At 40.4% G+C, this 71,801-nt stretch overlaps 1 protein-coding gene across 2 annotated transcripts; it reads left to right on the top strand.

Annotated features, from left to right (window-relative positions):
• The first annotated feature begins 18,573 nt into the window (after positions 1-18,573).
• On the top strand, positions 18,574-67,290 carry PLOD2 (procollagen-lysine,2-oxoglutarate 5-dioxygenase 2). 2 transcript variants are annotated; one of them, XM_058844172.1, is made up of 20 exons: positions 18,574-18,909; positions 33,079-33,170; positions 34,612-34,748; positions 40,345-40,508; positions 41,606-41,718; positions 43,599-43,662; positions 44,439-44,536; positions 46,193-46,294; positions 50,468-50,593; positions 52,188-52,309; positions 56,904-57,008; positions 57,270-57,395; positions 58,596-58,737; positions 59,933-59,995; positions 61,316-61,429; positions 61,829-61,894; positions 62,390-62,494; positions 64,475-64,621; positions 64,851-64,976; positions 66,079-67,290. In XM_058844172.1, the coding sequence occupies exons 1-20, from the start codon at positions 18,822-18,824 to the stop codon at positions 66,232-66,234; spliced, it is 2,256 nt and encodes a 751-aa protein (XP_058700155.1). In that variant the 5' UTR covers positions 18,574-18,821; the 3' UTR covers positions 66,235-67,290. The 2 variants fall into 2 exon arrangements, with proteins under 2 accessions (XP_058700155.1, XP_058700156.1); XM_058844173.1 differs by lacking the exon at positions 59,933-59,995.
• The last annotated feature ends 4,511 nt before the right edge of the window (positions 67,291-71,801 follow it).

Below are 71,801 nucleotides of genomic sequence, written 5' to 3'. Positions count from 1 at the left end.
TCTCATTTAGTCTGCGTTTTTCACAGATTGTGAGTCTGTCTGTTGTTTTGAGGGCACAGAGTAAACAGAACAGGTGTCTGCACAAACACAACAGTTTCACTTCAAAAGCAGACACATTAAATGGCAGGTCAATTTCTTAGCATTTATAGCTTTATTTAAATTATTTAAATGGTTTATTTAAATGTCCAAGCAATGGATAAGTTGCAATTTCTTACCCTGGGACAAAAGCACATGAACAGAATGGTTCTTGGAATGCAGCTGTGGGGAGAAGTCTTTGCCAGTATTTTCAGCTGCATTCTAGTTCTGCTGAAGAGTCTTTTTGTTCAGTGTTCTCAATTTATTGGTTGCTTCTGGCCAGTCAGAAAGCAAAAGAAAAGAGAAATGCCATTGCTGCTGTGTACCTGGATTCTCTTTTATGTTGGAATAATTGTGCAAATTTGGGACAACAGTCCAGACTGTTCTGGAAGTCTTTAAATTCTATATTATTCCTTGTTAAATTAGCTTCTGCTGCTAAACTTCCTTGTATATGGAATTGCTGGAGGTGCATTTTTGATTTATCAGCACTATTCTTAGGGAATTAACTTAATACTATTATTTAAAAAATATTTTGTGCTTTATTGACCATCTATTAATGAGATACCAGAAATCCAATCTTCCTAAAATCTGCTAAAAGTTTCTGATTACTTGAATTAGGAGTAGAAGCTACATGTGTTAGAAACCAGACCTGTCCTTTAGGGATTCACGTAGTTAAGTCCATCATTATTATTTTTCCTTCAAGGGGTGGAACACAACTTCATTTCTGCCTGTAGCTCTGAAGTTCCAGTCTCAAGCATATTTGATCCCTGCACTTCAGCAGTTACTCAAATATTCCATAAACATTGTTTGGAAGGTATTTGAAAATACTTATTTACTTCCATGGCAGGTGCTGCATAGAATTTAAATTTGCAGTTTGCATTAGAGTGAGGTCTATGTCTGTTTGAGGAATGGATGGAATTACATTTTGCAAGTAGTTAAAACAGGGATACTTTTGCCTTTGGTTAAAAGGATCTTGAATCATAAATTCATCTGCTGACAATAAACTGGGGAGTGTATACAAATATAAGTGAGGTATTAAGAGGTTGGCCTAATAGGACATAACCAGGAGCCTTTTTTTTCCTTCTTCCAAGTAATTAAATTTTTTCATTCAAATTTTTTTCTTATGCATTCACCCCAAGTCCTGGAATCACCATTGTTCCAATAGCCTTGCATACAAAATTACATGGAAAAATTGTAGAGCAGTAAGGGGAGAATGGGAGAATGCAAATCATTAAGAATGATCAACTTCACATCAAGATGTGTAGGAAAACAATGTTGCAATTCTTGTATCTTAAGGAGAATTTCAGTTGCAAGCAGTAACAACTGTGCAAAGCTTAATCAAAGCCAAGATAGCTGTGTTTACACACAGGTTTATCAAACACAGTGAAATCCAACAGTGAAGTTGTGTGAGTTTTGCTGTTGCCCATTTAGATTTTTTGATTTTGTGCTGCTCAAGTTTAGTGATCAGATTGCTGAAGTTTATTCCTTTACCATCTATTTAGCAAAATTAGTAAGTAAGGTGAAAATTTAGATAACCTGAGAGAATAAGTGAATCCAGCTAAGGAGTAAGAAGTGGCAGCTAAGCATCTTAGATTTGCCAGAACTGTGGAAAGAACTGGAAAGAACTTCTACAACCTCAGATCATAAAACAACAGAGAGAGCATTGGACTTGGAGGGACTTTCCATCAGCTGGGGAACTGGATAACTCTGACACTGGTTACACAGCTCGTAAACTTTTGTCATGTGAAACAGTTCACACTCTCTCATGAAGGTAAAAATATTGCATGGGAAGTCCTAACTGAAACTGGAGACTTGCTCATTTCTGAAACTGTGTTAAATTAAGAATAAATAATTCTTTGAGCTGTCTTTTTTTCATTTTGAAAGAATCATAACTTCCATCTTTAATAAATCCCCAGTCTAGAACTCTCCACTCTTTATCCTTCAGACAATAAGCAATACAATGATTTAGCCCCCTGCCCATAACTCCAGGCTTTGTAAAGAATTAGATTTCCAGCATGCTACCTGTTATTCAATAGCATCTCAGTGAGATCGAGCTGTTACATAAAACCTTTACAGAGTGAGATTTGCAGGTGGATTTCTTGAGTTCTGTTAATGACCTTTCCATCTGTCCCACCCTGGTAAGTTTTTTCATCTTCAGCTGCACAGGAGATGCAGTCGCTTAATCAAACCTCAGGGTCCATATAGCAAACAAAACCATAATTTATAGGATGTTTCTCAGTAGAAAATCATAATTAATTCAACATTCCAGAAAACAAATTTATAAGTGTTAAAAAAATAGTGATTCACTTTAGTCATAAGCAAGATCGGGTTTTTGCTAATAACCTTGGTAATTGGAAAAGAGAAGGAGCATTGTTTTAAAGCATTGCATTACAGTTTGCCTTTTAGTTCATATTTGCAAAGTTCCTAAAAAGGTCTCTTTGGGTCTTTTTGTTGACTCAAGGACATCCCTTACATCCCTCATGTACCTCGTGTTGGCTTTACTAACAGGAATAGCTTTGACCAAAAGCTGACAGTGGGAGCAGGACTGCACATCAAAGGGTGAGTCAGGGAAGGAGAAAGGAGCTGTTTTCCTAAACTAAATTTAGCTCCTGCTACTGTAGGTGCAGGGTAACTCTTGGGAAATGCAAGAGATGTAATGTTATTATTAAGAAAATCTTTGTGCAGGGGAATTTACTGTAAAAATGCATGGTTCGAGTGTTTCACTGCTAAGGGCCATTGCATGATACAGACATTAATAATCTGTGAGAGGAAATGGTAAAGGTGTGATTTAGGGAAGAAGCTGCAAAACCAGAGACACTTGAAGATAAGGGAACCTCTCACAATTAGGGTAAGGAAACAGCTATGGGTTGCATCAAGGGCAAACCACCACTCCACCACAAGATGAAGAAACCATGTCAAACAAAAAGCATAAATGTGGTTTGATCTTAACATTAGTGAGGCAGGACATAAAAAAGGTATAAGAACCTCAGAGAAGATAGCAAGGGGTCAGAGGGAGAGTCTCTCTCTAACAAAGGAAAAGTACAACTCTCCCAGGGTGGAGGGAAGAGCCCAGCTGGTGGAATTCTGTTGGATCAGGGCTCTACATGTACTTTGATGCTATATATGTTTACACATGCCATGGTTATGTGCTGGGGGTTTCCCTGTCACCATTCACAGGGAGACTTCCAAATGTTACCGATTTTGTTCTGGAGAGAACTTATCTTCTGGTTTATAGCTATATTTGACCTACCACTTAGGTTTAGTTTATTTACACTTTTTACCTGATAACATTACAATTATTAAAGACAGCAGTGAGGAGAAAATATCCAGGAGAACACTGCAGAGTAACAAAGGGGAAGAAGATATGAAAACAAGGATATATGACTGTGCCTCTTATTTTTCGGTGGGTGGCAGTGTTAGCACAGAAATTATCTTTTCACCGCTTAAACCTAGCTGAGATCCACAGGCAGTTTCCTTAGATGTCATTCTGATTTCCTCAGTGGAGGAATTTCACATTACACTATCTCCAAAGTATGTATTGCCTACATGAGTGTGGAAAGCTAGATGTGTCTTTCCCAGCAAAGCAGCAAAGTCCTAAGCTTCAAATGCAATTACACACCACTAGGAAAATTAAAAAATGTGTGTATGCATGTTAAACCATGATTGATTTTAAATACTTAGACAAAATACTGCGTAATATCCTTAAAGCTGCATTAGGCTTGGTAAACGATATAATTTGGAATTAGACTGTGATTTCTGACAGAATTTGCTACAGAAAGCAAAAAAGTTATTGATATATCACAGCAGGGTACCTCAAAGCAAACAGGCTGATTTCATTGCTGGTTTCATGCCACTGATTTTTGTTTAAGGTGTATTTAGCCCCCAAAACATGAGATGGCTTCAGTGTGAATAGCTGTGACATGGACTGCCTCCCTGACTTTGGCTTTGTTTCTCTCTTCTCTCTCTTTCTTTTTTTTTTTTTTTTTGTTAAATCTAAACTTGCTGCCTATGCCTCAGCTGGTTTAACCTTTAGCTGACCTAGTTATTGAACCAGGGCAGCTGGTAGCATCTGAGGCAGTCGATCTTTCTCCCCTCTTGTTTGCCTTCTCCAAGGAGCAAACAGACACTGGTGGGAGGCTGAGCAGCAAGCACAGAGCTCTGTGCACCAGGGCCTTGCAGCTCCTGCTGTCCCTGCCCCTGGTGAACCACCACTCTCAGTCCCTGAGAGCAAGTGCATGCCAAAAATAAAAGGGGGAGTGGGCTAGTGCAGTGCAGGTACCACTGGTCAGGAGCCTCCAGTTCCTGCTCTGCAGTGACATGAGGTGTTCAGCTGCAGGAGAATTCCCATGCAGCTCTGCATCACCGCTTCAAGGAGCGTGGACAAAGGTGTGTTTCAAAGGTAAGTGTGCAAACACTGCAGTGCTGCCATGGCATGCCCTGTGGAGCTGGGAGCCAGTGCTGGCACCGTGCTGATTCTCTGAGCTGCCAGGAGCCCCAGGAGTGAGCTGTGGGCAGCAAATGCTGCGTGGAAACTCCCAGGCTAACTGAGGTTTGTGCTGAAGGCTATAATTAAAGCTATTCATAAGAAGTATAAACAAAAGGTAACTTGCTAATTTAAATGACCCAGTTATATGTTTTGACCCTGAAGACACTGAAGACTTTGGGGCTGCCTTGACTTTGTGGTTTCCAGCAGCATTTTGCAGGTATTGTGTATGACCAGCACATGGGTGCAATAGTGTTTTCTAATTGAGGTCCTGGCTGCACGTCCCTGCTCTGGAGTGTAGTCCTGCTCTTGTGTAAGTGCACAGTTCCTCTTCAGTGTGGGGAGTTTTTTGGGCACAGTTTGAACAGCACAACCTCCCAAGGTATCTGACCTTGCACAAGCATTTCTTTTGCTGGTCTGCTTTCTGTTTAGTTACACCCTGCTGTACAGCTGAGCTGTCATGTACATCACTGAGGAGCTCCCTCCAGCAGTCTTTACAGGCTGTAAGTTGTTCCTTCAGTTCTTTCTGATCTTTCCCAAGCTTAGCCAATATTTCAGCCCAAGTTCAGTCTCCTGCTGAGGCTGTGGCTCTCTCCAGCCACATAACTACGTGGAGCAGCACTTGCCCTGGGGAATTTGAACAAAATGAATCCTAATACTGCAAGAGTGTGCATGTTTGGCAAAGACCTACACATTAACACCTAAATCCTGCCTTCCTTTGCTCCTGCATCCAATCTTGCTTTTTAACTGGTATAAAGCTTTATTTTTAACCCCACTGCATATGACTGAAGGGACTGAGGCACACTGTTTTATTGTCTCCTTTTTCTGAGAGCAGAATCTGTGGCTCGTGGAAAATACAGGTCTTTCAGCAGACTGAGGCTGAGCTTGCCGACACTGTTTATGCTTGTATTCTGCTTGGTGCCAGATTGGGACAGAAAAGAAATACAAGCAAAGTTGTTCAACACAGACAAGGGCTCACTGTGTCCTGTCCTCTCCACTGAACAAACTTTGGAAGGGCTATTAGAGGTGGTAAGCTAATATTAAATTGCACCAAGAATTAAAGCCAGCCATTGAAATGAACAAGAACTCACCTATGTGTTGCAGAATATAGGAAAAAAAAAAAAAAAGGAAAAAAAGGAAAAGAGAATTAATTAGTGTGGTACTGCTAGAGAAAAGAGTGAGACAGAGGAAGGCAAAATCTGTTGGATAAATCAACTAAATTTTTGCACATTGTTTGTGCTCCATTTATGGTGCTCAACTTTTCAAGTAATATGCTTAGTTGAAGGAACTATTGGTGCAAAATTGCATGCTAATGAAAAGCAATGAAAAATAAATTTTAAAAAAATCAGTGGTTATCCATGCTCTAAGGAAGATACTATGATTTGATGCCAGAGTAAAACACTAACTAATCAGCACCTCCTAAGCTGCAAATATGAAATCTTTACAAATTGTTTTTCCTGGGGATTTGCACTTCAGTAATTATGTGATGGAATTTAGCAAAAGCTCTCACTATCAGATGAAATCAAGCCAAATTTGCAGAGACAAGTGTGTGCAAGTGAGGTTTTTATCTTTTCAGAAAGAGGTAATAAGATGAAAACACTTACAAAACACATTTGGCTTCAAAATTCTTTGAGCCAGGATGAACGAAGTCAAAGGCAAGGAGCTACCTGGTCCAGAGGGCACCCCACACCACTGATAAAAATCTGCATCCCAGCTCAGATCCAGCCAGAGCAGTGTTTATATCTAGTTACAGACTGAGGAATTTTTCACTAATCTACATTTATGATTAGAATTTGACCATTTAAACATTTAAATCTATCTGCTGACAAAGGGAAAAAGCAATAGAATGATGCTAAAAATATCAGGGCTTGAAATCTCAGCATAATCAAGCTGCAGTCTGGAGTGACTGGATCAAAGAGTATGTTGAAAGCTTTCCTTGGAGGTGTGGTGCCTGACTGCAGGTAAAAATTGGAAAACTGTTGCAATTCCTGAAGCTTCATTCCTTCCCTGAGACTGTTACCTCCAACCCCAGATAGCTCCTGAGCTGTCTCCCTTCAATTCATTTTGATTCAGGTGCTTTTTCTTTGGCTAGGAGGAAGAAAAAGGCATTTTTCACCTAGGCTGCAACAAGTGATGCTGTCTGTCCTTTTGCTGCTGAGGTAAATCCGTACTGATAAAGCATTTGCAAATGCCTTCCTACAAACTCCCAGCAATTCTGGTAATAGCTGATGGCTGTTAACAGGCTGTCAGCATGGCATCAACAGTTTACTCTGCTGAGGACCAAAATGTTTTAATCTAACACATGTTCTTTTTTGGCTGTAATATGGGTGTATGAAAGAGAATTGCAGTGAGTGTGACATTCTGATCAGAACACCTGATCAAATGTCTCTTCTCATGTTAAAATATAAGAACCATAATTTTTTTTCTCCCAAAATAAGGAAAAAAAAGCAGCCAAGTAGAATAATAAAGATGCTTTTGCTAATCTAGCAATTTTGTGTTTAAAGTTTTTGTATATGATGGAATTCTCTAAACAATGATCCTTGAATTAATGATTAGATTTAGTTAGACAGTGCCCAGTTTGTTGGAGATCCCTGTGACTGTGGAGCAGTAACTGAGTTTCTTCCAAGTCACATCAGTTCCATGCTAATGATGGAGCAGATCACAAGTACAAAAATTACTTTTGTTTAAAAGTTTACATATGCAACTCCCAAAGAAGTTTTAGTGCAAGATTAAGAATTTATTCAATAAATTTTAAATCTGTAGGAGTCTGGAAAGCGTTTGCATCCTTAAGAGCAGCATTCTCTTCCTCATCACCACTGGAAAGGCACAGGGGCCCCTGCAGTGCTGCTCTGGGGCACGCCCTGGGCAGTGCAGGAGGACCCAGGTGTTGTGCACAGGGGCTGAAGGTCCCAAGGCACCTGCTGTCCCCAGGGACAGGCCACCAGCAGCCACCTCAGGCACAGCACACATGCAGAAACAAAGCATATTTGTTAGTACCTGCTTTCTGAATCTTTGCTCACTGCCAAATATTTCCCAGTGGGTTCTGGGGAGACCACGTCACAGAGAAGTGTTGCTTCCTTGCTCTCATCCACCCACCACCTAAATTAGGTGTTTTATAAATATTTAATCACCAAAGTATCCAAGCATTTGCCCAGTCATGCTCTCTGGTTATGGAGCCCCAAAATGATGGGAATCACAGGCTGAAGTTTACGTGGAGTTAGAAGTGAATGGACAAATTCAGAACGAAGCCTCCTCCATAATGACAGACTGATAAATCACGTCTGTTTTCCTCTACAATACAAAGAGGGAAAAACCAAAAGAATGACCTAATTTAGTCATGGAGATGAATGGTGTGACAGGAGAGTGTTCCTAAAAACACACATAAAATGTAAATCCTCCTTTCCTGTGAGTGCCTGGGCAGCAGTTGACTTCTGTGACTCACTTAACAGAAATTCCATGGGAAAAAGGTTAGGCTTTCTCTGGGATGAAAAGAACAAGAGCAAATGATATAAACCGTGATTGTAAAGCGGATTCCTGCCTAATATCCCCTGTCTGCACTTTCTGAAAAGGAAACACAGCCAGTAAAATTTTCATTGCTGCAGTAGGTTCCTTATCTTCAGAGAGGTGAAGGAGACAGGCTCCACAAACAGAGCTCCAAGGCTTTGAAGGTGGACTGGAGAGTGCAGATCCCTTTCAGAAGAGAAAAGGAGCACATCTCACCTGACATTCTTGGAGTGCTGACTGGAAAGCACAGACATTTAACCAGTAGCTTCTTCCTCGCTCCAGTCGGTCACTGGTGTGACGTGGAATAATCTACAGGGGAGTCACAGCCAAAACATCTTCCCCAGTTGGATGCAGGGAGAAGGAGTCAGAGTGGAAAAAGTGTGTGGATGGCCTACGTGCAGTTGAGTTCCAACTCACAGAGTCTGTTTATGGAAGTTTATATTCAGCTACATCATCAGCTGTCTCAATTACAGTCCTAGAGCACAGGGGGAATAAAAAACTAGAATTATGTTTGAGAACTGGAGACTTGTTTATAATAACCCAACAGAACAAATGCATATTGATAAACAGCAATCTGGGCTGCTCATGAACAGCAGAAGGAAGAGATGAAGGGCAGGATTAAATGGTCTGGCCTTACTGAACAACACGAATCTTCATTCTCTCTGATACTGATCTGGAAAATGACACATGAGGTGTCAAGAGGAAAAAGAAGATTTTGCAGAAGCCTGACTTTAGAAGTGTATAAATTTTCTTGAATGTCTGTGATTTAGAGGGGATTTTTTTTCCTGCCTTTATATTGTCTTCGTTAGGTGTTGGAAATTGTGTCATGGTGCTCTCTCTGGCTTTGGTCGCTACTTTGAGCAAAGTGCAATTCAAAGATTATATTTTGTTTTGGAAGCAAATGATTTCTACTCTTTAGACTGGAAAGCTGGAGAGGTTATAGCTATAAACTCTTGGGGGTGTGAACCTTTAAATTGGGTAATATGGATAGCCTGTGCCAATAATAATACCTCACAATATCTTTATACAGTGATTTGAGGAGTCCTGATGGCTCAGTAAATATTTAGTAACAGTCTCAACATCATCATTCAGACTGCTAGCCCCCTGCTAGCCCAGCTGGAGCTCAGCAGGCTTCTGCAGGCTGTCACTACAGTGCTGTGCACAATGTGTCTGACCTTCCTCTGGAGTCAAACAATACCATATTTACCAAACTGATACCAATAATAAAATCTAATTAGTAATAATCTGTTAGGATTACTTAACATTCCTGCTGATAAAGGATGTTTACTAAATGCTTTTTATCTTGGAAAATCTTCTGTCAAGAAGCATCTTGAAAACAAGGATACATGAAAGGGAAATAATATGACAATAATGGATGTAAAGGTAATTTTTTTGTTTATAAATTATATCCCATATCTCTGGTTAGGGAGAATTTAGTAGGTTAACAGAAATGTTTATGTAGCTTTTCAAGCAGAGTAACAAAAGTTGTATTACTGACCTTTTTATTCCCTGAATCACATGAACAAATCCCACTCTAGGAACCTGAATGCAAGTAATGATCAATATTCTCACTACATGTGGGGAGCTTTATAGCTGAGCCATAGTGAGTTCTGCAGTCATATTTTCAGCTAAATTCTAAATTGTAGCAGGCAGCATGTAAGCATAAAGGGACAGCCACATTAATAAGACTTTCCTGTATGTAAGGGTTTTGCAGAGGTGATAATTTGCTAGATAGCTGCCTGCCAGAGTTAGATATAGGGGCTATAGGTTTTTTCCTTATTTCATTCTGGCCATATCAAAGAACACTGTTAATGTGTAAATGTCTCAAAGGGACAGTGTATAGCCTTACACTGGTACAGGGATACAAGGAAAAGGAATTTATGTCTACCCTTTTTCCTTGCCATGACAATAATTTGGCGTTTTTCTGGCCATTTACTAGGAGCTTCCTGGGGATGTGTGCTCTGTGCCTACCAAGTGTGCTTCTCCTTTACGTACCCTGGAACAGAGGCTGCCTGCACAGTTTATCTGAGGCTACTGTTAGAAAGAGGACTGCAATTTTTAATCTTCTAAACTCTACAAAAGTGATTTTGGCTACAGCATTTTATAGTATACATATCTTCTTGATGGAGTGAAAAAAGACTGAGGAAGAGGGAAAAGCAGAAGAAGACAGGGACCTAGGCTCACCAGCACATGATATTCATTTTATGTGCCATTTTGGCCACTTTCTTAATTCTGCCTGGAACTTTATGAACGGGCACTCAGGGTGCTGGGGTACTGCAGGGCTACCTGTGACTCCTGCTATTTATCCATCACAATATTCTTACCCCCTCCAGAGGATATTGCTGCCTTCTAATACACAAAATTTCTTTAGTTTTCTTTAAAAGAAGAAATTCCTTTCCATCATATTCCCTAATGCTGAATCAATCTTGAACACCACAGGTTTAGGATTATCTGGATGTGAAGAGCTAGATCATCCCTGAAACTGCTCTCCTAAAGCCCAGATTACAGGACCAAATGTACTGCCAGTGTCAGGTTTTGCCAACGTTGACAAGTCATCAGAATTAGTTTAAGACATCATCTTCTTGAGCATCCAAAATAAATAAGCATAAATTGCAGTCTCTGAATGCAAAGTAGTCATCCTCCTGGCTCCTGTTGAGTGATGTGCTACAAAATAACTAAATTTCAAAATATTTTGAAAAGAGTTCTCTTGAGGTTCTGTAGGAAGTTCTCAATTTATTTCAGTCTGTCTGTGAACAGAAGACAGGTGAGCTGTCTTGAACACAGAGTGGATAACATTCATCAAAACTGCACTGCTATTCAAAGTTTACCTCCTTTGTGCCCATTTCTGTGTAAGCTGAGAAAAGTAAAGGTCCCAGCCTTAAAAAAAAGGATGTATGCTTTTGCTCACTGGCCTAAAAACACAACTGAGAAGAACTATTCAGACTGGATGCATTTCCCTTACACAGTATGCAGCCTGTAACCTAAAACTTTTTCATTCCTTCAGCAACTCCTGCCCATTTTAGGGTTAAAGGTCTGAATCTGTTTTGCTCTCCCACTTTCCCTAGCAGCCACTGGGTGAGTGATTGAGTGCAGGAGTGCAGAGGGAGTTTTCTAGTAGTGATCTGAACATAACATCCCTTCCTATTCCCTTTTATCAAAAGCTATGCACACACACAATGCAAGATGGGAGAAGAGGATGAGAAAAAACCCTCAAAGGTGTAAAGTTCCTAAATGCTTCTAAGTTTGAAAACACACTCCCCTACTGATTGAGTCATGACATTTTCTTGCTTCCTTGCTTGTGCCAGGGACAGTGCTCACAACCTCAGTTTTCCTGGTAACTGTATTTAACTCTTCATTTAAATCTGCTATTTTTACTCTCCTTGTTTTTATTGGCTGCCACCTTTTTTCCCTGTAAAAGGTTTTTTTGTCAAGAGGCAAAATAGTTGGGTATTGAAAAGCCATATAATATTTTGACCAGACACTAAATTAAGAAAAATTTGTGGTTCTTAGCTTTCCTTCACCTTTCCTGAGGCTTTCACACACTGCTTGCTGAAAAGTGGGAGCTGAAAAACTCTGTGGAAGGAACTTTGCAGCAGCAAAATAATGGCCAATCCATCTCCTTTCTTTTCTCTCCTGAATCTAGTGCTCCAGAAATGCTGCCAGAAGTTGTTTTTGGGCCATCTGGGATTCCTCATTTGTATGATAATACAGGAAGCAGGAATAAGACTAATTTAATAGAAATTTTGTTATAAATCAAACTAAATTACTAAAAAAACCTACCTGTCAAAATTAGAACAGCAGTTTCTATTTACCTCAAACAAATCAGCTGGAGAGAATGAGATCATTGTGGATAGGCAGAGCAGACATAAAACTCCCAGAGCAGGGGAAGGAAAAGAAATTTTGACCAAAACCATTTCAGTAACAGAGGGTATGAAATCTGATGTCTTCCAGTAGGGAAATACTTGTGGGACATGGTTCTCTGCTCCAGTGGTTTTCCCAAACTGCCGCTGTAGAACTCTCCTCTGGTCTTCTGAAATCACAAAAACAGTTGGCTTTAGGGGAGCTATTGTAAAAACACATTGTGAGCTCCTCTTGCCTGTGGGTCACACACGTGTGACACCCTCCAGCCTGCTCAATGCCACCGGCTTACTGCAGTGCAACGCTTTCACAGCGATGGGCTTTTGACAGACACCAAACTCCAACTGATTCCCAGCTCCAGAAGTTTCTTAAAGGCATTTTTCTACTAGTTTCTATTAATCCTACACAGCAAACATTTCAAATTGTTTTTCTTTTTTGCCAGTTTTCTTGAATGTTGCTTCCTTTTCTATTATATTCTTTTCTGCATCCCTAAACTATAACAAAAACAACACTTTAGTCATGTTGATTAATCATGCATTTCAACACCTCTCATTTGAGGCTCTGGGAAGCATTTTATAGTTTATTGGGTGATGGGAGCGAAATCTTTACAGGATCAGCCGTGATCAGCAGGATTGACTCTGCAGGATTTAATTCTCAGTTTCTTTGCCTATATAAATCATGTAAAAATGAATGCTATGGAAGTGAAAAATGGGAATCCAACCTTTGTGTCCACCAGAAGCAGCACCAGAGGTCTAATGCATCTGGTTTAAGGCCAGACCAGCAGGATTAATACTCTTGTGGTGCTCACTGACTTTTGTACCACAGGAGAGGCCCTTGAGGCTAGAGCAACCATGTCCTAAACGCTAAAAGATGGACCACAGACAAAAACTTAGCAGGGCTTTTCTTGGGTTTTCATGTTTTGCTGCTCCCATCTCAGTAAAAGAATGCAACTCTCCTTGTAATTTCAAAGCCACTCGTTCAATCTCTTTGAGTAATTATGGGATGACAGCCGATTATACCCTGGAAATGCTTGCTAGCCTTATTAATCTTTTGCTCATATGGGCTGTTTATAGCTATAATTATAAATGAGTGAATGAAATGAAGTAATTTCTGATTGAGTGGTTTGGGAAAGAAACCATGAGTCCAGCCCAAAAGGTTCCCCCAGTGCTCCACAGTGAAAGGTGCTGAGCATCCATGGAAATCAGCGGGGGCTCAGCATCCCTGAGGAGCTCTTGGCAGCTCTTGGCCATGGTTGGATCACACCCATAATCACACCACTGGGGCAGCAACTCAAAGAAACGCTCTGATTGAAACTGAGGAAAAATTAAAGGGAGGCGACCAAAGAGAAACTATTTTCAGGCAGTGAGACTAGAATTTCAGTGCCATTTAGCCTGATTCTTTGGAAATAAATTGTCTGTGGAATTGTCTATTAGGGTTGAAGTACTTAAGAGGCCTTATTACAGGCTTACACACACATATTGAGTCAGACAATGTGATGCACAGCTGAATGCCATGTTATTGCCAGATGGACTTTCATGTCCTTATTGATGTTTTTTTTTTGAAAAAGAAGAAAAATTAATTCTAGTTTAATGATAGTGTTTCATTGGCTTGTGGTCAAATTTAAACAACTTCAGGCATCTAAACTAAATATATCTGAAAAAGGTTTTTTCCTATAACTGACAAGGGATTTTTATTTTTTTTTATTCATTTGGAATATCAATTCCTATTCGTATTATTTTATAATAGCAAACATCTATTTTCAGCTAACCCTGACTCATGTAAAATACTGATATGTGTTGAATTTATAATTCAAAACTAGTATTTTCTTTTTAGGAATTACACTTGGTAAACAATTTAACTGGAAAAATTGGTATGACACTATCTCAAAGGTCTCTTACTAATCTAGTATCAAAAATGAACTCATGTAACTACTTTGATTAATAAATTAGATCCATGATATAAGAAAAAGCTAAAACCTTTTATTTAATTTTACAGTTTATATTCACTTGACCTAGGGAGTGAAAACACTGCTATGGAATTACTGCTGTAACGCAAAGAGAGGACAAAATTTATGCAAGGAAGACATTTGAGAGGAAAAGCTGGAATAGAAGATGAATCAGTTAGTTCTTTATAACAAATAACTAATGATTGCTGCTATTGAAAATACATGGGGGATATCTGAATTTTCCCAGACAAAACTTTATCATCTTTTAGAAAACTATGATCTTTATTGAGGTGAGGGACTTGGGATCCTTGAAAGATGCTTTTACTTTATTCTTGGAATGCTGCTGCTGGGGAGTTGTTGAAAATCTCTTCTGTCTGTGGCTTTCCACACACCAATCTTGTTATTTTTCTTTTGTTTTAATTAATGTATAATGAATAATTTCAGTATTACAAGGCTAGGGAGGGAAGTTCATGAGACCAATGCTTCTCCATTTTAGCATTTGTGAGGCTCCAGAATAAAAGAATGGCTTTTGAGCCTAGATGCAAGGTGAGAGAAGTTCAAGGACAGAACACTGCAACTGCACAAATTGATTTTTAAAGGACCATGAGATGAAGGGGGATAGGGGATGTGAAAAAGGTCTCATAAGAAGTTGCTGTGGTTTAGAAGGCTTTCTGTGACAGGACCTCCCTCCCTTTGACTGCAGTGGTGGGCTGGTACTGCAATGAACTATCTTTATTTCCACTCCACGTGGCACTGGCTATGCACATTTTGAAATATAAAATTGGTGATGGTTTGGGGAAGATGGGTTTCTAACCTCATGATAATTTCCTACAGACAATTAGGAGACAGGGAAAAGGAGGTACAGATGGGTAGACATAGACAGGGAGTTACTGAGACCATAAAAATCTCTCTAAATGTCTAGGAAGAGCTACTGAAGGAATTAAGGTTAGAAACAATTGCGGAAGCTGTTGTATTCTGCAGAAGTCCTGTAGAATTTTGCCCAGATACTTGACAGCTGAATCTGAGATATGGTTGCTGAGCTGTTGAAAATGCACAGGGTCTGAAAGATAAATAGCTTTGGTAACTAATTGTGAGTTAGAAAATCACTTTTTACAGTTACTTTTGGAAACCAGGACTGCTTGTATTTGCCCTATTCTTGCTTTCTTCACTACTGCTGTAGTTTTATGACAAAAAAACTCCTTGGGCAACTAAACCTCTCTGCTGTCCTCCATGCCTACTTAACAAAACAGATTCATTCCTTATGAAGAAATTGCCTTGTTGCAGAGGAAAGGAAAAAAGGCTCAATAAAGTCAAAAATCAAAGGAACAAATAGTGACAATAGCAAGAATGTGAGCCTGCTTCTTGGGACATCTGTAGGAATTCCTTCAGGAGTCAACCTCTGTAGCTTAACAAGCATACTTGGACATTTCACTACATACTGACTATGTCATTCTTTAAAATTGTCTTGGTTTGAGGGCAAGTTTCAGCTTAGGAGCTCATATATTTAAGTGTTTTAAGTGTTGCAGATGCTACACCGGTAACACAGTCCTGAAGAAGCCTGCAAAAACATCAAGAGAGCTGAAGACCCTGCCAAGCACTAGCTGCAAGTTGAGGCCCTGAAGTTGTATTTGTGCACAAAAGCAGCATTTCTAACCCAAGTGTCTGTGAGAGCAGGGCAAGACAGAGCCCCTGGGCACTGCACAGCTGGTGCAGCTCAGTTCTGGAGTTTCACAAGCATTTTCCTTTCCATCAGCCAATGTCCGAGTGAAGCCTCTGGGGGTAGGAGATGTCTTGACCACATCTGTCATTTTGAAAGCAGTGTTTTGGGTAGCTTTCAGTTCTGTTTTCTCTCTGGGGACAAAGCTTGCATTTTCTAAGAACAGTCTAAAATTGAAATTAGCCTTCAAGAGACTATGGAAAATGACAAGAAAATGCATAAATTTCTAGTCCAAGTCTGGGCTTGCACTTGCAGGTATGAGCTGTGTTTATATCACAGCTCTCTCAAGCCATTTTCCTTCTACTTTAGAAATCTGTCTTTGCCAGCTATTTCCTTTCCTTTCACTGTTGCATATTTACAGAGCTCTTTCACCAATTCCTTTCATTCTTCCCTGCTACTGTTTACTTGTACATGTTGATAAGAAAATGCCTCTTAGGATTCCTCTTGGACACTCTCTCCTTTTTATGCCCATTGTTTTCCACCTAACTGCTGTTTCAGGACCTGGTGAAACAGCTCTCTTTCTCTGGTGAAAGCAGCTGCTTATGACTGTGATTTCTCAAAGCACTGGGTATGTACGTGACTGTCAGCCACTGATTTTACTCTCAATTCTAGGGGCTGAAGCTCTGTCGGATTCCCATTCCATCCCTGGGAGCCATGACATCATCTCCATGGTATTCTGAAATTATACCCAATAGTCCTGTTTTTTTCCTCCCAGACTTTATTGAAGAAATCTGTAATTTCTTTCAGGGTTGATAGTACTAAGTGTGTTCTACATGTCTTTAGTGATTTATTCGCAATTAGAGTGGTTTTGGTTTTTTTTTCAGCTTTGCAATTATACTTTCTATCTCTCAGTACAAGTGTTACCATTAAACTGCTCTGGATCTGAGGTGAGGTTTGACCTGTCGAGGACCTCTTGAAATGATTGTTTAAACTGCTTTCTACCTTGAAACTACAGCTGTGATATATTAACTATTTTTTCCATCTTCACTTTCCATTAGCCAAATTTCTTGAATTTGTTTATTTAACCAAACCTGAAGATGGATGTACTTGCAGGATCACGGCATTGCTCACTTTCAGCTAATGTGGTGAAATGATGACCAGCAGTGGTGCTTGTTCATGGAGGAGTGAGCAGAGGCTGCTCATGGATCTGTGCAGTAATGTGGTCATACTGTCTGCATTCAAAACATATTTGTTCTCTGGTGAATATCTGCGTGCCTGGGAGAGGTGGGAGGAAAAAGTACATCATGAGTAATTGCCCAAGAACTGGAGGATCATTTTTGTTTCTCCATCAATTGTATGATTACATTTTTAGTTCCCAGCAGCTTCTCAGTCTGAAGGAGCTCATTGCAGGAGCTCCTTCAGACTGAGGATCCAGACTTTTTATTTGGTTTTCTCTCCATCCCTGCTGTCTGTGCAGTCTGATCCAGAAGGAATGGGCAGTTCTCCCAATTAACCCATTGCCAATAACCATAAAGGCATCTCCCAATTAACCACAAAGGCATCTGGGAGAATAATGCAGGCTCTGATTTCTGCCCTGGGTTCCAAATAACAGCGCGCACACCTCTTAGAGCTGTAGTAGCTCAGATCAAGTTTTCTCTTTCTTCCCCCCTTTTTTCTCTGTTCTTTGTAGGTCCAAAAAAGAACATCTGTTAAGCCCATAGAGACATTTAGAATAAAAAATGAGGTGTCTATTTGATGGCATATATGTGGGACTCAAATACATGAATCTTACTTTCACCGCTAATTTTTGTTTTGGATTATGCCTTTGGTCTTCAAACAGTATTTTCAAGGTGTAAATCTGCACAGATTCCAATAGGCTGACATCTGCTTTTATAATTTTATGCCACTTTTAAACATTTATGGTATTTTTTTGAATATGCTTTGTATCACTAGAATAAAAGGAGTGAAGGTGGGCCAGTATACTTCATTATCACCGTGCTTGCCTGCAGTGATTTTTTATTCAAAGATAAAAATTATTTTATTTAATAATAAAAATGTAGCAGTCTCGTGTGTTTTGATTAGACAAAAGAACAGAGTCAGCTGAACGCTGAGGTGATGGAAGTTTTGACAGACGTGTGTTTCTCAAGTAGAGCGGATGGGCAGCGCTCCCGATGCCATCAGGACACACAGGCGGAAGGGTCGCATCGTTTCTATCGGCTCAGGTAGCGGCTTCAGGTGCTCACAACCTCCCGAACAAAATCACATTTTCGGGAGTATGTTTATCGGGACATAAGGGCCAGTGAAAGCACTGAGCAAGTGCCTGACGGGGCAGGCGGGTGTAACTGCTGGCACAGGAAACGCAGGAGCGCTCCCCGCCAGCCCTGCCCGCCGGCTCCATCCCCGCGGCAGCGCCCGGCTCCAGCTCCATCCCTGCGGCAGAGCCCGGCTCTATCCCCGCGGCAGAGCCCGGCTCCAGCTCCATCCCCGCGGCAGAGCCCGGCTCTATCCCCGCGGCAGAGCCCGGCTCCATCCCCGCGGCAGAGCCCGGCTCAGCTCCATCCCCGCGGCAGAGCCCGGCTCAGCTCCATCCCCGCGGCAGAGCCCGGCTCAGCTCCATCCCCGCGGCAGAGCCCGGCTCTATCCCCGCGGCAGAGCCCGGCTCAGCTCCATCCCCGCGGCAGAGCCCGGCTCAGCTCCATCCCTGCGGCAGAGCCCGGCTCTATCCCCGCGGCAGAGCCCGGCCCCAGCTCCATCCCCGCGGCAGAGCCCGGCTCCATCCCCGCGGCAGAGCCCGGCCCCGGCTCCATCCCCGCGGCAGAGCCCGGCTCCAGTTCCATCCCCGCGGCAGCGCCCTGCTCCAGCTCCATCCCCGCGGCATCTCCCGGCCCCGGCTCCATCCCCGCGGCATCTCCCGGCCCCGGCTCCATCCTCGTGGCAGAGCCCGGCCCTGGCTTCATCTCCCGGCCCCGGCTCCATCCCCGCGGCCTCGCCTGCGCAGCGCCCGTGGCTGCGGGCCCGAGGCGGGGCTTGGCCGCTCGCCCCTCCCCGGCGGCGGCGGCACCGAGCGCCGACAGCGGCTCCTGTAGCGCCGCCGGTGCCCCGGCCGCGCCGGCCCTCCCACCGCCGTATAAAGCCCGGCGCGGGGGGAGGCCCGTGGCTTCTGCTCGCCGCGGAGGAGGAGCGGTGTCTGGCCGCCGGGGTCCCCAGGCGCCTTCTGCCCTCTCGTTTTCCACGGCCGCCCCTTTCCCCGCACTCGGGGGCTGGTGGCGCGGGCAGGCCGGCGGCTGCGGAGGGCGAAGATGGCGAGGAGCGGCGCCCGGTGGCCGCGGCTGCTGCTGCTGGCGCTGCTGGCCCTGGCGGCGGCGGAGCGGCGGCCCGGCCCCGCAGGTGAGCGGGGCAGGGGTGCGGTGCGGGGCTGGGATGCGGTGCGGAGCTCGGGATGCGGTGCGGGGCTCGGGATGCGGTGCGGAGCTCGGGATGCGGGGCTGGGATGCGGTGCGGGGCTCGGGATGCGGTGGCCGTGCCCGCAGCGGGAGGTGTGTGCGGACGGCGGGGATGCGCTGCCGGCCGGGCGGCATCGGCCGCTTTGTGCCTGCCGGCTCGGCAACATCCGCCGGGAAGGGAGCGCCGGGACCCTCGGGGTTATGTATTTATTACCCCCCGGCCCGTCCCTGCCCCGCACGGCAGCCCGGAGCGGCTCGGCGCTGGGGGAAAGGGCCGCCCGGGCTGAGCTGCCCAGGTTGCCGTCGGGACGAGCCGCTCGGCTGGAAGTGTCTTAACCCGCCCAGGAGTTCGAAGATGCCCAATTCCACTTTAGGGTGGAAAAAAACAGAGGGGAGAAAAAAAAAAAAAAAAAAAAAAAAAAAGGAAAAAAAAGGGTTCCTTAAGGGGAATTGAGACTCCTGAAGTTTCGTGTTGCCCGCTCCCCGCCCCTTTTTCTCCCGTCTCCGCGGGACAAGGTGTTGGTGAACATATTTTTCCAGTGCTCGGAAAAGCAATAGCATCAGTCACTGCTTCTCTGAACTAGAGCAACCGCTGATGAGGTTTCTTACTTTGTGCAAAAGTCAGCCGGAGACTTCAACACCCCTTCCTGTCCTGCAGAGCCTTCCCTGCCTTTCACTCGTGTAGTGGTTTTTGGTTCAAGGAGCCAGGATGTGGAATGAAATTTTATCTTCAGCATGTAAAATAAAGAAATGTATACAGGAAATTCCCTCAGGGAGAGGTGTCCTAGTACATATATGTCAAACAATATGCCGAAACATATTTTTTGCTCTAATGCTGTTCAGTGCCTGTACTTCTAATTTTTATTCTAGGCATACAAAGGTATTTCATCCCGCTACATTATTACCACATGAAGTCCAAAATACTTTCATTTCTTGGCTTGTTTTCTCAAGAGTTACCAAGTTATTTTTGATATCTATCTTAATTTCTTCTTGGGTTAACAAGGAGGCTTCTTTATTTGAGAAGGAAGTTTTGTCAGCAGGTTCTAACTTTGATATTAAAACTACTGATTTAGTTGAAAAGTAGTGTAAAAAGTTAAAATAATTAAAAAAAAAAAAAAAAAGCTGTTGAAGAATTCCAGACCACTCAATGAAGTTCTAATTTCCACTTTTCATAATACTTTGCTACTTTTGGTCATTCAGAGTATTTCTCTGAAGGCTATGGTGTGGTTGCTGTGTGTTGGGGAGGTGTGAGCATTACCCTTCAGCCCTTGCTGCCCCTCGGAATGCACCCCCTGGGGACAGGTTTGAGCAAAAAGTTGAACTCCTATCCCTGTTTTCAGGGCAGTGAGATTGTAAGTGGAACTTCTTTGGAAATCAGATATGGCAAACAGTTATTCTCAAACTATATGGCAAACATATCTATTCAAATAACGTTTTGTTTTAACTGTGCGCTTGAAATGTGGGCCCTCAGGCTGGTGTAAGCTGATAGCTGGCATGGTAAGGATTTTTCTTTAATCCTTCTGCTTTTCAAATGTGTGCAAAGCAGAGTCCCTATTCCAGACATCACTGTATGATTCAACAACCTAAAAATAGACTGCTTTGTCTATATCAATAATAAAAATGATTTTGCACGAGTTACAGTGCAAGAAAGGTATAGGTGTTCATGAAGGAAGACCTTAATTCTTTTACATTTAAACAGGAGTAGTCTGAGTTGTAGCAATCTCTGCTGAACTGAAACCACTCAGAGTAGTTTCTTGACCTCAGACACTGCCTGCTGTGTTACTTGTTTTTATTCCAGTTTTAACCCTTAAATGTTTTCCCTGAGTCTGTGCTGTATTACTTGGAGAAGGGCAGACCTCATGGTGCCTCTATTTCTAGAAATCTCTTTTTTAATTTCTAGTCTCTTGATACTTCATACAATTCGGTGTAAAGCAGCAGGCGAAGACACGATTTACGTGGCAGTTTTTAATGCAGTCCATTAGTGTTGCTTAATTGTGGGAAAAGCTCTAACAAGACTGGAACCAACTGCCAAGCTGCATCTTTATTTCTTAGTAAGACTTTACTCAGAAAGGCTTGGAGAAGTAACTGTGGGAGAGCTGCCTGTTGCACAGCACCGATGGGATTGCAGGGAGCAATCAGCGCAGCCCTGTGGCAAACTGCGTTTGCAGAAATCCCTCTGCGCTCCTTCCTTGGCCGCAGGTTTATGTTTCATGCAATCACAGAGAAGAGCACTGTTGAGCTCTGAAACACTGGCTCCTGTGTGGTGAAGATGCAGAAGTTTCCGTGTTAAAACATCGATGCTGAAATATTTCCATCGCACTGTGCTTGCAGATTGCTTATCGTGACACACAGAAAGTCAGTGGAAACGAAGTTCGTGATTGTGTGAGAGGCAGATGCTCTCTAGGCAGCAGATGTAAATGATGTTCTCACCTAGGATGTTTTATTAATCAGCTGTTTGTATGAAAAATGACTTTGCAGCCTTTGAGTCCGTTCCCCAGAGCGGCTGTGGCGGCTTGGCCGGAGCTGTGCTGAGGCGTCAGGGCCCAGGTTGTAGTGGTGGCTGTCAGGCAGGGTTTGAGGGGGGTCCCATGGTGTTTGTGTGCTCTCCCCAAGTGGGAGGGGTGCCCTGGGGGGCTCTAGCAGTGTGGGTGGCTTCCCAGAGCAGCTGGGCTGGGATGTGTGGTGGCCCCGCTGGCTGAGGAGCGCTCTGAGCCACTGGGCTTTCCTCCACCCCAGTGTCCCTCAAGTGCTGGTCACAAATGGTTGGAGCAGTAATTGCTGGCTGCTCTAGCTCTGCGAGGACTCACTTTGGGATACAGCATGTACTGCTGCCATTTCTGTTAATTTGGGCTCAGCCTAAGTGGTCTGAGTGACAGAGATCGATAGGCCTTTCCTTCTGGGTCACCTGTGGCGCCCAAACGAGAAGATTTAGTCATTCAGCCATCCTGACATACTTAGCAGAAGTACTGACAGACTCGGCGTGCTTGGCAAAGGAGAGGCCATAAGCACAGCACTCTGTGCCTGCCTCTGTCTCTGCCCAGTTTTCTGTCTCTTGCCTCTTCACTGGTGCTACTTCTGTCTCCCCTTGTACCACAGTACCTAAAACTGCTGCATAAACCTGTGTTATGGAAAAACCTCCGCCAGACTTGTTGGGAGTTTTGGGCCCTTTGTGTGAGGACTGTATGAAAAAGCTGCCCCTTAGAGGTGAAGGGTAAAAGGTGAGGGTGATGATCCCACAAGTGTGCAGTAGTCAGTGTTTGGGGTACCTGTGGTTGGGGCACATCGTGTGGGTACCATCAGTGTGCACCACTTTGATGGGAGTTGCCTACTCGTGGAGGTATCTTTAGCCTCCAGCTTTGAAATAAATAGTGAATGACAAATGACACAGTGTGGAGTGGGAGGTGTGGGTGTTTGGAAGTTAGTTAAAAATAAGCCAACATTGTGGTAGAGGAGAAGAGCTGCAAAGCTGTGCTTTCATCGTGTATTTTTCCCTGGAAAATACTCATCCTTGAAGACGCCCAAAGTTTGCAGTCTGAGTTCTCTGTAGCGCTTGGGGTTAGAGGCTATGCCAGTCTTTTTGGAAAAAACCAAACAAAAACCCCATAGATTTATTTGGTCAGGCTTTTCTTTCTTTTCATAGGTGAGGGTAATAATTAAGCTGTGGAAGTACACCACAGGGTTGGATGTGACATTGCTTTGCTCTGTGATATACAGTGGGTTTTCTGCAACTTTTAACCGAAAATGCATTTTACAGTCAAGCAAGGACAAGTAAAACATTTGTGACCTTTATCATGAATATTGATGCTGTAAATTGCACTGAAGGGGCACAGTGGAGTGACATCTATATTTATCTGAGCCAGGGGTGGTTTGTATGAAATGTATTTCTCTCAAGGATCCAACATTATTTCTCCGAGTTTTCTGTTGGAGGGTGGCATATTCTGGATAGTCATAATTTATAGGCAAGTTTTGAGCTTTCTCCCCTCCCTGCTGCTTAAGCATAAGTGACTTTGTCTTTTCATGGGGAAATGTTTAGTTTGTCTGTTGAATTAGCACTATTTCACTGTGTAATCAAAAGCAGTATCTTTCCATTTGTGTAGAGCTGCCAGTCTGAATTCCAAATTAATTGACATGCTGCTCAAGTGAATTTCCTTGTGGGTTATTCATGGGGAGCAAGCATGGTTGCAGCAAGCACATTTTTTTGTTTGTTTATAATGTTAATTTCTTATAGTTTTTGAGGGACCAGTTGCAAACAGGTTGGAAAGGGAAGGATATCTTTTGATCCCTCTTAATTTTAACAGTAGCAGGGTTCTCTCCAGAACAAAACACAGCTTGACCAAACAGATTAGCATCAGGTTTGTGTGTCGTGTAGTAATGTAACTCCAGAGAATGAATGACACTTATCTCTCAAGGAATACATGCTTGCAAGCACAGCCTGACACTACAGGTAGCTTTAGGATTAATAGAACTGCTTCTAGATTTTTCCTTAAGGTGAATTTGATTTTAAAAATATAGATTATACCAATGATAAGGAGACTAAATAAAGAGTAAAATAAAGAGGACATAAAGTATTACGTAAAGTTTTATCCCAGATATCTGTTTTTTAAGGAAAGAGAAATTATGTTTTTAAAACTGAAATATTTGTAATTAATGAAAACATACTGTAAGGAAACAAAGACAAAAAAATGCTAAACAAAAATAGTCTTGTCAATTAAGTGCCATTCCTCTGAGAATGAATTCTGTACCTGTGGCTCTGTGTTAGTGTGCAGGATGAGCCCATTCCTGCTGAAATCAGCTGTGCAGAAACTAATCAGCCTCTGATAGTGTTGCTCTTTTAATTTTTTTCCTTTTTTTTAAAGTAAAAATAGATAATTTATTTTTGTAATTCACATGAAAATTTAATAGTGTCTTTGTATCATTTTACGTAATTCTGCTTTACTTCACTGTAAAGCCATTGTGTTGGATCAGAGCCAGGCCCATAACTTTAATACTAGAAATTGCTGGGTAAAATGTATGATGTTAAAAACATCTGTAAATATACATCATACATGCCATGTTGTGGTGTCTTGTGTCACAAGTAGGACAGAATTTATTTCACAGTTTGAAGGACTGAGTTGTACAGAACAGGGCACAAGTGTGGAGTTTAAATTTCTTGTTCACACAAAAAGGGAACTTTGAAAAGTATGGGATTTTTTATTTTCTTTTTTTTTTTTTTTTTTTTTTAATTTCTGTGGTAGTGTCACTTGTGTGTGAAGAATTTTATATGTCCAGTGTTCGGATACAGGGCCAGATGTGAAGCTGTAGGGCAGCTTTTTCAAATGAACTGACTGACCTGGGTGGTAGCATCTGCTTACAACATGAACCACAGTGCAGGCACGAAGGACAGCAAAGGACAGCTGTGGGTCTTCAATTCAATCCCACTTCCAGCTTCAATTCCTCTTCTTTTTTTTCTTTTTTAAGAGATTAGTCAAAGGAGAAACTATTATTGCAAATCTTAATTTCTGAGTTTCATTGATGGATTGATTAGCTGTCGAAAGATTGACTTCAGCAATGCCTGGTGCTGTGTGTGACCACTTCTGTTTAAACAGCTGGGTTTGTTAAACAACAGCCCAGGAAGAAACATGCTCTTCTCTAGATACATATTTATGAGAGAGACAAGAGAGGGCAAGGCTACAGAAAGGCAGAAGCTGAGTAAACTTTCTCACTTAGGCAGCTGATGCTAATTGTGTCATGCTCTCAGCTGCTCAGCCCTGATGACAGTTTATAGCGGGGCTGTCCAAGCCGTGCGCTCAAGCAAGACACAGCCTGTGCCATGACTCCATCCACTTCACTCTCAAGATTTTTGTGGTTTGATTTCTATTTGGGCACCCATAAACAGCTGCAACCTGATCTGTTCCCCATTTGTCAGGAAGTTAGGCAGCTAGGAGTTCCTTCATGCATGGCAATGTTGTCATTTACAAACAGTAGATTTGAATTTTTTTTTTTTTCTTAGTTTGGGAACCAAGGAGCACATCTTATCTTTGCTTTACTGCAGAATAGCTGACTCAGTACATGGGGTCTCATCCAAGTCCTCTGAAGCTGATGGAAAAACACTTTACTGCTGCTTGTATTTGGCTTTGTTCAACTATCAAAACAAGGAAATCTTGCATTAGAGTGAGTGCAGGCCTGAGCACTGGCCAGTGCTGCACACAGGGCTGATGGGCGTGATTGATGAGTGCACATACAGTTCTTAATGAGCTCTTGTTGACTATATATTCAATACTACTGAATTAAAAGAAAGTAAGTTAGGAGTTGAGACATAATCAGCTTTCAAATGCTTCCTGAAATCAGTTATATATCAGGAGTTCCTGCTAATCTTTGAAAGTGTGTGTAAGTATGAATAAACATATCCAGAAAGAGCTGTGATTTGTGTTTCACAGGTTTTTATTTAGTTGGTTTTGAACTGGCTCTATTCAACAATTGATCATTTTAACGTAACCATTTTAGCTGCTGTATCAGTGCAACATCAGAAACAACGTGATAAAAGACAGCAGTGAGCAGCAGCTCTGTACACTTGCCATTTGAGTCAGTCTGCATGGAAGAAGAAAATGCCTGTTCATACCACTGTGTGCTGTAAATTAAAGCCTGAGGGAATTCCAGTTTGTAGAAAAGGAAAAAAAAAAAAAAATAAAAAAAATTAGTGTCCTGTCCAGGGGTTGTGTGTTAGTAAGTGCTAATCTAACATAGATTCTCCACTGTGAGAAAATTCAGAGCAGCTCTTGCTTACTGTAAGGATGTGTTTTTGCCAACTCAGCTTCTTTGTTCCTTTAGAACACAAGAGGGAGAACCCTGTAACAAGCAGCATGTGCTGTGGCTGAGGAAGTTGCAACAGTACCAGCTATTTGAAAGTAATTCGAAGTGGGAAATGATACTTTCTATATTTCTTTCCCTAGTGAGCTCCCAAAAGCTGCTTGCCTTCGTTTAGGTCTGTTCCCTGTCTTGGGACTGTGCTGGCAGCTTTGATACCAGTAGCTATTGCTCTGTGACTTCAGCAAGGTTTACAGATAATGTGGAAGAGCACAGGAAGGATTATCCATATACAGCCCATGCATTGAGTGATCCTGATAACCATAAATGCCAGTTGTGGTTATAAACTGTTTGCAACAGTTTAAAGACAGACGGACTTTTTTTTTTTTTTTTTTTTTTCCCTAAAGGTTAAACCTGTATCAGGTGGTAGCAGAGGTGATACCTGTCTACCTCCATTAGTTCTGCAATAACTTTATACCATCAAAAGAAAGATTTCTACAGGTCTGTTAGTAGCTGGCCAAGAAGAATCTCCTAAGGTTTTGGAAATTACAGAAGTAATGTTTGTGTTACTGTCTGTATTTTGCAGTAAGACATGTATACATAGAAATGCAGTGGTTCAAGGGAGGTTTGTCATAGAAAGGAAAACAGATCAAACTGAGGTCTGTACAGTAAGGTCTGCTTCTTCACATTCTGGCCTTTAAAGGCATTGGTTCTTAGAAAACCTTCTTTCTCACACCAGAATTGTATTGATAAAGAAAATCAGAACGTGCTATGGGTTTGGCAATCCATGACTGCTCTTGCTATCTGTTAATTCTATCTTTTATTTTAACTTGTACCACTTTCTGATCTTTCATGAGCTTTTCAAGCATATTTTGTCTCCCATCCAAGGATAGTTTTTAACGTCAATCCAACCATGCTACTGAACTGCAGAGAATCCAGTCTTATTATGTGATCATGGCTGTGGTTAGTGGGACTTTGAAACCAGTCTGCCTCTCAGGGAAGCAGTGAAGTGTGGGATGAGTGGAGGCATGCAGCAGTGTTCTGTGCAGAGCGGAAGATGACTGTATTGTATAAAGATCAGATTAAAAAAAAACTTCAGGACTCCCAAGTATGAAGTAGTATTGTTTTATGCCCCAGTCATCTTTCCCCCTCCTGCAGTGTAATGCACATTTATTTCCTGAGAAAAGATGATGACCATGTTTGCTATTTCAGCACACTGTTGTGTTTCTAAAGAATCCTAGGGGGAAAATAAACAGCTTTCGGATGGCTCTGTCTTTTCCCTCTTTATGCCAAGTTTTATTTGACCAGAAACACTTCTGTTGGCTTACTACTTTATGTGAGCATATGTATGGCATAAGCTCTCACTGGATGTGTATATACATATATATATATATACACACATATAGTTTGTGTTTTTCTCATAGTGTACTTAAGATCTTTGCTGCTGGATTGCAATAACCAAGCATATGTCTGTAGGTATAATTTACAATCATGGTTGCATTGTATATGATGGGTTTTTCCCATCTCCAGCTGTTTGACATCTTTTTAGAGTACATGGATTTTTCAAATATTTTATTTCACACAGAATCTTTATCAATGAGCTTGGATGCATCCATGTGCTTCTTCTAGGTAACTGTCCAACCTATGCTTTAGTACTCCCAGACCTTCCTTTTCCATTTTGTGTGCTGTTTTTCCGCCTTAAATCCACAGAGGTATTCCTTGTATCCTTCCAGTTTCCAAGCTTTTTTCCCTTATCTAGTAACTCATTTATTAGCGTGCTGTTGGTTTATTTTGCATATTGTAATAACTAATTTTGTGTTTCAATCTTTCCATAAATAAGCAGTCTTCCCTGTGTTGAGCAGCTCATGATGGGATGTAATCTGCAACCAGGAAAGCAGGCTGCTTTATGTAGACACTAGAATATAGATAAAAATGTATTACAAATACCAAACATCATTTGTTTACCATTATAAGCCACTAGTTTTTAAGACAGAGATAGATTTTAATGTCATAATGTGGTACCATGAACAGATGTCCCTTGATCTTCCAGCTCATTTCTACTCCAGGGAAGTCTGTACTATTTGAATCCAAGGACTACATGTCAGCTTCCGTGTGGCTGTGAGCAATATCCTCCGTTTTGGCTGCTCTGAAGCTACTATACTAGTGCCCACAACCCCTGGTAGAAATTACGTAGCAATGTCTGAGAGTGTTCATTCAGGATAAATAAGAACCATGTGGGTGTGTGAGGAATGACTGTAGTTCTTTGCATGCTTCTTTGCCAGGACACAAGGAGAAAGGTCACCGCTACTTAAAGCGCTCCTGCCATGGCAATTCCCAGCTTAGATCTTGCCAGGCAATTCACTGAAGGCAAAGGCTCTGGTTTATTGATCTTCTTTCTGGAAAGAAATATTTATGATGCAGTCAGGTCCCTGAAGATAGCAGAAAAGAAAGACTAGAAGAGTGAGTTGTTTTGATAAACTTTCACCGGGTTTCTTAATGCGCTGCATGTGCTCCATGTGCAGTGTTGTCTTTCACAACTTGTGTGCTAGAGGGTTTCTAATTTGCATGTAGAAATGAATTCTGTTAGTCACTGGATATACTTTTCTTGGCTAAATGCGTGCCCTCTCGGGCTTGTTTTCAAAACAGAACAGCTGTTTTGTGGGTGTAACTCTTGGAAATCTGTCTGACACAATTTCATCCTAGTAACAGAGCACATACCTGGCATGGAGATCTTGGGAGATTTTTTTTCATGCCTTCCTGTTGAACTTCAGCACAGGGTTTACATTTCCTTTTTACACAAGCTGACTTGTGGAAATGAATGCCAAGCGCGGCGCTCCCCTCGGTCGTGCCAAGGTGCCCGTGGCAGGCTGTGTGCGGGGGAGCCAGCAGCCCGTACCCTCTCTGGTATCTTGGCACCCTGTGAGTGGGGAGCACTGGGAACACCTGCTGTGTCCTTGGGCTCATGGAAGTTTGCTCTTTGAGCATGCTCTTCCCGTTGGAAGACCCTCCCAGGACTGTATTTGTCCCTGTGTGGGGTGAATAGTCAGGGTTGAACCGCAGAGCTCTGTGTGTAAGATCGCACAGCAGAGCTCCGTAGGGCGAACACCTCGGTGGAGGGCAGGGGTTTGTGGAGGGGGTGGTGAAGCAGGAATAGTGTCTTGCTGCAGCTGGAATTCCTTGTGGGGATTTTGCAATGCTCTCACTGGGGAGTACCAGGCTTGGAATCTGAGTAATTGCAGACATCCTTCCACTGCTGTGCCTGGGTCTTCATCGCACAGCTGGAGACAGGGATGCTCTGGGCACTCCTCTCTGGTGCTGCCCTGAACCTCTGCACCCACGGGCACCCTGGGGCCAAACCTGCCCTGCACAGCAGGGACACTGTGGCTGGCAGCAGCTGAAATAGCTGAGCACATCCTGAAATGGGAATGACACTTGGATAAACGGGCTGCCTTGGGAGTGTTGTGATTCACATTTACACTCCTGTGAGCTATTGAAAGTCACTTTGTATCCATGTTGCTAGGCACAAATGCGGTAAGTGTTCTAAGATGATGTACCTAAATGTAGGGAGCGAGGAATAGATTTTTTGAAGTGAATGAAGTTTCAAAGGTTAAAAAGAAATTAGCAGAAGTATTTAGTGGTCAGAAGCATTCTCTTCACTCACTTCCACTGGAAGAAACAACTATCTCCCTTGCTACGTTTAGTGGAAATCTGCCAGTGAAACTGTGCAAGTTGTCACATCTAAATATAGTCACAGCAACCTACAGGAACTAGGTTAATATGTTTTATTAGCTGGAGGAGAATGGTTCTGCTTTCCACATTTGGTTAATAATACCCTCTGTAATGTGCCAAGGTAACTATCGTTCACTGCAGTTTGCATTGTCTCTCCATATATACTATATATAGAATAAAAACATGTTTCTCTGCTCTTTAGTCAGACACAGCTTAAAAAAATAAGAACAAACCACCCCACAAAGCAAACAAACCAAAACAAAACAAACAAAAAAAAGGGCCCCAGTGAAGACTAAGTAATCTATAAAGATCTCTAATTCTAAAGGGACTTCAAATGCTGTAATTACTTCTGCTGCACTTAAAAATTATTTAAGTACCACCTTCAAGTCAGTGCACTTGAAAGTCAGTGGTGCAACAAAGACATGAAATAAAGCCTTTTAAACTTCTTTAACTGTAATTAAAGAAAAAAAGACCATGGGTAAACATGTTAAAAAAGAAACATTTCCAATGTAAATAGTACCTTTAAAATAGCTTTCTTTTGTTCTGTGGCTGTTTGCAAAACCCACTCAGGCAGCCTATTTAGATTGCTTCAGTTGTCTGTTGGTGCAGTACAGGTTCTTTTGCCATTTCATATCAGTATAAACTGTATTATTTGCCTGCTCAGCTTTCTTCATTTTGTATAGTTCAGGTTGAAATCCCTTATGATTTGGCACATTATTCTCTTTCCTCTTGTTCCACAAAAGTCAAGTAACATACCAGACTCTATAGTGAATCTTGAAGTACATGAATAATGTATATTCCATTAAGAGAGAGTAACAATATCCCATAAAGAACAGTAGATTATTTTTTTGCTTGCCAAACTCTACTTGTATGTTAGTTTAAACTTTCTCTGACTTAGTAACTGTGGAAGGAATCTGATCCAGCCCACATTTTGTCATTTACATCATGTTGTCAAGTACAGATCTTTGAGATCTTTGCTGTTAGCATTTCTTAGCAATGTGTAGGTGTGAAATATGCCTACTTCAAACCAAATTCCATGGTTATAGTCAGTGATCTGGTCACCTAGGAAACTTTTAATAATGGATACAGTTGGATTGACGATGCAATTCTGGTATGATCAGATTTTTCCAGTTCCCTGTAATTTGAAAATGTAGTGCTTGAACAAAAAAAGTAATTGTAATTTCCTTCAGAGAGGAAAACCCTCCTCTGTCTTCAGTTCTGTTTTAGTCACAGTCTAAATTCACAGATAGTTTATTATTTATTTAAGATGTTCTTTATTAATTTTGTGGTGATTTCAGTAGAATTACTTGAAATTGCATGATCTTTATAATAAACTGTTTGGAAGGTATTGAGCCATTATTGCTCTGTTTCTGTCTCTTTGTGAGTCCATGGGAGCTCACTGCACAGTGAAGTCCTCCAGTCCTTCTGGGATGTACTTGGGAGATTTTCTTCTGATGCTTGGCTACAAGAGTCTGCTAGCACTTAATGGGGGGAAAAAGGTGGAGCAATTACTCCTCCAAATCTGTCTTTCCAAAATTTTTGATGTTCAAGTTGATTTGGTGGAAGAATTTACAATATTTCCAGTTTCTTCTTTGTTGCATATTGTATTGCAGGACTGTCAGTCTGGTTTGGTAGAGCCAGCAGTTAAAATCGTCTTTAGGACCTTTGAAGAAAAGGACTGTGTGTTGTCTCCCTGTTCACAGACATGCCTCCCAGACACCCCCACCCAATGTGAGAGATGTGCAGGATGTGAGAGAAATCCACAAAATTGTGTGTAGTGGGGAGGGCAGGTAGAAATGGTGTCTGTAGCTGAGGAGCTTGGGCAGTGTCAGATAAAATTGCAGGAGCCCTGCTGAAGGCACAGATAGGTTTTGTGGTGTAGGTACCGGGCACAGGGTGCTGCCACTGCTGAAAGGCTACATCTGGTCAAGGAGTGAGTAGGGAAGAGCAAGGTCCCAGTGCAGATCAAGTGTTCTGCAGTTTGCAGGAACACCACCTGAGTCAGGAACACCCTTAAACTGAGACCAGTAGCAGAAGCAGAGAAAGTATCACCTGTGCTCTGCCCCGTGTACACCAGGAGAGCTGCTGGTGAGCATGGAGCAGCCAGACCACTGCCAGACCTGGCAGGATGTTCTGGAGGTGATCTGGGGACTAGGGCTGACTCTGAGCGGTGTTTCAGTGGAGACAGTACAAGTGCCACCTGAGACTGGTCTGCGGAGTTTGTCTGCTGTGGCTGCTTCAGACAGACTTGAATTTCATTAGAACAGGGGGTTTTATGTTTATCTATGCATTGTCTGTATTCTGAGAGGTATTTTGGCCTGCCTGAGTCAATACACTTGATGTATTGGCTGCAGAGCATTGCATGAGTAAGTTGCAAGGGGCATTTCTTCTACAATGTGGGAACTGGGTCATCATCTTTCATGTTAACTTTTTTTGCTGGTGTCACATAAAGCAAAATGGGAAGTGATGAGTGATTTGAATACACTTAGGATGATGTCTTGGGTGTCTGAGGGATGCTAAGCCTGTGGTGGTGGACAAGGCTGAAGAGGTAACAGGAATGTTTTCCATAGCAGACACTTCTTGCACATGTTACTGGATTGAAGAAGGTAAATCCAGAGGATGTTTTTTTGGCAAGTAATGCAGTAACAGGCACTCTGTCTGGAATACTCATCATAGGCAATTAATTTTATTTTATTGTAAGGATTGATCTCATGGGCTGTGTTTAGAGTTCAAATTTAGCTGTTGCTTGAACTTGGCCTGAATTGGGGAAACTGCAATGAACTCTGGCATCCTGGCTGGTCTGCTGAAATATTTCATTTTAGATAGGGTTAAAGCCTTCTCATAGCTTCAAATTTTTTTGTTTCATTATGCAGCATATTGCAGAGGGTTCTAAATGTTGTTCAGTAGTTTAATTGGGAAGCTATTTAGTGGAAATTCATGACCCCATTCAAACTGTGTTAAAAGCTCTAGAATGTGAAGAAGAAATTAGTTGCATGGCCACTTGCCTGTGTGCGGTAAGAGGGCAATATCAGCAGTGTTGTAATGTACATATGCTCTGAATAAAACAACCAAGCAAACTCCTTGCTCTTTTGTCTCTGACCAAGGATTTAAAAACACTACATGCTGTTTGTTGAGGGATTGCTTGGGGGTTTTTTAACTTATTTTCATGAAGAGCATGTACTGTTGGCTTTCAGGGGATCTACTGGGGTTGGGTGAAGTTCTCATACCACCACTCAGTCCTGTGGTAATTGGTAACAGAATTAGCTCAGACTGAAAAGAAGTAACTTATTTTGGTTTTGAAGATTTCTTCCTGTCCACTACTCCTACTAGCTTTGTTTTTGTGTCTTGAACTAGTTGTTTACACAGTAGATTGACTTATTTGCTTCATCTTCCAGAGGATAATTTTAAATACAGCGCCTTGCTCTTAGCAGTTGTTGTTTGGTAATGTTTCACACCTATACTGTGGCAGACTATTTGCCTCTCTTTAAATGAGATACAGAAAGTCATAGAGCCCCCAGAGCTAGTGCTGTTCATTTTATTTTATTTTATAAACTGTGCCCTGAAAGCATATTAATACATGTTCTTTCCTTTTCTTCCTCAGATAAACTTCTAGTCTTTACTGTAGCAACTAAAGAAACTGATGGCTTTCACCGTTTCATGCGAACTGCAAAGCATTTCAACTACACAGTAAAGGTATTGTGGGTTTTGTACCAATTATTTGTGCTGTCCATGCTCTAAAATAGAGCCAGTAAATGGTAGCTGACCTGCCTTAGCTTCACTGTGGGCTGGACAGAGGGAAACAGCAGCAGAGCTGGGGGGCAGGAGGGGCACTTGCTGCTCTCTCTGTTGCTTACCTGCTGATGCCCCTCTGAACCACCACGGGAGGGAGGTGCTTCCCCTGCCTCAGGAGCTGCTTTAGAGGTTTGTAGCTATCATGGTCAGCATCATCCTCACTCACAGGCTCTGTCATGTTTCATCACAGAGCCTCGTTTTTCAGAGTGGCTGATTTTGTTTGCATGAACGTTTCTGGGAGCTGTACTGCACTCAAGGGCTTTGCATCTCTTTCCTTAAGCAAGGCTGGAACACTGCTGCAAGGGAGGAGGGAGGGTCACAACTGAGAATTTCTGTGTTTCCCAGGAACCTGTAATTTCTGAGAGGACAATGTGTTTCTATCATTCTTGCCAGCCTTTTCTGCCTTGCTCTGTGCCTCTTTATGTCACGTACTTAGGTTGGCCTCTGCATGACCTTGGAAAAAAGGGAGGGCATTAACCTTCTAAACTTTCCCCACAAATTGGTTCTGCCAAGAGAAAATCCAGGAATTCAGATACTGTTATGAATTTTTTCTGCTGACTTACCACAGTGCCTCCACTAAAAATAGGAAATTATTTGGGTCTTTGACTTCTACCACTGAATTTAGAGGACTGAGAGAACCTTTCCTCATATGATAAAGCTGTACTAGACCACCTGAGAAGCCTGAGCTCAGGATACATTTTTTGCTTTGCAGATTTGTCCAAAACATCATGCAATGTAGTTCTTCTAGGCTTTATATGTTCCAAAAACACTGTGTTCATAACATGTAAAAGCTTTTTCCTTTTTTGACATATAATCTGCTATAGTGCTTGGCTGGGGAGAAGTTCTATGTTTAACTGAGTTTCAGCAGTGAGCTGTTTACTGGGAAACCTATCCATCCCTTTTTTGTACAAAAAGCTTGCAATTTGAATTAGTTATACCCTGATCCACCAAGGTCTTTTGTGCCTCCTATTCCTAAAAGGATGTTACTGAATTTTAAAGGTATCATTCAGAATGCTTTTCTAACACAAATTTTGAAACAATCCCTAGCTTTTTTTTCTATTTTTTTTTTTTTCTGAAGGAGACATTTCAGTAAATGGCAGTAGCAGGCAATTGCTTGATTCTTATTTGGTTAAGAAATGTCTCTCTCATGGTTTTGCAGTGATGTCATTGCACTGAATGTTGCTTCAGACATGGAAAACTCACGATGCTGGAAGTGCTGGCTTGCTATGCTTTAATGTGTTGCTTCTGCTTTAGCATCTGTTTTCAATAAGGGTTTACTTTTAAAAAGCCTCATGGGTTTGGATACTAGCAAAAAGTAGGGATTTTTTCCCTCTTATTCCAGGTTCTTGGAAAAGGTGAAGAATGGAAAGGTGGTGAGCTGCCCAACTCTATTGGTGGAGGGCAGAAAGTTCGACTGCTGAAGGAAGGCATTGAAAGCTATGCTGACCAAGAGGACTTGGTTGTACTGTTTGTTGAATGGTGAGCAAACCTGGCTTCTTGTCTTTGTTTTAGTTTGGGTAGACATGCTAAAGTAGCTGCTGTGACATGCTGAAAGTTGCACCATGCTTTTGTTCTTTGCTGTTTTATTTGAGAGGGTTTGTGTCTTTTTCTTCATTCATAAAAATAGTGGATGGATTTTTGGCGCAATCATTACTTTTTAACAGATTTACAGATGTAAGAGTTGTTCATAGTTCCGCTGCCTCGAGGGGGTAAAAAAATGTTGCTGGGAGCTGACAGGCTTTTAGGCAAGCATTTGCCCTCTCCCTTTTCAGCTGCAGTGAGAGCAGGATGTGGCTGCAGGCTGGGAGTGTGGATGGGAGGGGGAGCAAAAGCAGCTCCAGAAATAGTGTCCAGTAGGGACTAGAGGCATAATCTTGTTCCATGAAGAAAGGGATATGGAGGAAGCTGGAAAATGGCTCCCTGAGGAAAGCATTTAACAGGAGAAGCTCTGTGTATTAGAGAACTGGAACAAGTCTTGGTGTCAGATGTAGCCTGGTGCCTCTGCTATCTGTGTGATGGAAGGATGGAGAGACAGTACTGCTGCAGGTGCCAGATTGTAGCTCATAGCACAGCTATGCTTGAACATCCTCCCTGGAGGCCAGAGAGGCTTCTCCCTGTCACAGAAAGCACAGAGCTCAAACGTGTTCCAATCACTTTTTCTATTGCTTCCCTCTGCTTTTTCTCTTCTTTTCCCGCTCTGACAACAGTATGATCAGAGTAGTGCAGAATCCAGATTGCAGTGGAAACCAGGCTCTTCTACACTGATGTTAACCAGAGCAGGGTCACAGCTCTGAAATAATCACTGCAAGGAAAGCGTGGGACCAGGTCTGGAATCAGGAACAGGAAGCTCCTGTTGCTGACAGGCAGCCTTGGGGAGATGTAGCTGTGAGCTTGGAGAGAGTCATGTATGAGTTCACCCATGCTGCTGGTACCATGGCATGTTGGAATGTCTGCTCCAGAATTCTCTTTCAGCTTTTGACCTGCTTTATTTATTTAAAATTTGGCAGTTGAAGAAATTAGGGACACTTTTTCAAGGCAGGGGAATGGCAGAGTTTGCACAGCAGACATCATCACAAGGCAAAGTGGCTGAACACTGGCATTTTATGGAAAGTTTATTTATTGATTTGTGTAAGTTAACTCTTTGGGAAATTTGGTTCAAATCCATTATTTAATTTTCTGTTCTAGTTCTACTTCTTATGATGAGTAAAAGAAATACCTAGAAGACAAAAAATCTAAATCGTTGTCACTAATTTATAAATAAGCATTATAAAGGATGCTTATTATACTGAATATTTTTTGTATGCTTATGTCTGTAAAAGCTATCTAGTTTGGTGGTGCACATCCAGTTTTGAATTTCTTTTCTTATTGACTTAGCAAATGCAAAATTGAACAAGTGGAAAAAGAATCTTTGTAAAAGTGCATGCATTATATGTTTGTTTGTGGTGCTGTCCTACTAATCACACAAGAACTGAAAATATTAAAGGTTAATTTCAAAGATTTTGTTCTGTGCTAAAGCTCAGATGACTCAAACATTTCCCAAATGTTTTCTACTTCTATTGAATCTTTGTTTCTGAATTTCTTACCCTAATTCATAACTATTTTCTTCCTATGTGATAAAATATGCACATTTATTATCATATTGGTACAAAGGTCTAGCTCAAATGTATCTCCATCATAATTTACTCTCTGGAGGGGCAGGCTATTTGCTGGCCTGTGTGAGAGAGTAGAAAACCATGTGTGTCAAAGTGCAAAAACCATTATCGTTCTTCCCATGAAAAATCACAGGATTTAAGGCCTCCCAAGTTCCTGAAGTCTGAAATCCCAAGTATATATTTATTTAGAGCTGGTGGAAAGGATTCCAGACGGGAGAGAAAAAAACAGTTTGCTGATTCTAGCATTATTTTTTAATTTTAATGAGCTTTTTCATTTCCAGAAATCCTGGTTTGCAATTTAAACACTGATCAATGTAGCAGTAAGTTTGGAAAAGACAAATGTCATGAACTTCCTTTCTTCTTCAAATGTTTTTTATTATATTCATTGTGAAGCATTTGGAATATTAATCTTGGGGGTGGGGAAAGGAAATGTCTGTTTTGCTTACTGTAACTAGGCAAGTAATTTCTAGGGAACTGTTTACTTAACTAACTTAGTTTCTTGGTTTGTTTTTTTGTTTTTTCTCAGCAGTTTGTTATATGGCTCAGAATTCTGGAAATAGTTTGAGCTTCTTTTGTGGACAGCTTGTGCCTATGTGTAGATAGCAAAATTCCTGCAGATGGAACACTATTCAAATTAGGCTTGCTTTTGCTCAGGCTAACTTCTGGTTTATTTTGGACCACTTCAGATTGAACTGGCTAAAGGCCAGTGTAGACTGGATAAATTGGTTGGTGCTGTGACTGTTCATCCAGGGCTCCCACAGACATCTCTTTGTATCGTGGAAGAATTTTGAAGCCTCTCAGTTTGTTGTTTGTTTTGTTGTATTTTTTTTAACATTTGTCAGAAACTGAGGGATAATTATATTTTTTATAAATTATTAACCATTTTCTATGTCTCTCAAAATGGTTAAGGTGTGAACCTGGTGGGGACACGGTCTAAGTGACAAAATAGTTTTGTGTCTGCTTTGTGACATTGCTAGGCTCTAGTAGGCTCTCCCTCACTTGTTTTTTGAGCTCTTACCCTGCAGCTCCAATAGTAGCAAGTTCTCACTGTTAAAGTTGTGGATGGAAAAATTGCATGGTCAGTTTCAGAGCACCTGAGTCTCTGCTGTTGTTTCCCTGTGCTGCTGGGAGGGCAGGGTGATTAGCCAGGATGTTTTGTTCCTGCGAAAGAGAGGGAGGGAGGGCTGGATTCCAGTCCCAAGCATTTGCCATCTGGGAGCTTCAGGAAATGGGATTAGGTTGTGGAAACTTTCTGGGTTGGTGAGGTTTTTTGGGTTTGTCTTTTGGTTTTTTGTTTGGTTTTTTTTTTCCTTGCTTGTTTTTCTTTTCTTTTCTTCTTGCTTTTGCTTAATTGGAAGGATTGATGAAGAATAAATAAAAGAGTATCTGAGCTGTTCCTGATTGCCAAGGAAGACTTCTTTTTCCTGGATATGTCCACACTCTTTTTCCCTGTCAAATTTTGAAGTACTTTATTTAATGTAAGTCATTGTGTCAACCCTAATAACAGTATAAACTCAAGGATGGGACTTGTTTTGTGATGGTCTTAGCAGTGTAGACCTGAAGTGAATCCCCCCTTCCAGCAGAAGGTGAGATCTGAATAGGCTGAATGTAATCTGACAAAACAGGTAAACAAGGCAAATTATACATTTACAGGTGTTAAGAAGTTTTCCTTTTGCATGGACAGAAAATTCATAAAGCAGCTGATGAGCATCCTGTCAGCAAGGGGGGGAAGGCTGGTGGAGGTCCTGCCCAGGAAGAGCTGTGGTGGCAGTAAGTCACCTCGTGACAAAACAGAGGGCCTTGGCCATTAATGGCAAGTGTAGGTTCCTGCTGGGTTAACAGAGCTCCATAATATCCATTGCAGTTTAGCAGCTCAGCTCTGGGTTTAGGATTATAAACTGTGCTTTTTTTATAACTGTGTAATAAGTAGCATATCCCTTTCACAAGCAGAGCCTGTGGCTGGCCCAGCGTGTTGCTCAACTTTGGCTTTCTTTCACAGAATGACAGTCCTTGGAAGCAATGTTCTTCCAGGGGGTTTGGTTCCTTCCTGCAGCTGGAAGTCCCTGCAGCAGCACTGCCCTGGTCATGGAGGAGAGGCACAGCCTGCCATGAGCTATTAAGTTAAAGCCTCAAACAGATCTCTTTTTGTCTGTCTTCAACGTGTCTCCTGTTTCTTGTGTGTTCTGCAGGCGCGGTCTGGCTTTGAGTCGGTCTACAGAAATTGAATGGAAAAGAGAGTGAAGTGTATTCCTGTAAATTTGGGCTGAAACAGGCATTTTTTGTGAAACTGGGGAAGGTCCAACATGTACCATTTCTTTCATGGATTCTTCTGCCAAAGTTGCAGAAAAACATAACAGAGTTTTCAGAAAACCACTTACTTATATAGACTACATAACACACTTCCTCTCCAGGGTTCATAGTTTGCTTTGTGGTGAAAATCTTTATTTTACATTTGTAAGCCAGCTGTTGTTCAGTTCTCTTAGGCCAATTTCATTAAATCCTCTTTGAAGAAAAAACATCTTGAATAATTTCAGAACTGTAATAAGGTAATAACTTTATTTAACAACTGTAATAAAGGAATACCATAAGTCAGTAATAGTTGGTCTGTTGGCACTATAGCTGGGTAATCCAGTGCAATGCAAAATGTTCTGTGTACTACAAGTGGGGGTACTGCTGTCCTAGTTAGCCCAGTTAAAAGGCTTTGCAAGAAAAGTCTTGGTCATGGTTAGACCTTGGTTTTTGGTAGCTCTACTGTTCCTTTGCCTGTTGTCAGGGCTGGTGATTTTTAATTTCTAAGGTACATGTGTAGAGTAAGAATATTCCTATGTTCATATGAGGAAACTGCAAGGCTGAGATGCTGCCATTAAAACTTTTTGCTGCTTCAGGCAGAGACTAATTTATGATTTCAATTTCACCGTGACATTTCTTCATGCTGTTTAAAGTGAACCTTGAAGTGGGAGGCATTGGCACAGGTCATCCAGAGCAGCTGTGGATGCCAATCCCTGGCAAATTCTGAATTCCAGCCCAGATTGGATGGGGCTTTGGGCAGACTGGTCTAGTGTGTGGCATCCCTTGGTGGGGGGATTGGTTTGTTTGCTTGGTTGTGTTCCCAGCTCCCTGTGCCCAGCAGGCATTGATTTAGATTTGGTTCAGCCACAAGAAACCACCAGGCTTGGGAGGCTCCATTCTTCCAGGACCTTGGCCAAACCCAGGCAGGTTTTGTTCTGGTTTGGCACCCTGTTGACCTTTGCTGTGTGTAACAGCCAAAGATGAGCCCTCCACCTTTAGGCCTTTATCCTCAGTAGGAATTGTGATTCAAAGGCAGGTAAAGTTTTTCATAAATAGATACTGTGATGCTTTGAGCCTTTTAAGTCTTTGGCACATTAAAGAGGCTGAAGGAGAAACTATGCCTTGTCAGGTTGCAGTACACTTTTTATGGGCAACTAAACTTCATTGAGGTCTAACTACATTCTTGGTAAGATTTTTTTAGAAGAGTCAGTGCTGTTGTGCTTAGGAACAAGATCATCTAGATTTTCCTAGTGAAAGTCATCAAAGTCATTGTCCAGTCCTACTTTTCATCTGTTAAAGTTTGGTATTTTTAATTGTTGTTCTTAAAACCTCAAGCAAAAGACCTAAAATAGGAAAATCAATTTCAGACAAAGGAAGTGTGAAGAGAAAAGGATGTCCAAAATGTGGAAGACTAAAAAGCAGAAGGGGAAACTACTTTGAATAAATAGCACTGATTGAAGTTTCTCTCCTAAAAGGATATAGAATTTTCACGTGGTGGTTAAATATGATTTGAGGCATTTTTCAGAATGAAAGAGCTATTTGATTTTTAAATTTGAATAGTCCAATGACTTGTTTTGAACACAGAAACATTAAAATGAGACTAACCTAACAGATGTATTTTCTTTCCTTTTAAGCTATGATGTTATCTTTGCCGGGGGCCCTGAAGAACTGCTAAAGAAATTTCAGGAAACTAATCACAAAGTGGTGTTTGCAGCAGATGGACTCATTTGGCCGGATAAAAGGCTGGCTGACAAATATCCTGTTGTCCGGAGTGGAAAACGATTCCTGAACTCAGGAGGCAAGTGGGGGTCCTCAAACACTTGAACGTGAACGTGACCCATCTCTGTTATCTCTTCTCTGCACTTGTTGCTCGTGGAGCTGGTCCTGAGTTACCCAAGTATAAAACTGATGACTGCATATACTGTCACCTTCCTCCCCTCCCCACCTGAACAGCCCCTCTTCTGTGCTCAGGCACATGTGCACGGTGTGTGTTTGGCAATAATTTGTAAAAAGCAGATAAATACAGTCAGGGTCTAGCAAGCAGCTGTGTGTGGCAGCTCAGTGCTGTGCAAGGATGAGCCCACTGCTTCAGAAACAGCCAAAACAGCACCTGCTATTTATAGGCACAGTTTAGCCTGGTCACAGAATTCCTGAGCTCAGCTGCCTGCTTCCTGGAGATCTCTGCACACAGGGTGGATGTGCTGTCAGCTCTGCCTGGCCTGTCAGTGTGGCTTACTGCTCCTTCTAAAAGGAGTGGGACCTACTCCCTGGAATATTAATGATGGATGGATCCTGGAATCCTCCTTTAAATGCCAGCTTTGCTAATAATTTTGCACTTGATTAATATATGCACTGATACAAATACTGTGCTGTGTAGAAGCTATTGAGTGTGTCTGGGGCACCCTACTTCAGTGTGCAGATCTGGGGCAGCCTACTTCCGTGTCCCTGTTTCTTTCCCCCACCTCTCTGTCCTCTCTTTTTTATTTTGGTATATATTGGTTTTGAGTTGAATTCTCATTGTATTTCTGGCAGTATTACATTGAGGCATGTCTGCCAGTAAGAAGTGATTGATGAAAATGAAATTTTTTCCACAGATGGGCTTCTTGGGAAAGTAATAGTGTGATATCATGCTTTGGCGTTCTCAGAACCATCCTGGGCAGATCTGATTTATTTTTTTCCTTAAAATACCATTAGTATAAAAATAGCCATTAATTATTAACTTTTTGAAACAGACCTGTTACATACCTCAGGAAGAAGATAAGATTTTGAGCCAAATTGTGTGAAATTCATACCCTTTTTTTTACTGGCACCGCTCAGAATGAAGTCCCTGGTTGGTGGAGAGCGTTGGCAGGGTAGTGCTTTTTGTGGAAATAACCTGTGTGTGTGATGTTGCAGGATTTATTGGTTATGCTCCATACATAAATCGTATTGTGCAGCAGTGGAATCTGCAGGATAATGATGATGACCAGCTGTTTTACACCAAAATCTATGTTGACCCATTGGCAAGGGTAGGTAGTAACTTGCTTTCTCTTTTCTTTCTGCTTGAAATAACATGCTGCTCCTCATAAAACACCGGGAGATGAAAAGCCAAGGAATGCTGTCTCTTTATACTGGAGTGCCAGGTTGACAGCTGTTTGTTCTCCTGAGATTCCTACTGCTGGAATGATGAACAGGCTCCCAAAGGGTCGTGACTTGATCTATTATTTCAGGCTGTCTTCAGGCCCAGGCAGATTGTGCTTCATTGTTAGAAATAACAGCTCTGAGGTATATGATCAGACACATTTATCTCAATGAGGGTCCCATGTACTTGGCAGTTTGATGGCCAGAGAATGTGGCATTTTTCCAGGGTGTCACTGAACTACTTGCTGATCCAGTGTTTTATATTTTGGCTTGCTGCCATTTCAGATCCTGCCTTCAGCTTTCTCTGCAAACATGTTCAATGAAGCTGCATTGTAAATTTTTAGTGAAGACCTCTCTGTGCCCTCAGTTAACAAAGTTCTCTGCTGAGTTGCAGAGTTAAAGCATGATAGATGTTTAGAGGCGTGTTTTGAGGGATAAGGGAAATTAACAATATAGTGATGCAAAAAGACTTTAGAAGATGATATAGCAGAATTTTGAGAAGGATTTTGGTAATTTGTATGCTTAAGGCAGATGCAAAATTTTTGAAATATATACATGTTGTTTCTGGCATAACTTAATGGAAAATCATGTCTGTTTGGATACAGGTTCAGAAATAGATAATATTTCTGTTGGAAGGGACCTACAGTGATCATCTAGTCCGACTGGCTGACCAGTATGGGTCTGACCAAAAGCTGAAGTGTGTTACTGAGGCCATTGCCCAAAGGCTTTTTAAGCATTTCACAGACTGGAGGTATTGACAACCTCTCTAGGAACTGATCCAGGGTTTGACCACCCTGTTCATAAAGAAATGTTTCCTAATGTCCAGTCTGACATGCTTCATGTCCCTGCTTCCCTGGTGCAGACTGAAGCATTCCCTCAGCACCTCCCTCTCCCCATCCCCTCCTCAGGAAGCTGTAGGGAGCACGGAGATGCCTCCTCTAAACCAGGCAAACCTCAGCTGCTCCTCCCAGGAAATTCCAGCCTTCTTGAATTGCTTATATGCAAGTTTAGTCATTGCCAGGTATGCAATTGACGAGACAGGCTGTAGAAATATTACAGCTGATTCTGCATCCAAGTCAGAAGTAACATAATTAGTTGTCTAAATGGATTGTCTTCTAGACCAAAACTGTGTGTCTGTGCAGAACCCTGCTGCACCATGATTGAAAACACTTCCATGGTGCTCACTATACATCACCACTGAGTATTTGCATAGTAATAATGTGCCCAGTGCTGTAGAATGTGTAAGAGAATCTTGGAAGATCAAAACCAAGGATATCATCTGTATAGGGGTTTTTAAGTGTGTTTTAGATTTTGCATACTTGAATCAACATTTTAAAAATGGTAAAACATATAGTAAGCTAGGATTAGTAAAACAACATTAGGAACATGTTTTAAAACCACCAATATTTTCTATTCTGACATGATACTTAAAATTGACTTTTATATTTTTGTGATTCTGAAACACAGCATGTTTTCTTTCTTGGCCAAGACTTATTTTTTAAGACACAAATTTTCTTTGGCTTCTACTGCTGAATTGCAGTTCCTGTGGAGAGTTATGATCTTTATCCTTCAAGCTTAAAGTTTCTGCATATGCAAAACTGGTTGCTATAGAACTGCACAACTTGGGAATACAGAAAAATGTAGCAATATAAAGAACACACAGAGTCATTTTCCCTGATTCCTTGCTGCCACTGTGGTATAATTGCAATGTTACCATAAAAACATTGGCTTTTAGAATGCCTCAACAGCTTTGGTACTTTGATTTCAGGAGCGCATTAACATTACTTTGGACCACAAATGTACAATTTTCCAGACCCTAAATGGAGCTGTTGGTAAGTGTATGATTTGCACATTGTGTGTTTCATTAACTGTTATTAACACTTCTTTTTTTTTGGTTAACCATGAATGTAGTTCTTTAAACATGTCCTTATTTTAAGCAAGTGTTTGGATGGATAAGCCTGATCACTATTACAAGTCTTTTGGGTTGATTATTAATTGAATTCTCTCATTGATAAAATAGTTGATTTAAAATAGAAAAAAAAATTAAATAAACGAAGTTGGCAGTAAATACAGAGTTAAGGATTATTTTTCCATTTGCCTTTCCAAAACTTAATTACAGGAGTAGGATTAGTAAGTAAAATTGCATTTTAGATGTCCTCAAGCAAATGGCTATACATAATGAAGTAGAATATAGAATAAGGTAGAATTTCCTTTATTTAACTGTCATTAATTTAAGTGGAAAAATGCATCTGTACAAACTTCCTTTCTTATATCTGACCTTCAATTTTGGAACAATGATTTGTAGTCAGATCATATCTGAAATAACTGATTTCTCTATAAATAACATTTGCACTAAATTATTATTTTGAAAGCAGATTTTATTCCAATACTGAAGCTACTAATTAAAAAATATGAAGTTTGACCTTATTTATCATAAGGAGCTTAGAATTTAAGATCTATTTTAGAGAAATGAACAAAGGCTTCTAAATAAATAATACTGACAATAAATGACAGCAGCAGCAAGGTATATTGTATCAGCAAGGACTTAAAAATTCTGAAATTTTAGCTTTTACTTATGAACTTACTGTACTGCTTTGTTCATTTGCAGATGAAGTCCTTTTGAAATTTGAAGAAGGAAAAGTAAGAGCAAGGAATTCAGTGTATGACACCCTACCAGTCACCATTCATGGAAATGGTCCAACTAAAGTGAGTGAGAGTTTGATTTTATTTTCATGTAAATGAATCAAAAACATCAAGGCAAAAAATACAATGGCAGAAGAGTATGAAACAGTCATAGCATAACACCATGGCACACTTCCATTTAATGTTATTAGGAATTGAGAGGATAAAAACCCCCTTCAAATTCATGTTATTCTGCTGTCACTGTAACTTGATATTGCTGCTGAAACAACTCATTCTGCTCCCAAATTCATTGTGGCATGGGATATTAGAAGCAAGTAAGCTTTTGTTAATTCATTCACTAATGCAGAGCTGTTCTTGAAGCTATGCAGTGTCCATCTGGTTATTAAATGGCAATCAGAATTATAGGGGGCAGGATAATCTGGCCAAGAGTGATGGGCTGGGACACAAAATGGTAACTCCTCTGTTCCTACCCTAGACCCAGGTGTGTGTATACACATATATAAAAAACTACATTGCATTTAGGCAGAAGAAGAAGTCTGTGAGTGTATCTATGCAGGTACAGGTGGGGCTGGCTTTTCCCTTGCCTTCAGTGTCACTGCTCACGGCTGTCAGTGTGTGCCCATGGCCTGTCAGCTTTGGGCAATGGTAGGGCACTGTCTGCTCTGTGAAATCGCTGTTTTGACAGATTCTGTTCATGTGTAAGGATCCAGTGGTTCAGAGGTCCCTGCACAGTTTCTCTGAGAGAAATGGCTGTGTTTTGGTAATATGGCAGCTGCATCTCTTTGTTCTGTGCCAAAGTGTAAAGGTGTATTGTTTACAGTGCTGTCTGTTGGCTGAAGGATTGGGCATGGCTACTTTCTCATTTCTTCTGAATGAGTGTTCCTTACTGTAGCTCCTTATTTTAAGAAAAATGCCTTTCAGGAGAATGAAGTAAAGTTTGAAACTCATTAATATCCCAGGGACTGCTGCTTCTTTGTTTGTGCACTTGTATTTTGATTTTGGAATTAGTGAATATAATGATGCCTGCTTGCCTTATAACTACTTGATAGAGGTGAAATGCAAGACCAGTTCCTCCCATTTTTGCCTCAATTAAATCCTCAAATCCTGTCATCACTGGCTTTGCTGACATATTGCCAATAAAAGGAAAGATTTTGTACTCTGCCTGTAGTGATGTTTTAAAAACAAAGAGGAAATTCTAGCTATGCATCACTTTGTCAGTGTGGTTAAATTCTTCTGTTTTGAACCCAGGATAGAATTAAAAGGACAATAATGTATTAGGCAAAATGTTTTCTCTAGTTAACAAATAAACTAGCATAAAAATAATTCCCAGAATTAACTCCCAATATTTATAAGATTTTTATTCATAAGATACTTCTGCTTTATACTTAATCATTTAAGTCTGCAGATTAGTAAATTGCATTAGATACACTTCTTGAAATGTGCACTAAATATTTTTTACATTCTGACATGTAATACTTTTATTTTTCCCCTCAAGTGCATGTCATTTTTATGAAATACTCATTTTTGTAGACTTTATGGTACATACATAATCTCTCTTGTGTCAACAAAAGGAATAAGATAGTTTTTACCTGCTATTTTTTGTTTTTCTTGTCAGTTGCCTTTAGTTACAAGTGATTTAATGAGTAAACCTGAATTGTTTGAAAGATAGAGATCATCCTTTGCCCCTTTCATTAATTTAAATTGCTCATTATGTACCAGATTCACCTGAATTATTTGGGAAACTATATTCCTAATGCTTGGACACGGGAAACTGGTTGCAATGTTTGTGATTTGGATTTACTAGACCTGTCAGCAGTAAAGGTAAGAATACTCTGCACTGGAACAAGGCCATCTTGGGTACAGTTGGGGGGGATATTCAGTGATTTCTGAGGCCAAGTGGCTACTTCATGCAATATTGTGTTTTATCCTTTCAGGAGTATTTTTATGCATGTATTTTAGTACAGGTTTGCACACTATTACTGAAGATGATGCCATGCCCAAAAGCCCTCCAGATCTTCACCTCTGTTCAGTGAGGGTGAATGAACAATTTTTGAATTGTGCAAGGTTCTAGAGAATAATTAGAATTTTGGAAGAGGTAGAAAAACTGGATATTTCAGATATTTGGACCTTCAAAACAGTCAGTATGCATCATTTAAACAACTGCTGCAAATAGAGTTTAATAGTTAAATAACACGGTTACAATTACTGTTCCTGAGATTAGACAGTCCAAAACTGCTTTGCCTTGTAGAGGACAATACACATATTTGTGTTGTATAAGCAAATGTTTCTGTAGAAGATCTGATGTAATTGAGACTGCATTTCAGTACGGTTTTCAGAATTCTTGTAGGACAAATACACACGGCATGTGTGTATATCCAGTACTTGGCAGCTTTGGCTCTTCCACTCCAAGCATGATGTCTTTCATGTCTCTATAAGTATTTCAGCTTGTACACAGTAAATTTGAGGCAGAGTAAATACTGAGCTTTGCCATATGGAATTGTAAGACTTGGACGAAGAAGTAAATTCTGATTATTCCTAACAGGCTCTTTCCAGCAGATGTTTAAGTTCTGTTCTGTATTGAAGATTTGAATGAGAACAGGTCTTGGAAGATCATGTTGAGGACAGCATGAAAGAAATAGTGGCTTGTTATCTTTGTAATGAAAGGAAAAAGTGAAAGAATTTCTGGGCAATAAGCAGCTAATAGACTGGAATATAAACTAAAAAAGTTATTGCTGGAATTTTAATAACTTTCAGATTTGAAATTTCTATGTTTTTAAATTTATTTTTTGCTTTAAGATAAACATTTGAATGGTATTATAATTAGTGGGAGTGTTTTCACTCCCATCATAAAGTTTACCTGAGGAAAAGATGTTGTCAAAGATTTTTTTCCAGTGGTGTTGGTAATTAAGACATGGTTTTGGAGCAGTTAAATGTTAAAAGGCAGTAAGGGGGGTGCAATGATTTACTGGTTAGCTTCCTATAGTTCATGTACATCTACTTGGAATGTGTCTTCTTTATTGTAATGCATTCTTTGGACTTCATGCCTCACTCATTCTGCCAGAAGAAATAACAAGGTTTTATCTTGGCCTCAGTGGAAGTGTTTACTTCAGGCTTTTCTGAGTACCAGCAGTATTTCTTTTTTGGAACGTGCCCTATCTTCAGGCCACTCTGGTTGCTACTTAACAAGAAATTTTCAGTGAAAAGAGCAGTTCCTGTTCTGTGCTTCTAATATTCTCCTTATGGTTTTATTTAACTGCCTGCATTTATACATTGATATCTTCTGAGGATTTTGCTAGTTTTTTGGGATTGCCTACAGAGGATCTCAGATATGCAAGGTCTTTTGCTCAGTCCTTGTCCCTTTGACAGAAACAGGATGTCCTGGGCTGCAGTCATGGCTGAGATGTGGGAAAATTCAGTAACTGCTCTCTTCTGGTAATGTCAGCTGCCTGTGCCACCCCAAAGTTAGCCACCTGTTCAGGTAGAAGCAGCATAATGGAAAATAAGTTGAAGAGAGCACCTGGATTCAATAAGTGCAAATTTTTGCTACTTATTGAGGGTGTTTTGTTTTGTTTTATGAAACCTAAATTAAGTTTGTTGCCCAATTTAACCTCCCTAGAAATGCTTTTAAATTCTAAAGCTTCTTACTGGTGTGGGAACTTTGCAGTGTGGCTGAAAAGGATGACCTCACTCCTCATTTCACTGGCAACTCTTGTGGCAAGAGATCCTGGACTTTGTGCAATTGTATTGAGACATTGCCCTGTGTTTCTTCCAAAAAATTGTCTTACATTAAACTACTGTTTATTAAAAAGTAAAATTTAAAACTCAAATACATTACCTCACTGAAAATGAGAAAATCTATCAAAGAAAATGTAACATCTGTGTGCAGACTGGATATTCCCAAAGTGGTTTTGCTGAGAGGCAACTTCGGATTTCTTGTATTCAAAATGCTCATTTGTGACTTAGGTTCAGATGATGCAGTGACAACTCTTTGTGGTAAACCAAGGTCTAAATTGATGAGCTCTGCACTTTGAGGAGATGCAGTTTACAGGAATTTTTACTCCTGATTTTTTAAACACCATTTTGCTTTTGACCATTTTGGTCACACTGAGATTTCGGTGTAGAGCAAGCGGTTCACATTTCAGTGTAATGAAGCGGTGTCAGTAATTCCTCATTGTCCTCATATACTTTACACATCCAGCCTGAACCTCTTTCCCCTGGGGAATAAGGGGAGAATGACTGAGAAGTAGAGAAATGCACCAAGTACAATTACTGCTGTAGCTGTGGTAGCACACGTGTGCTCAGCTCAGCCCAGGCAGCTCTCCTTGTCCCTGGCCACCGCTGGGACCAGCTCCTGTGGCTGTGTCACCGCTCCTGTGGCTGTGTCACCGCTCCTGTGGCTGTGTCACCGCTCCTGTGGCTGTGTCACCGCTTCTGTGGCTGTGTCACTGCTTCTGTGGCTCCCAGAGAGTGGCACAGGTGGGACCAGCCCCTGTGGCCGTGTCACCGCTCCTGCGGCTGTGTCACCGCTCCTGTGGCTCCCAGAGAGGGGCACAGGTGGGACCAGCTCCTGTGGCTGTGTCACCGCTCCTGTGGCTGTGTCACCGCTCCTGTGGCTGTGTCACTGGTTCTGTGGCTCCCAGAGAGGGGCACAGGTGGGACCAGCTCCTGTGGCTGTGTGACCGCTCCTGTGGCTGTGTGACCGCTCCTGTGGCTGTGTGACCGCTCCTGTGGTTGTGTCACCGCTCCTGTGGCTGTGTCACCGCTCCTGCGGCTGTGTCACCGCTCCTGTGGCTCCCAGAGAGGGGCACAGGTCTTTGCTGGATTCACAGCAGTGCATTCCCCATCAGTTGTTCCGAGTTCCTGGGGTCTGTGTGTGGCTACACCTTCAGAGCAGTCCTCAGGGGTTTGCAGCTGTGGTTGGGAGGTGGGGGTGAGCACTGGGTGTTTCCGAGCCGGGATGCTCCTGGGCTCCGATGTACACGGCGACACTGTGAAACCTCAGCATGTGTTGATGCTTTATCCAGACGCTCCTCAAGTGGGTGTTGGCCTGCTTAAAAAGCTAGCTGGCAGCCTTTTATGCTCATATAAGGTTTCTCTCTGAGCCTTGTAATGGATTAGATTTTTATAGTAATTGTCTGGTTTAGAGATGGAAATAATTTTTAGTCAGTGTGCTTCTTTGTGTAGGAGTTGAAGCCTTTGGAGGTTAAATTTTTTTGTCTTGCATAGTGCAATAATACACTTCAGGACTATAAAAAAGTGCTGTCTGTTTCTTTTAGTGGCCATGATCTCTAGCAAGCACTTAGAAAGCAGCCAAATACCATCAAAAGATGTGAATTCACTTTAAAATAAGGTCCATGAAAGTTCAGTATTCTTGGATGTAAGGAGAGAAGCGCTGTTAGTTTGTTAAAGATCTTTCTAAAATCAGTAAGTAGGGAAGGAATGCAGAGCCCAGTCAAAATGAATGGGGAGAAATAGTGCATAAACATAGAAACATATTGCAGTCTTTGACTCAATACAGCTGAGTAAAATATTTTGAGGTATTTATTCTTTAACTATTTGTACAAATACTCCTGCTCTCTAATACTGCTCTCTCCTATATTTTCTTGTAAATGTACTCTGTGTCTGTACCTTGTTTAAAAAGAGAAAAAAAGTTTTCCATTCTGTTCCAGGTGTATTTCCTTATATGATTCTTTTGCTGTTTTAATGTTTTTTTTTAAAGTAAGAATTTTAAAAACCATATTATATTATTTTCTTCTTTCGGTGTGTTTTATTAAATTCAAAGAGTTTCATATCAATATTAAATCCATTATCTTTGCTTATTTTGTGAAGCCAGTGAAAATAATGGGGTGCACAGCACTTTTGAGCACACTGGTTTTGATTGTTTGAGAGCTGTGTGGACTAAGTTTACTACATGACATTAGTTGCTCTTTACTATAATTAATCTTAGAAAAGAGGCAAGTCTTATTGGTTGTGTCAAAATATCATTTTTTTTAGGAATATCCAAGAGTAAAAATTGGTGTTTTCATTGAACAACCCACTCCTTTCCTAACTAAATTTTTAGACAGACTGTTGACTCTGGACTACCCACGGGAGGCACTCAGTATCTTCATTCATAATAATGTAAGTATGACTTTATCAGTGTACAGAGCTTCAATTTTGGAAATTATGCAATGAATCAAAGTGTGGAGTGTATGGATTTGATATAACAACACAGTTAAAATGCATAGGAAGAGATAATCCTTTGGAGTTTAGTATGCAGAGCTGGAAAAATTAAATGAAATTGTGTCAGGACTTACTGAAGCATATTTAAAGAAACTGCTTAAATTAATGAAAAAAATGTATTTTGAAGTGTGTGCTTCTGGAGGAAGTACTGACTGGCAAAAAAAAAAAAAAAAGACTAAAATAGGAACAGAACAGTTCCAGTTGGAAGGGCCTGCAGTGACCGTCTGGGCCAGCTGCTGACCACTTCAGGCTGACCAACAGTGATACCATATTATCAACAGCTGTCACCTGGTAATTGTCATGGGATTTTCTTTTCCTCCTGCTGCTGTAGTTTTGTGTCTGTTGGCACTCCTGCTGGGTCCCACAGAAAGGTTGGTGTGTTCAGATATATTTTGACTGGCACTGCAGATAAGTTACTCTTGAATACTCTCTGCTAATTACCTAATGATCTGGCATTGCTGATATTTCCCCAGTGACTTCAGTCAGCTTTGCTGTTTTGGGCAGCCTGCTCTGATGGAAGCTGTCCCTGCCCATGGCAGGGGGGTTGGAAGGAGATGATCTTTAAAGTCCCTTCCAACACAAATCATTCTGTGATTCTATGATTTTAGTGAGTGAGGTATCAAGTGTGTGCAGTTATTCTGGAAAAAAAATGAGACTGGAAGAAAATGGGAGTAAAATTGAATTGTATCCCTTTTCAGTGTGCATGCACTGCTGTTGATATGATAACAAAAAGGGGAGCAGTAATAGAAATAGAGCTTATCTCTAAAGTGTTCATTGTGGTTTTGTAAGGGGGTTTTGAAGGTATAAATGTGATGTGCTCATGAGAATTGTGGGGTATGTAGGTTTTGTAGCCTCAGGTACCAAGTTTTACGGTGTTGGAAATTGAATACAAAGACTGAATAGCTTTTTATTATAGAGGGGGAAAATCCCTACCCAATATTTCAATTATTCTAATGTCAGCCATCGTAGGCAAAAGCTACAATGAGGGCACTGGTTTGGAAATATTGTGTGCAGCTGAGAGCTCTTAAATAGAGATAAATAGAAAGATAAAGAGGAGGGTAAATAGAAATTAAAGGAATAATCAATGGGACTACATTTTAAAGAAACAATGGCTGTGCCTGTACAATTTGGTACAGGTGCAGCTCCCTCTCTAAAGTGATTCTGGGGGAACATAACAAACTTCAGTGTGCTGCTGAGGTTGTAGGATGGGTTTTAAAGACTGTAACAAATATCCTGAAAAATACTGCATAGATAGCTTGTGAATCTTGCATTGTTTACAGCTTTGGTTAATATTGCTGATATGATGGATTATTTTCCTAAAGTTTTGGACAGAGGAGGTTCATTTTAATGACAGATATACTGGAATATCTTCAAACACTGTTTGACATATGTTTCTTTAGGACAGGATACAGTGTGTTCTTGGACATTGTGTTAATGATTCATAGTAACTTGTGCCTTACATTTGCTATAAAAAATATTTACATGATTACAGGAGGTTTACCATGAAAAGCACATCAAGAAATTCTGGGAAAAAGCCAAGAACATTATCAGAAATATTAAAATTGTTGGACCTGAAGAAAACCTGAGTCAAGCAGAGGCCCGGAACATGGGAATGTAGGTTCTAATTTATAAATCTGCTATATTGATGCCTACACTCACATTTTTTTCATCTTGCATGTGTATTATTTTGCATCTTTAATGTTTACATCTTTACCTGTGAAAATGGGAGCTTTTGTAGTAGAAAAGATCTGCACATAAGATATGAATTGAGTGTTTCATGGTTTCTGTCTAATATATGAAGCTGTTGATAATTGTAAAAAAAATATCTCTGGTCTGGGCTGCTTCAGTAGTCTGTCATCTTGTTTAGTGGTGGTGTAGACAATTCGTAGTGTTTATTTGATTTTCCAGCTACCATATTGCAGAATTTTTTTCATTTTTGCATTGGATATGCTTTTAACTTTTGTTGTCCTAGTGCTTGTTTTGTTTTTTTTTTTTCTTTTTTCTTAAGTGACATTATATTTAAGTAAACATATGGTTAAAGCTTAACTTCGATGTGCAGGTGCCTGAATTATAGTTCTACCTATGGTTCAAAGAGCCAGGAATATCCTTTAGAAGTGCTCTAGCAGAAGTTTCTCACAAAGGCTACTGACTTTATCTTATGTTTGGTCTTGCTTTTTTTTCTTTTGCTCTTGCTAGAGTATCCAAAACTTTAGCTTTTAAACCTGGTACTTTCTGTGTCCGAATTGAAACCTGGAGTTTGTGTCCCATGTCAGTCCTGCCTGTCACAGGGTCTCTTGTGGCTGCAGCTCTTGTAGCTGGCTCCTAGAGAGTGGCTTGTGGCTCTCCCAGGACATCAGTCACAGGATGGAGATTCTCAGCACAGGATCCCACCAAGGTTGGGACCACCTGGCTGTGGCCCTGGAGCAAGATTCACTCCATGATAATTCTCTGACTCACTCTCCTACCAAATCTCCCCTGAGTGTCAAAGCAGAGAAGTTAATTTCAGAAGGCCATTATCTGTTCAGAGGTTGAGCATTGGCTGTTCATAGCCTCAGCTGAAAGAATGAAGGTCTTGAGTCTCTGTGCTGTTCTTGGACATTTGTTTGAATGGAGCTTTGTTGTGCTGAAGCCACTGGAAAACTGATCTCTGGCTGAGGTTCAAACCTCTCCCCTGGCCTTTCTAGGAAATGCTGCAGATGTCCAGTGGTAGTCTAAGCACCCATTTGCATATTTATAAATAATTCTTTCTTTATTTCTAATACTCTCTAAAGCAGATGTACTATGCTGCAAACTTTTTTTAGGGTATGTTATGTGTAACTGAGGTGAAGTTTCTGGAGTTACCTTTTCCTCTTTGTTGTTATAAGGCAGAATCTTCAGTGTAATCTATATCTATAGTAATAATAAATCTCACCCAAAGACCTTAAAACCTGTCATCTTTTGGTAGAACCTACTGACTTATGTGACAGAGCTTTTGATATATGGTCCCTGCTTGATCTGTGGATAAAAAAAAAATGAGCAATTTACATGTATATTTGCACAGTCATTTCAAATCCTGTTTGAAAGGCAGGTAGATAATCATATGTGTGATATGTTACCCATGGTATGGATGTAATTTGAAAAACAAAAAAAATATTCACACTTGTTTATTATTCTGATTTAGATATTGATATCCAGTCTTCTGATTTATCTTCTCCTGCCTCTTATCTGCATTATTGACAGATAGAACAAAATTGTCTGACTCAAATACTTGCTTTCTCTTCCAAATCTGCTCTTAGTGTCTCTCTATTAGTTTCCAGCAGATTTAAAATTAATTTGATCTTCTCACTTGCACATTTCCCACAGTCTATTTAGTTGAAGAAGCCCAACAGGGTTCAGTTAATACAAAGAAGGGGCAGTTAAACAATGAAGGTCTAGTTTGTTTTCAGCAGAATACTTTGGAGTATATAATGCAGTTTGATCAGTTTTCTCCTCACCTCTCTTCTTCCTGGCTTTTGGCTCAGTAAAAAGTGGTGATAAATCATAATGAGATTCTCAGTAAATGACACTCTCATGTCAGTATAAATGTGAGAAAATAACCTTTATTCGGTTTTACCCATAGCCATGCAGCAAACTGGTCAGCTTTTCTGATTCATATAATAAGGAATAATTGAAACATTTAATTTGTTGCTTTTTCCTGATGTGGAAAGCCCTCTCATGTGCTTGTGAAAGTTGGATAGGTGTTGGAAAAGACCCAAAATTGTGCAGTCTGCAAAACTTATTAGAATTCAACAATACTGGGAAACAAGAGTGCACAGCTTTTCTTCTTGTGGGCTGAATAGAGATAAAATGTAAGGAAAACTAAGGAGAATAAAGAGAAGGAAGGTTTAGCTGCTTATTGTCTGAATATTTTTCTCTGCATTTTCATCACTCAAAGCACTTGAGTGGCATTTCCATGTCTTTTTTTTTGAGCCTTTGTCTGTAAGGTATGAGTTCTTACAGTTCCTTTTTTTTCTTTGAGGAAAAATCGTCTTTGGTTTTGCCTTGGTTGCAGATGAGATTTCAGCCAGCTGTCACAGAATTTGTTATGACAGAAAACATAAAAAGCAATTAAATATGTTCAAGTAATAACAGAAAGTTGGGAAATACTCACTTCTGAGGTTTTATTTATATAAAGTGTATTTTCCATAATGTTTTTTTCTCCTGGTAATCGCAGCCTTCAGGGTTTCTCTTTTGGGGGAGTTGGGTTTTTTTGTTCCTCCCTCAAAAATATTGGTAACAGAACAGGGCAAACTGTTAACTGTAAGCTGTATAAAACTTTATAAAAAATGTCATTTATCTCAGCTTTTAAGTGGGAATGTGCACATTTTAATGAAAGTTTACATTGGAAACTTTCAAAAGTTTCAGGAAAAATAGTAGAGATCAGAGTCAGAGTTCATTGACAGCACTGTTGAATTTTGAGCTAAGTTTGGGGTCTCCTGTGTGTTTCTTGAAGGAGGATATGAAGTCATTGTCTGAGTTCCCATTTGCTATTGACAATCCATGGTGGCATGGACCCTGGAGGGAGTAGGACACAGCCTTTGAGTCGGGCAGGTATTTTGGCTGTGGGGGAAGGAAGAGCAGGGATTAAAACTTTGGCTCCCAGATGTCAAGTGTTTTCTGTTAGAGACTTGGATTTTCTGGAGCTGCTTCTTCTGAACACTTCAGTAGTTTTGGGTTTCAGTCTCAGTTGGAGGAGGAACACTGAACTTTGAGTGTTGTTGAACACATTTTCCACCCACAGCTGATTTCAGTGGCTTCCAGGTGTGATAACTGTGGTAATAATGCTTTAACCTGAGATGCAAAACTAAACATTAGTGATTTGTCTGTTTGCTGGATTTGTTTTTAGTGATGGTTGCTGTGAATATGTTTATGCTGTTGTGGCTGGCTGGAGAGATGCAAAATGTAACCCTACATGGCAGGGGATGTCACCCAGGCTTTTGGTAGGAGACTTGTATCTGGAACACCTTGCAGTCCTCATCTGGAATTGTATTTCCAAACTGAGAGGTCTAAAAATGGTAACTTGATTAATGGCAAGTTCAAACTATGTCTAAAAAACCAAAAAAAGATGGCTCAGTGGTAGAGAAATTGGGTAGATAATATGTCTCTGTTGCAACCAAGTAGACACTTGGAATATCTCAGTGGAAAGTGTGATGAAGGGAAGAGCTGTGACATTCTCCCATTTTCAGATGAGGTCACTGTTCCAGATGGATTTGTGGTTTGTAAATGCAGTCAAACATCACTCTGATTGCAAAATACTTTAAACTGACCTGCTGAGCTTCACTTCACGCTGCCAACCAAAAAATCTTGGCTCTCTTCTAAATTGTTTTTAATCGCTACACGGAACTTGCTCTAAGTTATGTACAAGAACATAGCTTTCTTTTCAACATCTGGTCTTAGTTCAGAGCAGGTGGAGTGTAAAGCAAGTAGATTGAAGATTTTAGCCATTGAATTTAGATAAAGAAGCATTTTACACATGAGCTCTGCCGGAAAGCACTTTCTAGTGTTCCTTGGAGTGACCTGGATATGCTTAGAAATAGTGTGTGGATACATTCAGTTTCTTTCTCCAGAATAAATTCACTGCCTTTGCAATCGGTTTATATTTATCTTTACCAACTTTGTTGTTCCTGTAGGTCAAAAAGACAAAGAAAAGGTCTTTAAATATATATTTCTTCATAGTTTTTATCTTACACTCTCCATTAGGTTTCAATTACCATTCAGATTAGCAGATTGCATCTGTGGAAACTTTTTCCAAGGACAGCATTACAGCCACATGCAGTTACTTGCTAGAGGACCTTACTAAATAAGGTCATACTTCACAATTAAATGATTGTACTGATACCCAGCTCTATAAATTAATTACCCGTTCCCCCTTCCCCATTTTCCATTAGGACACTTTATAGATGGTATTGCTGAACCTGGTAAAGGCTAGAGGCCACTTAGTTAATTAAAAGAAAAATATAAGGCATCTGATCCATGTATTTTAATCTTTTAGGTAATCACACTACTGTAATCTCAAGACACCTTTACAATACTGTGCTGCAGAGGATTTTAATGCAATGGATCAGTTCAGTAATTACTTGTGGTTCGGGAATTTTTTTTTAAATTTTCTTGTTTGTGATTTTTTTCTGGATATGTGTCCATGTGGACATTATTATTAACAGGAGTTAATAATTCCTTTTTGTCTTTTTAGGGACCTTTGTCGCCAGGATAAAACATGTGAATATTACTTAAGCATAGATGCAGATGTTGTGCTGACAAACCCGAAAACTTTAAGAATACTGATAGAACAGAACAGGTATAGTAAATTTCTTACTCTGTAGAATTTCCTCTAAATTGAAAGGATTCTCTGAGGTCTGTCCAGAGAAAATAAGATCCTATTTGTTTTTGCAGAGTTAAATCCTCTTTGTTTATTGTGATATTTCACTGCCGTAGTTCATAAGGGGTTTGGGGGCCAACAATTCACAAAGCATTTTGTTCCTGTCAAACAGCAATTCCTGATGTCATTTTCAAGTGCTTCAGGTTTTCATATTTTCATATTCAATATGTCACTTCACAGAAAGATAATTGCTCCGCTCGTAACTCGCCATGGGAAGCTTTGGTCCAATTTCTGGGGTGCTTTGAGCCCAGATGGTTATTATGCTCGATCAGAAGATTATGTGGACATTGTCCAAGGGAACAGAGTGTAAGTAACTGTAAATTAATTGTTAAAGCCAGGGCACCCTGTATGGTTATTAGCAACATATTGCATGAAAATATAAGAATATGGTATTATTCCTGGAGGGATGAGGTGAGGTATATTGTGTTGTGTTTTCTGTTTCATAGCAATACACTTGTTTATTCCCACTCACAGCTTGAAAAAAAAAGCCAAGTGTTTAACATGGTGAGCTGGTGTTAGAACTGGACACAGTCACCTGTCTGGTGGTGTCTGGTTGCTCTAGCAGTGCACAGTACAGAACAAGGCAGGATAAACAAATAGCAAACCCAAAACTACATCCCTGGAACCTCAGCCAAAAGGAATTATCTTTGTATTCATCAAATGGCTTTGTCATCTCTTTGGGGCAAGTGCTTAATCAGTGGAACAGCTTTCCACTGATTAAAACACAAAATTTCTTTGTGTTTCATCCTGTATATGATGTCAGGTATATCTTAAGGACTTCTTCAGCAATACTTTTGTCAAGGATAAACTTTTGGGTTTATCCCTCCCCTAAATTAATGTGATGTAAGTTGTTCTAAGCTTGGCTGTTCCATGTGGTGATGCCTTTTCTTCACCCTGGAAGAAAAGAAAGCTCTGAAACAGACTTCTTGATATATGACTGGCTTGTTTTCAGTCCTACTGTACTAAAAGATGTGTTGGCATTGAGAGGGGGAAATCTGCAGAGGGAGGGTTTTGAAAGCAATGCTTTTGTGTTGATATTGGCCCAACTCACATAAATACGTGGCCTGCTGTGGTCTGTGGGTATTTGTGTGAGGAGTTCAGACCAGCTGTGTGAAGTCTCAGTGAAGTCTTTAAACTGATTTAAAAATCTGTTTGGAGTTACTTTCTCCATCTGGTAGTGTAGAATAATATTATAAGAGAGTTTGACTGATTGCCTTAACTATAGAAATATGAAGTACATGTGTAGTTAAAACTCTATGGAGAATTTGACCTTGCTATATTTTTGTAACAGTATTTCACAAAAATTGAATTACTGCCTACGCCTATGTTTGAGATGTCCAGATGTAGTTTTCCAAGTGTCTTGGGAACCTTTCAGCTTCTTCTCCTTGCAACTTGCTTAGTCTTGTCAGCAAATACAGAGATGCTGATTTAAAAGAATAGGCAACAAATTAGTTTTCATAGCTTTAAACTATTTCTGTGGGGTGGTTTTTTTCTTATTTTCAACAGAGGAGTATGGAATATCCCTTATATGGCTAATATATACTTAATTAAGGGACAAACTCTCAGAACTGAAATGAAAGAAAAGAGCTACTTCATGCGTGATAAGATGGATCCTGATATGGCACTCTGCAGGAATGCCAGGGAAATGGTAAGGTGTATCTGTAACAGCTTGCTTGCAAATCCACACATTTCTGTGTCCTGCTGTACTCATAGTCTGCTTTACTTGATTGATCTTGGATATTATATTTTACTTCTAATTCAAAGTACTGGCCAATTTTTGTGTGATAAAACCCTTTAAGTGTATTTCTTTAAATTGTTGAGAGCAGAGGTTTTTTCAAGGCCAGTGCACTGATGCACTGACTGCATGGTGGTTTCTAGTTAAATTCCCTGAAAATTTCTGTTGAGGTTAAAATACCTTTCTCCTTTGGCACAACCTCAACAGGAAAGAGGGCTCAACTCTGCTGTGTATGACTTAAAGCTTACCAATGCATTTGGCTCATCTTTATCATGCATATTTTTGTACAGTGTGAAACTTCCAGCAGACTAAGTTGAATACTTTGCAATTTTTTATTAAGTAGATATCGAAACCAGTGATGGGCAGTGTTATATAAAAAGCCAAGATGATTTAAGAAATGGTAGGAATCTTCTTAGGGAGCATGAATTACTCATTGATTTTTCTAGGTAGATTCAAACTGTATCAGATAAATGTTACTTACGTTAATCCGGAAGTAATGAGAGAACTTATTTGTACTGTGAAGTTATGAATCTGTAAATCCATATTTCTACTGATATTTACACTAGTTTCAGCACTGAGACAAATAAGACCTAAACCAGACCTATTTCCAGACACTATAGCATTGAAAAATATTTTTGCTGAATTGAACAAGAAAAGTTGGCAAGTATTAATTTTTTTATTCCCTCATAACAAGGCATGATCTCCTGTGTTTGTACTGATTCTTCAGAACATCCCCGTCCAGTCCTGTTGTATTCAAACCTCCTCAGCATCAGTTCCTGCAAAACCTGTGCTTTCCATGTGCTCATTTAAACTAATCTGACTGGCTCATCAGAAAATTGCTTCCTCTTCTCCTCTTTCTCAGTCTGGGCTGTAGGAGGGTTTGGTACATGCTTGTTTTTGGATTGCAGCAGATAAGAAGGGGCTGGTGGAAACAGCTTTGACATGTGTATGAGGAGCTTTGCTTGGAGATGCATGTTGTCTGTAAAGGCATATCAGCTTTTGATCAAAGGCTGCTATTTCCCTGATGTAACTGTGGAAATCTAAAACTAGTCGGAAATAGAGAGAGATTGTGTCAGAAAACTGATGTGATGATTCTCCTTCATTTTAGACTTTACAAAGGGAAAAAGACTCCCCTTCTTCGGAAACATTCCATATGCTCAGAGCCCCAAAGGTGTTGCTTTACTTTTTTTTATTAATTAGTTATTATTACATGCAGTATCATTCTACCACAGGAAGATACTTCTCCTCTGTCCACTTCCTCTGATGAAATACTGCTCTAGCTTTCTCTTCAGTCTTCTAATGTTCAGGTTTCTGCCAGGGACAGGTTTTTCATGCCCAGCTGAAAGCATCTCAGAGAGGCTCTTTGTTTCCTCAGAGGGGTTTCTCAGTGCTGCTAAGGTCAAGGTGTGCTGACACTGCTTCTGTAGCTAAAAAGGATGGAGCAGTTCTAGGAAGGAGTAAAGCTCAGATCACTGGTAGGTCTGCCAGGCCCCCTCAGTGACCACATTGTCACTTTAAGCTGTTTCTCTTGACCCAGGCCCTCCTTATTCTCCCTGCTGCAGCTATTTTATGATTTGGTAAGTGCCCAGAACTGGGCATGTTTAACATAATCATTATCTTTCTAACAGTTTAACTCTTTTTCAGACAAAAACATAGACAGAAGTACCAAAGTACCCAAATGTCTTCATTTGCTGCAAATCTAAAAGTCACAAACATTTCAGAAATGAAGTTTTAGTCTGAAAAATCTTAAACTAAAAAAAATCCCATAGAACCTAAGTTTCTTTTTAAAAATACTCTTTTCTGCTACTACTTCTAATCAAGAGAGTTCTGTTAATACCTTCTGTTAATAGCTTGATAATAAAGATGTATCTTACCACACTTGATACCTTGCACATAATTACATGAACAGACTTCAGAGTGCTCAGCTGTTTTGGATGCTGATCTGAATATTCTCGTGTGCTGTATTTGCCAATATCTTTTTATTTCAGGCCAATTCACCAGATGGATCATGTAGTGAATACTCTGAAATAAGTTTCTTGTTCTTTCATGAACCCTTTGATAGTTAGCTTATTCTTTCAGTTTATAATTTGAACTTAACCTTAGATGCTGATTTTCTTGTGTGTGAGCATTTTCAGTTTGAGATCTGATGCTTTCAGTGTGTCTGCCTAAGGTTTCTGGAAATCAAATCAACCAATCACTCCTCTGCTTTTTCCTTTCTATAACTTTACATGTGTTCTCAACAATATATGTTTTGGTTTAATGTATTTAGAAAATAAATGCAGGCAAATGCTTGTAAACAACAATTTATAAAGAGTAGTTGGTGATTAGAGTCAACCATTTGAAAATTAAGATGGTAAATTAACAGCACCTTTACAAAATATGTGTACAGTTGTGTGATAATATTTTATGAAAGAGCAATCATGAACAGAGCTTTTTAAAACTTTGCTAAGATGGACAGTTTTGCTAATGATGCTTTCTCTAATTGGTATAGGGTGTTTTCATGTACATTACCAACAGACATGAATTTGGAAGACTTCTTTCTACAGCCAATTACAATACCTCCCACTACAACAATGACCTCTGGCAGATCTTTGAAAATCCGGTGGTATGTATCTAATTACTGCTAAAAAGTTATTTAATTGAAAAAAATAAGTATAAATTTATATATTATAAAGGACTTGAAATTTAAAGGCTTTATGTGGAGAACTTTTGTTTACTGTGTGCTAAATATTGATTATGTGCTAAAAGGTGTTCTCACCCATCTAAGCAAATGACAGTATATCATATCAATAAGCCAGCTGGTGACCAGAGCAGGAAATTGGAGATATGGCCCTGAGGTAACAGTTTTCGTAATTTTTGACATGATGGGAACCAGTTTCTGTATGGGAATAAGAAATTTTTTAATTGTTTCTGGTGCTTTCAGTAGAGCAAATGAATAATTTTTTTTTTATCACTTCTAAATGTCATTGCTCTGTTGTAATGTTTTTAAATAATGTTTTTTTAGGACTGGAAGGAAACTTACATAAATCCAAACTACTCAAAGATCTTCACTGATAACATAGTAGAACAGGTCAGTATGAGTAATTTTTTAAAATTTTGTAGGATCAATATGTATTTATCCCACATATATATGCCATATATAAATGACAATATAAATTGGTATGCAGTAAATATTTCCATGCAAATGCTGTTTTGGTCTGTGGCTAAACAGTTTTTTGATGTTTTGGATCAGAAGTGAATTTTTGCTTGCTTTTAAGCAGCTGGACAGAGCACTTGTGTTGGATGATCAGTTGTGACAATTAGGGACAGTAATTTAATGAACATTGCCTCTCTAAAATGCTGGATAAATTGTTTGTGTGTAAAGCAATGTTGAGTTTTAAGCTGTTTTCCCATATTAACCTGTGGAAGACCAGGGCTGTTATTTAGAGCTGTAAGGCACAGAAGGTGTGGGTGCACCGACATTCTTAGTGCTGGCTCAGGGCTTAGAATGTAGCTCATAGTTTATGCTTTTGTGAGAATGTGCTTGAGAATCACATTTTTAATTGTTTGGGGTTTTCTTTTGTAGCCGTGTCCAGATGTGTTTTGGTTTCCCATATTTTCTGACACTGCCTGTGATGAATTAGTAGAAGAAATGGAACATTTTGGGCAATGGTCTGGTGGAAAACACCAAGTAAGTGTCAGCCTATATAAACATAATCTTAATGAGTGATCTTAACTACTTTTACAAGAGTAAGACATAAAGTACTGCAAAAAACATCCTAACAATTGTCAATTGTCTGAAACATCTGCTTTGTGGTATGAAGTGCTTAGTTTAGTCTACCATGTAGCTGCTTTTTCAGCAGATTTAGAGCCATTCTTCAATTAATGTTGTGGTGTGCTGACCCTGGCTGGATGCCAGGCACCCACCCAAGCCATTTTGTCATTGCCCTCAACTGGACAGGAGAGAGAAAGTAAAAAAAAATGGTTTGCCTTGAGAAATAAGGACAGGGAGAGATCATTCAATTGCCATCATAGGTAAAACAGACTCAGTTTAAGGAAATTTATTTACTTTCTACTCTGGTTCAGTTGATAATATAATGAACAATGGAACAACATCTTAAAAACACCCTTCCCCCACTCCTCTCATCCTCCCAGGCTTAAATTTACTCCTCATTTTCTCTACCTTCTCCTCCCCAGCAGGGCACAGGGATGGGAAAATGGGAGATTGGGGTCATCACATTTCTCTGCCACTCCTTCCTCCTCAGGGGGAGGGCTCCTTACATTCTTCTTCTGCTCCAGTGTGGGTCTCTTCCATGGGGTGCAGCCCTGCAGGAGCAGACTGCTCCAGTGTGGGTCCCCTGTGGGGTCACAAGTCCTGCTAGAAAAACTGCAGCAGCCTGGGCTGCTCTCTGCTGCCAGGACCCTTCTCCAGCACAGGCTTCTATGGGATCACAGCCTCCTTTGGGCATCCACCTGCTCTGCCATGGGCTCCTCTGGGGCTGCAGGGGGATCTCTGCTCCCCCATGGACCTCCAGGGGCTGCAGGGGGATCTCTGCTCCCCCATGGACCTCCAGGGGCTGCAGGGGGATCTCTGCTCCCCCATGGATCTCTAGGGGCTGCAGGGGGATCTCTGCTCCCCCATGGAATCCAGGGGCTGCAGGGGATCTCAGCTCCAGTGCCTGGAGCAGCTCCTGCCCTGCTTCCCTTGACCCTGCTGTCTGGAGGGCTGCTTCTCTCTGTTTCATCTCTATTTGCAATTTCTGTTTCACTGGGGTTTTTTTCCCCTTTCTTAAAGGCACTGCCAGCACAGAGGTGCTGTGTTTGTCACTGCTGGGCTCAGCCTTGGCCAGTGGCAGGTGTGTCTTGCAGTGGCTGGCACTGGCTCCACAGGGGAAGTTTCCAGCAGCTTCTCACCCCAGCAGTCCCCTGCTATCCAAGCTGTGCCACACAAACCCAGTGCAGATTCTGAATTAGCAAAGTCAACACTAATGGTGGTGCAGCTCTGTAGCAGGTACCTGACAGCTACCCAAGGCTGATTTTGAATAGCTGTTTATAACTGTTCAGACAGGTTTTATTCATTTACCTCTTAAGTACTAATTTGTCAGACTTGTCCCCCTAAGGAGTTACTTGCAAATGTTATGAGCTATTGGGCCAACGTTCTCAAGAATTAAAGGTATTTATTAACTACCACTAAAATTAGAGGAATGTTTCTCTTATTCACAAATGTACCACGAGAAATTATAGTCACAATTGTAGTGCAGGTAGGAGCCTCTGGGAATAATTTTAACATACTTCTATTTTCAGATAATTCCAACATTTATTACCGTGTCAAGTTGAGACCTGGTCTCTTGACTGGATCTTGATCTTTATCAGCTGCATCTGAAGCTCAGTAAATAAAGATAATTATCCCAAGAAGCCCTTTTATTTACAGGCAACACATCCAAATATTGACTCATCCTTTAAAAACTTCCAATTTTTGCTCACTGATATCTCATCACACCTTTTTTTTCCGTGACAGCTGTGGAATTGCTGTACAGCCAGCTCACTGACGCTCACTGAAATGTTGCTGTGTTGCAGTTTTGTGATTCTGCCGATTTCAAATAAATGTTTGTTGAAATGTCAGAAACATTCCATGTTCCTGTTTCCAAGCTATTTGTGGTGTTCTCATTAGGACAGCCGCATTTCTGGAGGTTATGAGAATGTCCCAACCGATGACATTCATATGAAGCAAATAGGACTGGATAACGAGTGGCTGCATTTCATACGAGAGTTCATTGCCCCAGTAACGCTGAAAGTCTTTGCTGGCTATTATACCAAGGTATGGGTTAAAAGCTTTTGCAGATAATTACTCCATGGTATGACTAAATTTAAGAATTTCAGTGAATCTACCTCTTTGGTTTAGTTGGGGAGTTTATATGTGACATAGGAGTAAAGATAAATGTTGTTGATTTTTTTTACTTTTAACTAAGCTTTAAATAAAATCCCAGGAATCCTGTGTGTGACCTGGCAGTTCACAGCTTGAAATCTTACTCTCTATTTTGTTGTAGGGCTATGCTCTACTGAACTTTGTTGTAAAGTACAGCCCTGACAGGCAGCGGTCACTCAGACCTCACCACGACTCCTCTACGTTCACGATCAACATCGCCCTCAACAAAGTAGGAGAGGACTTTCAGGTAAGTTATCAACTTAAAAAATGTTGTCCTTTGAGTATCTAATACTATTTCTAAACTAGAGCCAAAACATATGTACTTCCCAGCTGAGAAGGAAAAGATGCACATCACAAATTGAGATACATTATGCCTTGTGGTTTTTTGACAAGGATTAAATTTGCTCAATTCCAGGATCCAGAACTGTTGGTGCAATCAGGCTGAATTGATCAAATTGGTTTCAGATAGTGGGAGACAAATGGTTTGAAGAAAAAAATAGGAGATGTTAGTAATTTGTTTTTTAACATTTTTGAAATGCTTCATTTCTATACAGTGAAAAACAGTTTTTCAAAAGAGTTTAACTAGTGCCAAGTTGAGTTGACTCAAGTGACTTATTTTCTGTAGAATTTTTTAATGACTCTTTTTTAGATCAGCCACAGAATTAAAATTTTAAACTCTTAAATCTGTTTAGGTTTTTTTCTGAGATAAATTATTTTGTAGTCTTGATGTTGATCCAAATAAAACAGTCCCCAGAGTGTGGAGCTAGGTAGGGCAGTGGCAGTAATATCCAACTTTTACTTACAGAGAAGTTTACCCTGTTGTGTTTATAAGCCTGTATCATTCACAGTCCTTAACACTAATAAATGTGCTTGCCACACTTACTATTTTGGAAAGGACACCTTCATCTTGAGATTAGCACCCAGATTAATTCACTTAAGATTTGTTTAAATGCTGTTCTGGATAAGGGTTGAGGTCCTGATACGGGGTCTATGAACATGATTTGCTTCTCTCTGGTAGAATCTCTAGTGGAGTTGGTGAAAATCTGTTTGTCAGATTTGTTGCTTGAATGAGCTGTAATCCAGTGAATGCTAAAGCAAGACAAGGGAAAATCTGATTGCAAATGCTTGTCTGTTAATTAATGCTCTAAAGATGGTGTCATGTAAACAACCTTGCTAAGGGATGGTAAAAGAAAATAACCCAGCCTATTAAAAATAGCAAGTTATTTGAAGTGGATATATGGATTAATTCCTTTTTATATATGGATATATAAAAAGGAATTAATTAAAACATAAATTAAAACATAAGATAACTGTTAGGAGTTTTATTGTTGTTTGTGTTTTTACCACAGGGAGGTGGATGTAAATTCCTTAGGTACAACTGCTCCATTGAGTCTCCCAGGAAAGGATGGAGCTTCATGCACCCAGGAAGACTTACACATTTGCACGAAGGACTTCCCATCTTGAATGGCACAAGATACATTGCAGTATCATTTATTGATCCTTAATTTTTATTTTTATTTTTTTGTCCTCTTCAACAGCAGTGTTCTTTACATAAACATTTATTTATAGATCTCTTCTGGAAGATGGTGATAGAAGAAACTTTAAGTTACTGTTACTACACAGCAGAGGTGCTTTGGGCTAAAAGGAGGAAAACAGAAAATGTTCTAATATTGTTGAAGATTTCTTGATATCTGCTCTGAGCCTTGAGTCCCAAAGTAAACATGTCCTACTTGTTTTTCCATTCTGCTGTCCTAAAGGGCGGGTAAGGAGAGAAAATGGAAAAGCACAGTGAACCCATTTCTTCGTTGAAACAAACCCAAACCCCAAGCAACGCTAAACACAGAATCATCGGAAAAATTCATGGTGGTTTTCAGTCAGTAAAGTGACACAGCTAAAGTTTGGTGGTCTGTATATTTGATACCAACCAATGAAAGAAAAATCACAGCATAAAAACAAAATCAAATTAATCTTGTTTACAGTTGTTTCTGGTAAGCAATAATTCCATATGCTGGTTTATAATGAAAGGAAAGTATCTTTGTAGCCTGGTCTCTTAACTCATTGTCAGTACTGAAATGTACACCCTTAGAAAAAAAAAGTAAATTAATTGCAGAGATGGAGCAAGGATTAAATCCTTTATCTAAGGAGAAAGTGTTTTATCATTTGTTCTGAGAACTCATCCTGTTGAAAGCTTACTTTTCTTCAGCAAGTGACCTTTGTTTAAAGTGAGTTATTTTTCTAAATGTGTAGTTGCACCCAATGGATACTGGAAATCTGATGCTTATTTTCAGAATGCTGGTAAATTTTAATAGGATGTTTTATAGGGACAGTTTTCTACTCTTAAAATTACTTGAATTTTGTATCAGGAAAATGAAATGGTGGCAGTCTCTTTTAAAGCTAAGGGTCTTGACATTTATTTTAAAGAAATTGGTTTAAAATAGTCCTACTGTATCTACTGTTTGTAATTTAAAGAAACTTGAAGCTAACTGTCTCGAAGTCTACCGTGCCAAAACGCACGACATGTTGGAAAACCTTGTGAAAAATAAAGGGTAATTTTAAATTAATGGAGCAGCTGTCACTTGACTGTATCAGGTAGTTTCTTTGCATTTGCGACCGTTCTTAAAGAAACTGATTTACTGACAAATATTTTCTAATGATCTGTAGATGGGAGATGGGCGTGTTAGATTCTGGGTTGTTTGCTATTGAAATTATTTCAGTGGTGCCTCTATACCAAGCCTTGCATTACACTTTCAGAATGACCCCAGCAGGGTTGATGCTTCCTGGGTTTGTTTTTATATGGAGGCTATTTGATGATCTAAACAGTACTTCACTTTTTAACTGTGTATCTTTGAAGAAGCTTTATATCGCATTTTCTAAACAGAAACTTTATTTGCAGCTGACAGGATTAGGAGGGAGTTTCAAGGATTTTTCTTTTACTGAAAATAAACACATCTGCTTATTTCCCTGTTCTGCAGTTTTGAGGAATGAGTTGTAACAGTATTTAAAGTTATGTTGAAGCAAATGCATCAAAGTGAGTTAACCTCAGTAATGTATTAAAATGGGCTGGCTTGAAAAGGAATAGCTTTTGACAGGAAATTTCTTGCTGGCTTCTAATTTCTACTTACACTGTCAACTTTTCTCCTTTTCAGGCTGATATTTGGGAGTTGCTCTCCCTCAGCTTTGATTCCTGGTGTGAAACAGCTATCTGTGTGTCTCTCTCTACTGGCTGTGCTTAGACAAACCTTACAGATAAGAAAATCTTCAGGCCTTCAAAATGAAAACAGCCTTTGTTAATCATCTTTTTCTGAGCATTTGTCTGTGGTGTCTTAGGCTAACTTAGAACAGAAATATTATTTTTAACCATTGGGTCAGATAAAGACAGTTCATTGTTTTGAGGTGATTTCTTCGAAAAAAATCTCAAAAGCACAATCCTGTAACACAGGGGAGTTTCTGCAGAATTTCCCCCCGCCCCATAACTTGCATTTCAATTATGTATTCTGTAATCCTCAGCAATTATTTTTTTATTTTTTTAGTGTATATTTTGCCTCAAGAAAACCCTGAGGGCTTTATTTACTGCTCAAGCTTTGTGTTTGCAACTCTTGGTTCACTCCGTCGCTTAGTGACACGTAACTCTGTGTTTATTGTGCTGCACATTTGTTGGAAGGGAAAATGTGTTTGCCATACTCAAGTTACTAACGTTCTCTCTCATTTCTTCTTTCAATAAAGTATTTGCAAAGGGTGGCAGATACTTTTCAAGTGGACAGCAACAGGTATGGAAGTGTTTGCATTAACTTGGGAGCTCACACATGCCAGGAAAAGGAATTTTTTCTGAACAGTTCACCTGAATTAGTTCTGAAAGCTTTGCCATGCTGTTGGAATGTGAGGATATGGGCTCAGATAAACAGAAATGCCACTATGAAAAGATTCTGTCTATATTTCATGACTTCTTTGAAAAGCACTTAGACTCTCATGTCTCTTTAGCAAAGTTTGTTTTGGGGCATAGAAAATACAACAGCAACCTAAATTCCATCAGTGTATGAGAAACCTCAGGAGTACAGGGACATAAGGGTGTTCTGCAACAGATGTGTAAAATATTTTGTTTGCTCTGCTTTCATCTAGCTTTACTTTTCACTGTTAAGTGTTTGGAGAGACTGTGGTGTGGGAAAGAGAGCAGTATATAGGCAATAGATTTCTGAAAACTCCTTTTGCTTAAAAATACTGAGTATAGCTTGGTTTTATTTCATATTTGTGAACTATTCCATCTCTACTCCTGAGAAACAGTCAATGCTTTTGGTTGTATTTTACACATTTAATCTTCCTTAATGTCACTGTTCAGCAAGTAATTCCAATACCTATTTGTCACTTCATTTTTTTTTATTCCCAAAGCATTGCTGTTTCATGGTTGCTGTGAGTGGGTAGGAGTAAGACTTTGACAAGTCCCAAAATAATATAGATTTTTTTCAGTGAGGCAATAATAATGAAATCTATTTGATTGTGCCTGTTTCTGTAAAATGACTTTTCCCCCACATCTTCTGTATTCATGGGCTAAACGCTAATTCAATGCAGGACTTGCACAGCAGCTTCTCTTTCGCAGCAGACAAAAGATATTTAACAGACAGAAAATCTAGAAAGGACCTTTGTACTTCTTTCCTCCCATGTACATGTGACCAGTTTTGCTTTTGTTTTTTTTGATTGAGAGAACTGGTTTAGGTTTTTTTGTTTCAGCTACTGCTGTGAGCTTTTTAAACAGCTTCAGTTTTATTTGATTTATTTTTGATATGGTCTCCAGTGGACTCAGTTCGGGAATAAGTATTTCTTTGAATCTTTGCCTCCCTGAATTCTCACTTTCTTGCATGGTAGAGTAAGGTGCTCTGCTATTCTAGTGAGTGGAGGGAGGACAATACCTGTCTCAGCAACCCCTATGACTGAGGTGTCAAATAAATTACTTGAGTATTACTTTTTTTAATTATGGGATTTTTTTGATTCCACAGCAGACTATGAATTGGAGGGCAGAGCTTTCACAAAATACATTTGTAGAATTGATATTGGAATTCTTAGAGATGAGACTTGCACTAGTAGTGTTAACTGTAGAGTTGCAAGAATAAATAATTAATTTATTTAATTTTAATTTATTTAATCTGCCAGGATTTTGTTGTACCTAGATGGTGGAAGTGCCACTTAAATGACTTTCCAACATGGTGTCCCAAACACTTCCTATATTTCTTACTGTAAGAAGTTACTTGAAATCTAATAAAGCAGATAGTCTTGCCCAAAGTGCTGAAGAACCTTGGTCCAAACTTTAAATACAAATGGAAAGAGAAGCTTTTATTTTCTTCAGCGAAATATTTTGCACTTTGTCACCTTTTTTTAATTTTTTTTTTCTCTTCTGTGTGTAATTATCTTCCTATTTGACATATGGGTCAAATCTGTATCTGTGCATCCCACTTACAGGGTGGTGGCTGTCTTCATTGTATTTTGGGGCTAGGGGGAGGGCAGAATGAGGAAGGAATGGTTAAAAGTTCAGAATTCACCCCCCACAATTGCTTCCTTCTGCAGCTGTTTGCACAGAGCTGTGTTCCTCTTACAGCACTTCAACCCTAAACTAACAGGAGGAGGTCTGAGAAATAGTTGATATCCTGGCATGATGCTAAGGCTGCTAAATACAGGATCATCTTTTTCTCTTGGTAATTTATTGCTTCTGGAAAGTGAGTTTTCTGGATTAAGCTTAACTTCACAAGAGCTGTTTTGGCTGAATTAAAGCAATGCCCTTCAGGATTATTTTGCACAAGGATCAAATGTAAGATCAGCTCTCTGATAAAATCATATTAGTCTTAAGTTATTTAATAGAGTATGGCAGTAGTTCAAAAGCAGGATTTCAGTTGGCATGGTTACAGCCTGTGTTGGCATCAGTGCAGCTGCAGAAGGAGCAAAGCTGAGAGCCTGGCCAGACAGGAGGGTCTTGGCCTGGGGTGATGCTGTGCTGCTTAGGCTGTGGAGAAAACTGCTTTCTTGAAAAAACTTGCTTGTGTTTTGGGTCCTGAACATTGATCCCTCTGCACTTGCCTGCTCCACTTCTGTTTTATGTTTGTTGACTGTCAGAGTGCCTGAGGTTGGCAAGGGAGATGTACAGTGGTATGGTGACAGACTTAGTCAGGACCTGGTCTTCTGGCCTCAAACCAGAGATCTCTTACTTCCCAGAATTTTGCTTAGTTGTGAAAGGAGTTGCTCAACTACCAGTGACTCTGCACCATTTCTTTCTGCAGAGAGAGGAGAGCAGAGAGAGGAGGAAGGGAGCAGAATAAATTTATAATAAGTTATTTCCTTGCTACAATGTCTGTAGTGTAGACAGGGCATGAAAGTGTTGCATTTTCAGAGCCTGAGCTGGAATAACAATCAGTGTGAGCAGTAATGTAAGCCTGTGAGATGTTTTATCATATTTAATACTTCAGAACATAAGGACCTACCCTTCAGAGTGGGCTTTGCTAACATTTTGGGCTTTAAGCTTTCTCATTCTGTTGTCTCTCAATGTACAGTCATCCACTGTCAGTGTGTGAAGAGGTTTGCAGCCTTGCTGTTCTCCACTTCCCCGTGTCTCTAGCAGCAGGACTAGCAGAATAACTGCTCAGCTCTTTGTTCCTTAAAGCAAATTGCTGACTGATAACAATCATCACTCCTCTGTAAGGGGAAGGTGTGTTCAACTTGTGGTGTTAGTATTTGAATGATAGGTCTTTCTCCGCCTCTTGTGGAGCAGTCAGGATGGAGAGATGGAATTGGTGAGGGTACCAGGGAGCAAGCTGCATCCTGCTCAGGTACAACAATAAGCACACTGATCACAGAGAAATCTAGGGTTTGCTGCTGGAGTTTGATCCAACTTAGTTGTCCCCAGGATGTGTATAAAGAGCTTAGAGAAAATGGAGTGTGCTTTGTAAGGATTAACTTCTCTGATGTTTTAGCTCCTAAATTCTACCAAGTCTCTGAGCCTATGAAAGATGAAGATTTGGGAGGGTTTAACTTGCTTTTTCCTCAGAGGCTTCTAACACAGACATGGTGCAATTAATTAATCTTCTAGAGGAAG

This window comes from Poecile atricapillus, chromosome 8, assembly GCF_030490865.1.
Source record: "Poecile atricapillus isolate bPoeAtr1 chromosome 8, bPoeAtr1.hap1, whole genome shotgun sequence".
Classification (NCBI taxonomy): domain Eukaryota; kingdom Metazoa; phylum Chordata; class Aves; order Passeriformes; family Paridae; genus Poecile; species Poecile atricapillus.
This window is presented reverse-complemented; position numbering and strand designations above follow the sequence as displayed.

Bases quoted from the DNA above. Each gene is read 5' to 3' on its own strand.
- PLOD2 (XM_058844172.1), top strand. From the start codon at position 18,822: ATGGCGAGGAGCGGCGCCCGGTGGCCGCGGCTGCTGCTGCTGGCGCTG. The intron at 43,663-44,438 runs GTAAGTGTATGA...GTTCATTTGCAG, and splicing joins GACCCTAAATGGAGCTGTTG to ATGAAGTCCTTTTGAAATTT. The intron at 58,738-59,932 runs GTAAGGTGTATC...CCTTCATTTTAG, and splicing joins GCAGGAATGCCAGGGAAATG to ACTTTACAAAGGGAAAAAGA.